This window comes from Hemitrygon akajei, chromosome 11 (genome assembly GCF_048418815.1).
Source record: "Hemitrygon akajei chromosome 11, sHemAka1.3, whole genome shotgun sequence".
In the NCBI taxonomy this organism is placed as follows: domain Eukaryota; kingdom Metazoa; phylum Chordata; class Chondrichthyes; order Myliobatiformes; family Dasyatidae; genus Hemitrygon; species Hemitrygon akajei.
The window spans coordinates 31351377-31423465 of record NC_133134.1 but is presented as its reverse complement, the minus strand read 5'-3'; positions in this window follow the sequence as shown (position 1 = coordinate 31423465).

Here is a 72089-nt window from a genome sequence, read left to right as displayed (position 1 = left end):
GGGGTTTTGGATACCTATTTTGCACATTGCCTCATTTACAATGCCTGTTTGACAGGCCCTTTGTCTTTAGAAAAACTGTGATTGCTAAATTAAAAGGGACAAGGTCAAAATCTGAAAGCTTTAAATGTAAATTGAGATTATACAAAAGGAACAGATGTGTGGAATAAATAACTAGCAGGAAATAAATCAATGCTATACTGAATAAATAATTTAAAATGCCTAAATAAATAAACACAGTTACTTGAGCATCAATGTAATAATAGAACTGAAGATATAAAGGTAAAATAGGCAAAGTTGATTGTATTTGGTGGCTGCTGAGTGTATCTTCATCACAGATCAATATGAGAACAAACACTGCAGCCCATCAGGAAGAAGATGCATCACATTCTTCTCAGGACACCGGTGATAGACAATAAATTAGCCACAGCAGTGCCTCAATCAGAGCTTATGAGTTCCTAGAGGAAAAAAAAACACACAGGCAGCACTGAGTTACTAATTGGAACTTGGTGCTGGTAACAAAGAAAATGAATTAGTTCTCAAGAATGTTTTTGTTAGAGTTATGGAGAAGTACTGCACAGAAACAGGCCCTTCAGTCAATCTAGTGCGTGCTGACACCATTTAAACTGACTACTCCCATTGACTTGCTCTGGAACCATGGCCCTCCTTATTCCTACTATCCACGTACCTATCCAAAATTCTCTTAAATGTTGACATCAAGCTCGCAGGCAACTCCACATGCCGGCAGCTCATTCCAGACTCTCACAACCCTCTGAGTGAAGAGGTTTCCCTCATGCTCCCCTTAAACGTCTCACCTGTCACCCTTAGCCTATGACATCTGGTGGTTATAGTCCCACCCAACCCAACCTCCTCCAACTTTGACTTTTCATTTTTTTTTCTCTCCATTCCTACTGAAGGGTTTCGGCCTGAAACATCGACTATACTGTTTTCCATAGATGTTGCCTGGCCTGCTGAGTTCCTCCAGCATTTTGTGTGAGTTGCTTGGATTTCCAGCATCTGCAGATTTTCTCTTCTCAGTGGAAAACATCTGCTTGCATTTACTCTATCTAAGCCTCTCATAATTTTGTATGCCTCTATCAAATATCCTCTCATTCTTCTACATTCTAAAGGATATAGACTTCAATCTTTCCCTGTAACTCAGGTCCTCCAGATCTGGCAACATCCTTGTAAATTTTCTCTGCACTCTTTCAATCTTATTGACATCTTTCCTGTAGGTAGGTGACCAAAACAGCACACAATACTCCAAATTAGGTCTCCCCGGAGTCCGGCACTGATGTCACTGTGCCACCAGCCAGTAATGTCTTATACAACTTCAACATAACATCCCATCTCCTGTACTCAATACATTGATTTATGAAGACTAATCTACCAAATGCTTTCTTTATGAGCCTCTCTACCTGTGATGCCACTTTCAGCGCATTATGTACCTGTATTCCCAGATCCCCTTGTTCTACCACACTACTCAGTGCTCTACCATTCACTGTGTAAGACCTATCCTGGTTGGTCCTACCAAAGTGCAAAACCTTGCACTTGTCTGCATTTAATTCCATCTGCCATTTTTCAGCCCATTTTTCCAGCTGATGCAGATCCCTCTGCAAGCCTTCCTCACCATCTACTACACCCCCAGTCTTGGTGTCATCTGAAAATTTGATGATCCATTTAACCACATCATCATCCAGATGATTGATATAGAAGACAAAAAAACAAAGGATTTAGCACACCACAGGGGTCATAGGCTTCCCATCAGAGAGGCAACCCTCTGTGTCCACTCTCTGACTTCTCCCACAAAGCCAATGTCCAATCCAATTTACTATCTCATCCTGAATGCCAAGCAACTGAACCATCCCATATGGCACTTTGTCAAATGCGTTACTAAAGTCCATGTAGACAACATCCACTGCCTTGCCTTTATCCACTTTCCTGGTAACTTCCTTGAAAAACTCTATAGGATTGGTTGGACGTGACCTACAATGCACGAAGTCATGCTGACTATCCCTAATCAGTCTTTCTCTATCCAAATACTCATATGTCCGGCCCCATAGAATACCTGCCAATAGCTTCCCTATGACCGATGTCTGATTCACTGGCCTTTAACTTCCTGCTTTCTATTTAGAGGTTTTTAAACAATGGAACAACATTGGCTATCCTCCAATCCTCAGGTACCTCTTCTGTCACTAAGGATGTTTTAAATATCTCTGCAAGGGCCCTGGCAATTTCTGCACGCCTCCCATAGGGTCCAAGGAAACACCTTGTTATGCCCTGGGGACTTATCCACCCTGATTCGCCTCAGGGTGGCAAACACTACCTCCTCCTCTGTAATCTGTACAGGCTTCATGAAGTTAAGCCACCTTGCCTCACTTTTATAGACTATGTACCCATCTTCTGAGCAAATACAGATGCAAAGGATGCATCTAATATCTCCCCCATCTGTTTTGGCTCCACACCTGGATTACTATTCTGGTCTTCCAGAGGACGAATTTTGTCCCTTGCAATCCTTTTGCTTTTAACACACCTGTAGGATCCCTTAGGATTCCCCTTCACCTTGACTGCTATAGAAACTTCTTGCCTTCTTTCAACCTTACTGATTTCTTTCTTAAGTTTTCTCTTGCATTTATTGTACTCCATGAACACCTCATTTGTTCCTAGTTGCCTGTATCTGCTACGTACCTCCTTTTTTCTCTTAACCAGGGCTTCAATATCTCTTGAAAATCAAGGTTCCCTACACTTGTTATCTTTACCTTTTATTCTTACAGGCACACGCAAGCTTTGTCATCTTGCATTAGCCAAAGAGACTTAATGAATATCAGCTTGGTTATGTTTAACAGATTTTACCATTGGACCATAAAACATAGGAGCAGGATGAGGCCACAGCCCAATGTGCTCCTCAAATGAGCAAACAATGGGGGGGGGGGGGTCAAAGGATTTATCAAAGAAGAAATGTTAAGGAGAGTCTTAGAAGTGAGAATTGATATTTTTAGGGAAGATATTCCAAACTGTAGGATTCTATGTAAAACACTTTGAACTGTCTTGTGCTGAGAAATTGCTATACAAATAAACTTAGCTTGCTTAGGGTTCAGATAGATGGGAACATAGCTATCAATCATCATGTGACTTAAAACTGGAGGTGCAAAAAGCTTTTGAACTAAAGCAATACAAGGAGCTCATAGGCTGTTGGACTTGGGTCATTGTTCCTAGAAGAGGGTAGCTTACGAAATAATTTAATGGATGTATGAAGGGGAAGTGCCATTGTGTTGTGGGTGGGGGGGGGAGGGTTGGTGTGGGAGCAAAGCTAGGGTATAGGTAACAAAAGAGCTGTGATTAATTAATGCAATAGCTCATTATAAGCTAGAATGCAATAACTGTAAGGACGGTGGAAGTATATTAAGTATATAGCCTCTTTCACCTCAGACGGTTGAAGAAGTTTGGTGTGGGCCCCCAAATTCTAAGAACTTTCTATAAGGGCACAATTGAGAGCATCCTGACTGGCTGCATCACTGCCTGGTACGGGAACTGTACTTCCCTCAATCGCAGGACTCTGCAGAGTGGTGCGGGCAGCCCAGCACACCTGTGGATGTGAACTTCCCACCAGGCAGGACGTTTACAAAGACAGGTGTGTAAAAAGGGCCCAAAGGCTCCTTGGGGACCCGAGTCACCCCAAACACAAACTGTTCCTGTTGCTACCATCCGGGAAACGGTACTGCAGCATAAAAGCCAGGACCAACAGGCTCCTGGACAGCTTCTTCCACCAGACCATCAGACTGCTTAATTCATGCTGACACAACTGTATTTCTATGTTATATTGACTATTCTGGTGTATGTATTATTTATTATAAATTACTATAAATTGCACATTGCACATTTAGATGGAGATGAAATGTAAAGATTTTTACTCCTCTTCTATATGAAGGATGTAGGTAATAAAGTCAATTCAATTCAATAGTAGGTTTCAAAAGGGCACTAGATAAAGTACTTGAAGGAAGAAAATAGTAGAGCCACAGATGCAAAGCAGAACAGTAGGAATAATGGGGCTTGCAGTCCTAATGCAGAGTTTTCACCCAAATCACTGATAATATTTTCCTGCCCACCCCGAACTCCCCAAAGATTTTGTTCAACCTGCTGTGTTTCTCTGGCAGACTGCTTGTTGAATAATTGGACTAGCCTTTCAGAGATCTGAAGCAACACTGTTGGGCTGGGTAGTATCCTATAGTGCTTGATTGCATGGCATTGGTGAATCAGAAATTCCAGCTAAGTTTTAGTGGTTTAGCGTCCATATCCAATATATATATTTCGATGCAAAATGCAGTTTTATTTCTGTGGCACTGGTAGATTAAGAGCTTCAGATACTGTTTGGCACACTCAGCAAAAGTACTTCACAAGGACTTCATCGAAGTTTAATTAGACAACTGAATTAATAGTACTTTACAAATGTTCCTGCACAAAGAACATCTGTGTATGTGAAAGGGGTTTTGAATTAGTTTTGATTGACATGGAGAAATTAAGCACTACTATGCAGATTTAGAAATGAGAGTTGCATAATTTCAGCACAGTGGAATGCACTTTGTCTTACATGGTACCTTAAAATGCAAGACTTCCATTTGAAAAATTTAAGGTTTAGTTTCAACTGCTGTAAAGGAATAATCTAATTAACTGCAGAGTGCATAAAGCTAAATAACAGAATTAATAGAAACTCAGTGAACTGCAGAATTGGCAGTATATTTTTGCTGAGCTATGGGATAGCCTGCTAGCTCTCACAATTTATGTTAGAGGGATATAGATTTAGATGCCATTATTTCATGCTGTTGGTGTCTGTTACTCCCAGCTGTAAAATGACTAACTGCCCTGCTTTAAAATGCAGAGTTTAATGTCTTTTTGTCACTGTACATAACATTTGTTTGATTAGTGATTTGGTTATGAGTATCAGAATTGCTAAGTTTCATTCCTTATTAATCCTTTCTTCACAGAAAGGATTAAAATTTCCTTTGCCTGGGAAATTAGGACAGCTGAATTTGGCCGTGAGAGGTAGTTATAAACAGTGATTACTTACATCCAGATGAATGTTCACCATGGTTAAATGCATGCAGGCTTATAATCCTTTAATTCAATTGTCTAACTATACGTCAATAAAATTTATAACTAGTCTTGAATGGGTTGATAATAATACTTGGGATGATAACCAAAAAGAGGGATCCTCCTAGTAAATGCAAATGAATTGCAGGATCTTGTACCTTGTGAGTTGACCATTCCAGTACTAGATTGTACATATCCTATCATTCTCTGTCTTCTCTGCAATTTAATATTGACATCAATAGATCGGGGGTTGAGAGGGTAAACAGCTTTAAGTTCCTCAGCATCCACATCACTGAGGACCTCACGTGGTCTGTACACGCCTGCTGTGTGGTGAAAAAGGCACAACAGCGCCTCTTTCACCTCAGACGGTTGAGGAAGTTTGATATGGGCCCCCAAATTCTAAGAACTTTCTACAGGGGCACAACTGAGAGCATCCTGACTGGCTGCATCACTGCCTGGTATGGGAACTGTACCTCCCTTAATCGAAGGCCACTGCAGAGAGTGGTGCAGACAGCCCAGCGGATCTGTAGTTGTGAGCTTCCCACTATTTAGGACATTTACAAAGACAGGTGTGAGAATAAGGGCCAGAAGAATCATTGAGGACCCAAGTTACTCCAACCACTATCTATTCCAGCTGCTACCATCCAGGAAATTGTACCATAGCATAAAAGCTAGGACCACTATGCTCTGGGCAGCTTCTTCCACCAGGCCATCAGACTGATTAACTCACGTTGATTTGAGAGTATTTCTATGTTACGTTGACTGTTCTATTTATTATAAATTACTATGATTGAGCATTGCACATTTAGACAGAGACATAACGTAAAGATTTTTACTCCTCGTGTATGTGAAGGATGTAAGAAACAAAGTCAATTCAATTCAACAATAATACCTAATTTTTTTCTCTCTTGTTCCCAGTTTTCACAAAGGATCTTTGAACTGAAACATAAGAATGTTTCTTTTTTTCACAGATGTTGTTAGAATTGCTGTCACTTCCAGCATCTATAGTTTTGTCTCTTTTGACTTGAATTCTCTTTCTATTACCCCAAGAATAAGGTTTGCAAAGAGTTCTTGCTGTACTTCTACAACTTCAAGGCTAGTTCATTGTCATTTTAACTCCTGACCAACAGGGCTGACCAAAACAAGGATTTACCAGTAAGAAAGAATGCTTTTACCACGTGTGAGTTGGGCCATGACTATGGTTTGGCCTAATTAGAGAAACATAAATAACATGACTAATTACTATAATCCTCGTTTTGCACATAGGTACAGGCAGTCCCTTTGTTATGACAGGTTTCCTTTCCTGAGAACTGCCTGTAACCAGAACCTGTAAGTAGTGAGAAATGAACAAAAATGGTTTGTGGGGGAGGACAACAGAAATAGCTGGGACAAGAGCGACCACTAGTTGTCTTCACTGCCTCAGTGAGTGAGTTTCTTCACCAAAACTTAGTTGGTACTTTTGGGCAATTTGTATCATTCACACGGCTACACCAGGCTCCCAAAGCACATACTCCATCCGTGATGTGATATCCCACTGACTCTTGAGAATATGGGGTCCATCTAATCCTTTTAATTTCCTAATCGAGCCGTGTCTGGCTCGAGGTGATTTTTTAAAAAATGTATGGGAGGGAGGTGGGGGTCATCCATACCTGTGATTCAAGATTCAAATTTATTTACCATGTGTACATCGAAATATACAGTGAAATGCACCATCTGCATGAACAACCAACTGCGAACTGTGAGTGTTCAGACCAGAGAAGCAAGTGCACTGTAACAAAGCAGTTCCTCATCCATGGTTACATACGTTTGCCCACCAAAGCCATCCTTACCTGCAGATCCCCACTGGCAAAATCCGACCTCAGGTTTGTGGGGTCTGTGCTGATAAGCAAGATCCAGAAAGGGACCACCCCTCCCTTAGTCACACATCAGGATTTACTGACCTTCAAGGACATTAAAGTTATCAATGTATGTTGTAAAGAATTAAAGATAAAATATCCCTCATCAATTTAAAAAAACTTTAAAAATAAATTGAAACACTCAATATTATTGATACATATTTACATGTCTCCCTTGCAGTCAGTCTTATATATATTTTTGCATTTGCACAGTTTGTCTTCTGTTGTACATTGGTTGCTTGTTAATCTTGGTGTGTAGTTTTTTTAATTGATTTTATTATTTTTTTTCGACATAGTTAACATCATTAACTATGAAGTTTGGCTATTATGAAGACTTTGTTGAAAGAGGGATTGGAATGAATGATTATTTAATATCCCAGGATTTTAATATTTTAGCGAAGATAGAGAGGGAGGTAAACGAGGTGGGGGAGTTGTACTACTAATCAGGGACAATATCACAAATGTACTGAGAGGATACAAAATGGAGGACTTGTCCAGAGTCCATCTGCATCGAAATTAAAAATAGGAAGGAAGCAATCACTCTGATGGAACTGTACTACAGACCACCGCCCCCCCCCCCCCCCAGTAGCCAGTGGGGCATTTGAAATGGATATGAAGGCAGATTAAGGAAAGGAATAAAAGCAATAGGATTGTTCTAATGGGTGACTTCAACTTCCCAAATATAAACAGGGACTGCAAGAGGGTTAAATGGGGCAGAATGTGTTAGGTGCATCCAGGAAGGTTTCTTAAATCAATATGTAGGTGGTCCAACAAGAGGAGAAGCTGTATTGGATCTGGTGTTGGGTAATGAGCCTGGCCAGGTGTCTGACTTTAAGTGGTTGAACAGTTAGGGAACAGTGACTACAACTCCTTAAGTTTTAAGATAGCTACACCTTGCAGGGGAGTATTAAACTGGAACAGGGCAAATTATGAGAGTATTAGGAAGGAAGTAGGGAGAGTTAATCAGGAACAATTATTTTCAGGCAAGTCCACAACTGTTATGTGGAGAGTGTATAAAGACCGACTGCACAGATTAGGGGACAGGTACAGTATGTTCTGGTAAGAAGGAGGGGTAAGGATGCAATTTTAGGAAACCTTGGATGTTGACAGAGGTGATGAAGTTAGTCAAGAAGAAAAAGGAAAGGTTTGTAAAGCAACACACTTTAAATGCTGGAGGAACTCAGCAGGCCAGCCATCAAAAGAGTAACGAGTATGGAAAAGAGTAAACAGATGATGTTTCGGGCTGAGACTCTTTAGCAGGACTGGAAAGAAAGAGAAGTCAGAGCAAGAAGGTGGGAGGAGGGGAGGAAGAAGTACATGGTGGTAGGTGATAGGTAAAACCAGGAAGAGGAGGGCTGAATTGAAGAGCTGGGAAGTTGATTGATGAAAGAGATAAAGGGCTGGGGAATGGGGAACCAGATAGAAGAGGACAGAAGACCATGGAAGAAAGGGAAGGGGGAGGAGCATCAGATGGAGGTGATGGACAGGTAAGGGGATAAGTAATGGGAATGGGGAATGGTGAAGGAGAATGAGGGCCAATTACTAGAAGTTCGAGAAATTGATGTTCATGCCATCAGGTTGGAGACTCCCCAGATGGAATATGAGATACTAGTCTTCCAACCTGATTGTGGCCTCTTCACAACAGTAGAGGAGGCCATGGACTGACATGTTGGAATGGGAATGGAAAGTAGAATTGAAATTGGTGGCCATCAGGAGATCCTGCTTTATCTGCTGGGCTGACTGTAGGTCCTCAGTAAAGCAGTCTCTCAATCTTCGTCGGGTCTCACCAATATACAGGAGACCACACTGGGAGAACTGGATACAATAGATGACCCCAACAGACTCACAAGTGATGACTTGCCTCATCTGGAAGGACTGTTGGGGGCCCTGAATGGTAGTGAGAGAGGAGGTGTAGGGGCAGGTGTTGCACTTGTTCCGCTTGCAAGGATAAATGCCCAGAGGGAGATCAGTGGGGAGCGATGAATGTTGAAGGGAGTTGTGTATGGGGCAATCCCTGTAGGAAGCAGACAGAGGGGCAGGGAGAAAAAGATTTGCTTCACGGTGGGATGCCATTGGAGATGGCGGAAGTTGGGTAGAATTATATGTTGGAAGTGGAGGCTAGTGTGGCGGTCGATGAGGATGGGGAACCCTGTCCCTGGTGGGATAGTGGGAGAATGGGGTGAGTTTGTAGAGCTTTAGAATCAAACAGAGCCCTTGAGGATCATAACAAGGTTAGAAAAGATCTCAAGAAGGGAATGAGGAAAGCCAGGATGGGCTATGAATAGTCCTTGGTAAGTAGGATTAAAGAGAATCCCAAGGAATTCTATACATACCTCGAGAGCAAAAGCATCAAGTAGTGGTAGGGAAGTTCCTGAAGAGAATTCTTGGGGATAGGGTTTATGAGCATTTGGAAAATGATGGCTTACTAAGGGAGAGCCAGCCTGGCTTTGTGCGGGGCAGGTCATGTCTTATTAACTTTGAGTTTTTTGACGAGGTGATGAGGGTGATTGATGAAAGTAGAGCTGTGGATGTTGTATACATGGATTTTAGCAAGGGGTTTTAAAATCTCTATCATGGGAGGCCCATCCTGAAGATTAAGATTCATTGAATCCATGGTGAATTGGGTGTTTAGATTTAGAACTTGCTTGTCCATAGAAGACTGATGGTAATGGTCAAAGGGACTTACTCTGACTGGAGGTTTGTGATTACTGGTGTTCCACGGGGATCTGTGCTGGGACATCTGCTATTTGTAATGTATAGAAATGACCTGGATAAAAATGTATATGGGAGGGTTAGTAAATTTGCAGATGATACGAAGATTGCTGATGTGGATAGCATAGAAGACTGGCAAAGAATACAATGGGATACAGATCATTTGTACATATGGGCGGAGAAATGGCAGATGGAGTTTAAATGACCAAATGTGAAGCATTGCACCTTGGTAGGTCAAACACAAAGAGACAATACACTGTTAGGGGCAATATCCTTAACAGTGTTGATGAGCAGAGGGATCCTGGGGTCCAAATTTATGGCTTTCTGAAAGTGGCTACACAGAGTGATATTGTGGTTAAGAAGGTATATAGCATGATTGCCTTTATTAGTCAAGGCATTGAGTTCAAATGTCAGCAATTTATGTTTCAGTTTAATAAAACTGTAGTTAGGCCACATCTGGAGTATTGCATACAGTTCTGGTCATCCCATTTAAAGCAAGGATGTTGAGGTTTTCGAGAAGTGCAGAAGAAGCTTACCAGGATGTTGCCTGGATTTGACAGCATGTTCTCTAACAAGAGGTTGGAATGACTTGGATTGTTTTATCTGGAGCGATGATGGCTGAGGTGAGATCTGAGAGAGGTTCATGAAATTCTGAGAGGTTTATGTAGAATAGATAGACCATATCTTTTACCCAGGGTTGAAATATCACCTTGCATTCAAGGTGAGAATTTTAAAGGAGTTGTGAGAGGTAAATTTTTTACACAGAGTGGTAGGTGCCTGGGGTGGTGCTAGAGGAAAAAAACAGTAGGGACTTCTAAGAGACATTTAGGTAGGTATATGATTGTGTGGAAAATGGAAGCTGATGGACATTGTATAGGCAGAAGAGGTTAGTTTAGTTAACTATTTGATTTACTAATTTAATTGGTTTGGCACAAAATTAGATTAGATTAGATTCAACTTCATTGTTATTGTGACGAGTACAGATGCAAAGCCAATGAAATGCAATTAGCATCTGACCAGAAATGCAAAGAATAGTGTTACTTACAAAATAACTGTGAATAAAAAGTAAGTGCTACTGCACACAAATATAAAAGTACTGAGACAGTCCAATATGGGTGCAATACTGTGATGGGAGGTTCAGCAGGGTCACAGCCTCAGGGAAGAAGCTCTTCCTGTGCCTGCTGGTGCGGGAGAGAAGGCTCCTGTAGTGCCTACCGGATGGGAGGAGAGTAAAAAGTCTATGGTTAGGGTGAGATGCATCCTTGAATATGCTTTTCGCCCTGTCCAGGCAGCGTTTATGGTAGATGTTCTCAACGGTGGGCAATTGGGTGCCAATAATCTGCTGGGCAGTTTTCGCCATATGCTGGAGTGCTTTGCGGTCCAATATGGGACAATTGCCATACCACACTGAGATGCAGTTGGTGAGTATGCTCTCAATAGTACAGCAGTAAAAGTCCATCAGTATCCTGGGACAGAGGTGAGCTTTCTTGATGCTCCGCAGGAAATAAAGGCGCTGTTGCACCTTTTTAATCAGGTTGGAGGAGTTCAGGGACCAGGTGAGATCCTCAGAAATGTGGATACCAAGGGATTTGATGCTTGATACACGCTCCACTACAGCTCCGTTGATGTAGATGGGGACATGAGTGTGGCTCCCAGCATGCCCGAAGTCCACAATGATCTCCTTGGTCTTCTGGGTGTTAAGGGCCAAGTTGTGGTCAGCCAATTGTGGGCCGAAGGGCCTATTCCTGGTCTGTACTGTTCTCGGCTCTAGGAATGCCTGCAAGAACATAAGTCTCAGGGTGACATATACATACTCTGATAATAAAATTAATTTTGAACTTTTAAGTTTTGAAATGAATGGGATTGTTGCTCCTGCACGTGGCATATCCTGGCACCGGTACAATAGACATTTTCACAGTGCTATTGCTGAGGAGGTTAGGGATCACCATTGGATCCCATGAGGAGTCAACACTGGAGCACAATAGGAAAATTCCAAGCAGTTCAGCCTACAACAGCTAGCATTTCTGTAGAGAGTTCTGGCCACAATTTTGCAAAGAAAGCTGCAATAATCATTGACAAGAAGGAAGAAATGCATGTTCTTATGGCCTTTGACACGGGCGCTTGAAGGACCTGGCTGTCTGCTGCCAGTTTAGAGGATACCAAGCTGAGCAATGATTCAAAAAGCCTTTCAAATGACTCCACAGATGTAAACCTAGAGCACTTATAGAATCATAGATAATTTACAACACTGAGAAAATCTCACAGATCATCATGTCTAAGATGGTTGAAACAGAGCCAATCCTGTTACCTAGCGGTCACTTACCGTGTAATGGGAGAGAAGGAAATTTTAAAAAAAGGCAGAATAGAGACTTTCACAATTCATTAAACTCTTTCAAAGCATCTGAAATAAGAGAATGCATACATGAAAATGTGTCCAATTTTTTCTGTGTTCTTAATGTAATGGGATGAATGTTACAAGAGGCAAATGGCAGTACTGCTGTAACACAGCTCCAGCAGTCTCAGTTCAATCCTGCCTCTGATGTTGTCTATGTGGAGTTTGCATGTTTCAGGCCATGTGTGGTTTATTTTGCCTGTATCATTTTCATTTCATAAGACAAGACTGTGCTATTTGATAGGTCAATCACCCCTGGTGTAGGTGGGTTGTAAAAAAACCAGGGTGTTGGTGATGGGCATGTGGGAAGTGACAGACTGTGTTGTTGTGAATAGCCTGAGAGCTGGCTAAGATTGAATGGGCTGAGTGGCCTCCTTTTGTTGTGAGTAATGTTCTGTGTTTATTTCGATGATTCTGTTTTGGACATTGTGAATACTCCCACCAGTCCTCCATCTCCTCTCCTCATCACCTCATTGCTTATGAACTTGATGCTTGCAATAGCTACACTGGATACTAAGGACATATTGAGTGTTTCCAATGAAGGATTATAACAACGGTAAATAAATTCCATGACATCTTTGGAATGCATCCTTCAAACACCCCAAATGGCATGCTGCAAGTTGCAGTGACCCAAGGAACCAGTTCCTGACACCATTGTCTGCACTGTGTTGAACTGCACTTTGGTAGCCTCTCCTAAAGTTTGTCCAGAGTTGTTCATCTCAGAAGGCAGCAACCATGTCCAAAAGCAAAAGAAGCACAAAGGCAGATCAAAAATAAACACTCTGTCCAGTAAATGAGAAAATACTTTGCAAAGTTTATCCCAACCTGTATCAAATTAAACTCCTGAATCCTTAGTTAACCTTAAAACCTGAATTATTCATCCAAGATTAATTGCTCTTTTAAAGCAGCATCTCCAGAAGCAAATTCCAGAAGCGATTATGTTCACCAGAGTCTTCAATTACCTGTAACTGAATTCATCCTAAAAAAAAGCCATCATTTACACTTCAAGTATTTACCTGGCAACATGCATTTTGTTTTTATGAATTCTTTTGTTTTCTTAGAAATTTCATTACATTCCTATATTTTTGTTGTATTTTTAAAATAGATATTTTAATGATTTTATTTTGCTATTCAAGTTAATTTGAAAGGATAAAATGCTAGTAACTGTAAAAAGGCTGACAATATGATGGGTTTCACTGTGAGGCATAAAAAGCTCCTAATACATTTTAGACAAAGTTCCTATTATACTACCTCTAAAAAAAATTCAACTCATCTCTTACTGCCAATTATCCTGTGATGCCTCCTTCCAAGAGCTCAACTTCTATGAGCCTTGATCATTAGAGAGCACTACAAAACAGGTACAGGGTCCTTTCAGGCCATCTAGTCTGTGCCAAACCATTATTCTCCCTAGTCCCCTCATCCTGCACTTGGAACATAGCCCTCCACTCCCCTCCCATCCATGTACCTACATATCCAGATTTCTCTTCAATGTTGAAATTGAACCCACTTCTACTGGCAGCTCTTTCCTCACTCACACCACCCTCTTATACCCTCAAGTTCCCCCTTAATATTTCACCTTTCACCCTTAACCTATGATCTCTGTTTCTAGTCTCAGTGGAAAAATCCTGCTTGCTATAACCATTATCAATTCTCCCTTTATTTTCCTATGCTCCAAGCAACAAAGTCCAAACCTATTCAGCTTTTCCTTATAACTCAATTCCTCAATTCCCGGCAATATCCTTGTAAATTTTCTCTGTACTCTTTCAATTTTATTGCCATCTTTCCTGTAGGTAGCTGACCAGTACTGCACACAATGCTCCAAATTAGACCTCACCAATGCCTTGTACAACTCCAACATAAAATCTCAACTCCTGCACTCAATATTTTGGTCTATGAAGGCCAAAGTGCCAAAAGCTCTCTTTATGAACATAGCTACCTGTGACACCATTTCCAAGGAATTATGGATCGGTATTACCAAATCCTCCTTTGGTTGGGCATTCAACTCAAACTTTAAATGATCTCATTTAACCTTTTTACACTGTAATTTTATAAATAGTTGTAAGATCTTTTGCAAGAGTAGTAGACAATTTTCAACACCTGAGATACAAATATTAGACCAGATGATCAAAGAAAGGGTTTAAGAAACCTCTAAAAAAGTAAGGTAAGGAGTTTCAAAGATTGGTGGCGAAAGTGAAGTCATAAAGGAACAGGAAATAAACAAGAAATGCGCAAGATGCCTTTTAAGAGCCTCTTAGATAGGATAAGTTCTAAGTTCTATATGCCAAAAATGGAAATTTATAGATGTCTTGGATGGTTGGAGTTCAGAATCAGGATTAGGATCAGGTTTATTATCACTGGTATATGTCATGAAATTCCTTCTTTTGCAGCAGCAATCCATAAAATATTCTATAAATTATAAGAATAAATACTGTATGTGTGTGTGTACATATGTGTGTGTGTATATATGTATATATAAATAAGTAATGCAAAAAAAAGAACAAAAATAGTGAGGTAGCGTTCATGGTTTCATTGTTCAGAAAATCTTATTACGGGAGTGAAGAATCAGTTCCTAAAATGCTGAGTGCCTTTCTTCAGGGTCCTTTACTTCTACTAGGTCTCTGAATTATAATACAACTTTCTGTAATTAAATGTTTTAATATGTTTTATACTGATTCATGTTGTCAGTCACTTTGTCCCTGAAATGCTCTTCAAACTGTGTTTTAATTTCTGTTTGCAGGAGTATTTTAAAGAATTTTAAACAATTTTAACATGCATGCTAGATTAAAGTCTCAACATTTAAAGTTTAAGTATTCTGCCTTGCAATATAAATCTTTACCTCATTGGATATATGTTGTGTTTCAATGCATTTGTAAAAATATTACAGATAATAAAAAGTTCTGATCTTGACAATAATATAGTCTGTCGTTAATGGTGAAAACTATCTTTATTAGTATCAAATCGCAGTAAGTTAGATAACTGTATAAAGTAAATGTTATCTTTCCCCTCTACGTCAATGGTAAGAACACAATATAAAATACTTTATACAATTTTGCAAACTCCTATATGGTATGAAACAATAAATAGCTTGGCTTTGCGATCATTAATTCAAAATGACAGAAACTTTCCTTCTAGTTCTGAGGGCAGAAGCTGTCGTCGTGTATCATGTGCAGCCTAAAGTTTATGAACACTTACTGATAAATTAAACAAAAATGTTCTTGGCCATGAGCACAATTTGGTTAACAGATGAAAATTTCTCCCAGATTTACAAATTAATTTCATGGAGCTGATTTTCATTATTGTATATTTATGCATATAATGAATAAAATAAAAGTAACAAAACTAGGATTTCTGGGAGCCTTGGATTAACCAGTACATTTAACTTTGTACATGCACTCCAGCTGGACACCTTTCGAATTACTACCATCCACTTCTTTCATACAGATGGTAGAGTGCGTCCACATTGAGTGTTTATAGTATAAGCAGACTATGACATCGGTTCTTATGCAAAACTAACCATCAGCCATATCACGTTAGTCTTACTTGGAAACCGAACAATTGTCAATAAGAAGAAGCCCACTTCTCCATCCTGTGCTATTTAAAAGGATCATCAATATTTAAAGCCTATCTTAAACCCAAAGTGGGCAGAAATTGCTGGCTTTGCCAAAGATGCCTGGATCTAGTGAAGGAACAAACACAATAGCAATGATATTACTTCCTTCCCTGCCCCATTTGCACACCATGAACCATCTACTAAAGGAAATAGAAGAATTAGAGGACTTCGAAAGAATCTCATATGAGAAAAGAGTAGACTGGGCCAGTTTTTTTTCCCTGTGATATCCTGTGTGGACAACTTCTGATCCTAGATCCTATTTACTTGTGAAAAATGCATCAATTGCTTCTTTACTCATTCCTTGGGTCAAAATGAACTCCAACCTGCACATTCACCGGGAAAAAAAGGACCCTTATCATTTTCAGTCTTAACTTCTGCCAGAAGTTGAGGTTAATCAGTAAACTGGCTCAGTCCAACTGGTTTCAGATAATGCTGCGTTATAATGTTTACTATTAAATTGTTCTTTAGGTGCTGGCGGCACAGTGACATCAGTGCCGGACTCCAGAACGGAGGTTCCCGAGTTCGAATCCAGTCAAGCCGTTCCCGAGTACGCTTTCCATCCGTGCCGGGTTGAGTGTTGAGCTAGCAACTCGATCTCGTAAAATAAAGGAAAATACTGCAAAATGTCTGTGTGAGGAGTGGCGCGCCACACAGTCTTTCATTCCGCACCTTGTAAGGCGTGAAAATGCCCGACGCTGGCCTCTCAGGCCTGAGTCAATGTTATCATCATGTTCTTAATAATATTACATTAGGTTTTAATGACAATATGAATTTTTGAATACTAGATAGAGACATTGGCACCCCACTGGTTAAACTTCTGGGTCTAGAAATTGCTTCATGTTACAAAGGCTGCATTAAAATGATAATGCACAATGGGCCAACACCTGTATTACATTTGGACCTCCACTGTAATAGTCCATAGCACACAAGATTCAGGGTGTTGTAAATTGTGTAGGCTTGGGTTAGGAGTAAGGAGCTAGAGGTGTTCCTGTCTGGGATGGACAAGTATTGAGAATGGACTTCATTTGGGGTGTTAAATATGGCACTATAAATAAGATCACAGAAAACAGGACCAAATGATGGGTGTGGTAGGAAATACAGAGTGTCTGAGAGGAATTAGAAATTCGGTGAAATTCAAACAAGATAGAATGCATGAGAAGGAGAATGAGGAGAAATCACTTCATGCAGGTTCTTGTGAGGCAGTGGATTTCACTTCCAAGATTAGTGGAAAAGTCAGAAAATATATCAGCATTTGATTTTAGTTTCAGCTGAAGAAAACTGGGTTGAAAAGTAAAGTCAAGTGAATGTAATTGTAGCACTTTGCTGCATGGAGGTAAAACATTAATATGGCATGGATAAGTTATGTGGCTATTTCTCTACTGTAATTTAAGTTTATAGATGAGGTATCTTGGAGTGAGGGACACACCTCATTGCAGAAGCCCAAAGCCTTCCCACAATAAACAAGGTACACTTACCACTTTTCTGGAAGATGAAGCTCAATGCCACCCAACACAAAGCAATGCCAATCAATTGGTGCCCCATCCACCAACCTAAACTGGGGTTGCAGTGTGTGACATCTACAAATGCAATGCAATCATTAGCTTAGGCTGCTTTAGCAGAACTCCCAAGTTCAGGAGTTCCATCACCAAAAAAAAAGGAGTAGAAGATGAACAGGGACACCACCGCCTACTGGTTCCCCTGGTAGTTTGCATATTGTAACATTGGTGTATCCAAATCCTGGAACACCCTAATCCAAAAAAAAACATGAGAGTACTTTCAGGAAACAATCCCAACAGCCCCTTCTCAGACATGATTATCGATGGGCTGTAAGTGTTGTTCTTGATAGTGACATGACTTGAAAATGAATTAAAAATCATGATCAAATGCAAATCTTACTGAAAGCAGATTACTTATGTGGTTAAAGACGAGTGCATGGTTGACATTCCCCATTCCAACGGCTGGATATAGGTGTCTGGCTAGAGGTTTGAAACAGTTTGTAACTGGCAACACTTTCAGGAGGTAGGGAGAGGAAACTGGGAATTAACAATCACATGGTGCTTCATTGCAACTTCTTGCTCTTACAGTAATTCACTGCATTCTTTTACTCTTCAAACAAAATAAAAATTAATAAAAATCCAAAACATAACCACACTGCAATGTACTGAAGCTTTAAAGAAGATGTGGCTATTATAGTTATTTCAGTAACTAGGTAATTATACAATGCTTGTGTAGGACTTCTCAAGGAGAATGTATTACAGTGAGTAACAGGCACATTCTCAGTGCTATTCATCAGCTGCACAGTTGCAGTTTCCTTAGGGATAACCCCCCAGAAAAGTACTTCCTGTTAGTCACACCAAGGCTGTGAAATCATCAGAGTCAGAATCAAGTTCACTATCACTGACATATGCTATGAAATTTGTTGTTTTGTGGCAGGAGTTCAGTGCAAGACGTAAAAAATACTTTTTAATTAATTCACAAAAATAAATAGAGTGCAAAAGAGGAATAGAAACGTAGTGTTCATGGGTGCATGGACAAATTAGGAATATGTTGGAGAGGGAAAGAAGCTGTTCCTAAAATGTTGAGTGTCGTTTCCCTGAGTGAATGTGTTATAACTTATACAGTATGGTGCAAAAGACTTAGTTAGGTATATTAGGTAACAGCTAGGGTGCTATTGATTATTACAGAATGTCTCTCTGATGCTTCCCATTCCCTCCCCTCTCCCTTCCCCTTTTCCCAACCATGATTCCCCTCTCCCTTCCCCTTTCCCACTCTCAGTCCACAATAGAGACTTGTATCAGAATCAGGTTTCTCATCACTCACGTATGTAATGAAATTTGTTTTTATTTTGCAGCAGTAGCCGTGCAGTGCTATATATAAAATTACCACGGTACTGTGCAAAAGTCTTAGACACCCTCGCTATGTGTAGGTGCCTAAAACTATTGCACAGTCCTGTAATCAGTCCTGACATCACCAGCACAATTGGATAATTTTGGGTGTGAATTAATAACTAATTTTTTTTGTCCCTTTATAATAGTCACCAGCAATCTGAGAATACTATTCTTATATATTTATATTGCTCACATGTCTGATATAATGTCCTTTAATATAAATAATTGACTCCTGAGATCATAAAACCACCAACATCCTTTTCATGACATCGAAAAAGCAACAAGTTCAATACCAATGTAATTCCATGTCTTACGTTGTGTCTCATTTTGTGAAATGATTATCATTTAAAAACTATAAACTGCCATATTACATTATAAGAGTATGAAATACAATTAATAACTGAACAAATATGTTTATTCAGAGTAAATAAGTTGCTGCAATTTTCTCCCCACTGTGTCTGGCGTAAGATTAGGAAAGAATTCTCCCATCTGCTCATTATGATAAATGTTCCTCTGGGCCATTCACTGTAATCAGTTAGTTCAAAGCACCTTCTAAAGATTCTTCCTCATCCAAAATAATAGTCATGGATATTAGCAAACAACAAAATCAAACCAGCCACGTTTTCATGATATATTTTGAATTCTAAATGTCTAATTTATTTTAAACTGTGAATGAAACATTTTGTTTTCTTTTTGGAATTGAATTGAATTGACTTTATTTCTTGCATCCACATACACGAGGAGTAAAAATCTTTATGGTACGTCTCTGTCTGAATGTGCCATCATAGTAATTTATATTAATTTATAATAAATAGAACAGTCAATGTAATATGGAGTACACTCAAATCAGTGTGAGTTCATCAGCCTGACGGCCTGGTGGAAGAAGTTGTCCCGGAGTCTGTTGGTCCTGGCTCTTATGCTATGGTACCGCTTCCTGGATGGGGGCAACTGGAATAGACTGTGGTTGGGGTGACTCGGGTCCCCAATGATCCTACAGGCCCTTTTTACACACCTGTCCTTGTAAATGCCCTAAGTCATGGGAAGTTCACAACTACAGATGTGCTGGGCTGCCTGCACCACTCTCTGAAGAGTCCTGCGATTAAAGGAGGTATAGTTCCCATACCAGGCTGTGATGCAGCCAGTCAGGATGCTCTCAATTGTGCCTCTGTAGAAAGGATTTGGGGGCCTATACCAAACTTCCTCAACCGTCTGAGGTGAAAGAGGCGCTGTTGTGCCTTTTTCACCACACAGCTGGTGTGTACAGACCACGTGAGGTCCTTGGTGATGGGGATGCTGAGGAACCTGAAGCTGTTTACCCTCTCAACTCCAGATCCATTGATGTCAATAGAGGTTAGCCTGTCTCCATTCCTCCAGTAATCCACAACCAGCTCCTTTGTTTTTGTGACATTGAGGGAGAAGTTGTTATCTTGACGCCACTGTGTCAGAGAGATGACTTCTTCCCTGTAGGCCACCTTGTTATTGTTTGAGATAAGGCCAATCAATGTAGTGTCATCAGCAAATTTAATTAGCAGATTGGAGCTGTGGGTGGCAATACAGTCATGGAGTAAAGGAGGGGACTCATTATGCAGACCTGAGGGGCTCCTGTGTTGAGAGTCAGAGGGTTGGAGGTGAGGGAGCCCACTCTTACAACCTGCTGGCGATCTGACGGGAAGTCCAGGATCCAGCTGCACAAGGCAGGGTCAAGGCCGAGGTCTCTGAGCTTCTTTTTGAGCCTGGATAGAACTATAGTGTTGAAAGCTTGAATGCTGAACTGTAGCCCAGGAACAGCATTCTCACATAAGCATCCTTCTTCTGCAGATGTGTAAAGAGCAGTGGCTATTGCGTCATCCGTCAATCAGTTGTGTCGGTAGGGGAATTGTAGGGGGTCCAGTTTGGGTGGTAGGAAGCTGCAGATGTAATCCTTGACCAGTCTCTCAAAGCACTTTCTTATTATTGAGGTGAGTAGAACTGGACGCACTCAACTCAAGATACTTATTCACTTGGCTATCAAGGGAACCAATGAAACTGTGTTTCATTTGTGTTAAGCAGAAGTGAATTAAGAGCCCTTCAATAATGAAGGTCCTGATGAAGGGTCTTGGCGTGAAACATCAATTGTTTACTCTTTTCCATAGATGCTGCCTGGCCTGCTGAGTTCCTCCAGGTGTGTGTGTGTGTGTGTGTGTGTGTGTGTGTGTGTGTGTGTGTGTGTGTGTGTGTGTGTGTGTGTGTGTGTGTGTGTGTGTGTGTGTGTGTGTGTGTGTGTGTGTGTGTGTGTGTGTGTGTGTGTGTTGGATTTCCAGCATCTGCAGATTTTCTCATTCTTCAGTAATTCATGCTGGTCTTTCAACTGATATCTAGGAATGAGATTTTATTTCACATTTTAAGTGCTTGTGCTTAAAACAGAATTAAACCGAAGTTCCATATAAGAACTTGAATAGAAAGCTCACAGCTGCTGCACCATTCAACAGCTCATGGCTGATTGTGTCGTCAGCTTCGCTCCTGCACTATCCCCATATCCATAGATTCCCTTAACATCAAAAAATTATCGATCCCTGTCTTGAATGTACTTAATAATCTAATGTTTACAGGCCTCTTAGGTAGAGAACTCCAAAGATTCAACAGCTTCTAGGTAAAGAAAATCCTCCTCAACCATGTTCTGAAATATTAACCCTTAATTTTGAGACTGTATCCCCTTGTTCTAAACAGTCCAGTCCAGCCCTGTCGATCCCCTGAGGATTCTGTGTTTTTTCAATGAGATACTTACTATTCAATCTTCTAACATTAGGGGAGTGTGGGACCAGGCTGCTTAATGTTTCCTTCCAGGAGATTTCCCCCAAACTAGTGAAGATCTTGGGCCCTACCACTAACCCCTATGGCACATTACTTGTCAAAGCCTCCTTACCAGAAAATAACATATTGATAATGACAAACGACTCCTCTCTCTGCTTTCTGAACCCTAAACAACAATCATCCTATCACACTTCTCCCAATCTTGTCTTCAAATTTTAATAAACCACTATTAAAGATCTTCCATATATCCAAATATTCAAAGTGAATTAATTTCTTATGTATTCTGCTAGATATAACCATAATAAATTCAAGATTTTGCTTTGATTTGCATGGCTTCCTTTACATAATCCATGGACTTTACTGCCTCTTTAATAATAGATTCTAGCACTTTTGCAATCAAAATGTACTTTAAAAATTAGCAGGGACTGGGGATCTTAATGAAAGAAATAATTTTGATGTAGGACAACAATCATGAAAGGTGCCAATTTACCTTAGTTTGATTGCCTTCATTGTGAGATAATGGCCTCAAAATGGGGAAAGCAACATAAATAGTGGTGATGCTACTTCCTCCTCTAGATGCAAATCACCGGCCTTTCAGGCAATAGGTCTTTAACTGTCTTCAGATGCAACTAGTACAGTGATAATCACTTTAGGGTTGAATTGGTTAAAGTGTTTCCATTGCAATATGCATGCTCTAATAAACACCTAGGAGGTGCCGATGAAACTAAAACCCAGTAAGAGGAGCCTGTGCATATGCAATTTCTGGACTGATATAATGATATCAATTTCAACTATCACTCAGAGCGCCTTCAGGTCCTGTGGGGTCCACTTGCCACAATAGCCTTAAATGAAAAGGCAAGCCAAGCTCCTTCTCCAGGGCACCAGAAGCATGCAGTGGATTATAGTCAGCAATACTTTTTTCCACTATTTTTCTTTCATAGTCACATTAATGCACTTTTGGCATTTTAGTGAGTCATTAAGCTGTGTTTAAAGCCATAATGGATATCATTTTGGACACAGTGTGATCACCTGCTTTTCATTTCTTACTCGAGTCAGTCTCAAATCAGTCAGTCAGAAATCACATACTGTCGTGCATTGCTAAAATAGATTCAGATTTATTTATCTGATGTACATCAGTACATACAGTGAAATGCGTTAATTTCGTTAACAGCTAATGCACCCTACAATGTGCTGGGAGCAGCCCACAGGTGTTCCATATATTCCAGCACCAATATAGCACGGCCTACCATATTGGGCAGAACACAAATGAGAAACAGGCAACAGCAAAACTGGCCCCACCCATTCACCTACCCACCCATATACAAAATCCTCTAATCCCAATATCATTGCTATGTTGGACTTCTGTGAAGGAACAGTTTTTAAAAAATTATTTCTGAAAATAAAAATGTCTAATAAACTAAGTGTCTCGTGTGGCATGTTTGTGTGCAGATTAGCACAGGTATTGCAGTCATTGAAACCGCCTATAGTGATACATTTTTTCTCTTCATTGTACAATTGACACGTTCTGAAGAACCGGCATCTCCTAAGTGTTTAAGTACTGTAATGCAGTATTCAGCAGCTCTAGGTTAGTTGCACATGAGGTGAAAGACATAAAACAATGGAGTAATTTCTGGCAGAAACCTGACAAAACATGAACAAAAATGGTGGGGCTCATTTATTACTGCATCATATAATGAAGAAAAAAACACAATGAGTTTTACATATGATTACTCGGGTTCTTGCGAACAGGCAATATACATTTATGTGAGAATCCTGTCACAAGCATGCAGTGCTGTTTTTCCAGTACTGGGTTGGATACCTATAAATAAATCCCACCTTTTTTATGTTCTGCTTTCAAACCCTGCATCACGCAGAGTGACCTTTTTACGTTGCAGACTTCCTTTGCTCCAATAAATCTCAAAGTGAGAAAGTCTTCCCACAGATCCTCATACTGTGCAAAACCATTTTTAAAAGGTTTAAAAAAAGGCAATGAAAATAATGAGGTCCACCCTGTTTTAGCAAGTGGTGCAGGGATTTAGAAAGCTAACATTCACCTCAGGAATTTCAATTCATAGTCAAGCACAGACTGAAAGCAAGCTAGCTCCTCTTGGATTGTCAAGTTTACTGCAGAGAATTAGTACAATGGAAATACTATACCAATGAGTGAGTGCAAGCTTTGGATAATATTGTTAGAAGCAGCTGTGTGATTCCTTTTTTTATCTGGACCACTGTCAACTAGACTTCATCGGATGTCTATTATAAAGTTACTAGACAGCTAAAATCAAGTGTGTTTTTGATGATTAGGTGGGCTTTTTTCTTGTTCTGTCATACATGTCACCCCCCTCTCTGCTTTCAGGTGTCGTTGGTCATAATGACACATTTCTATAAATGTTCATTAGGTTGGGACTGTATCCTCTAGATTTTAGGAGAGTGAGAGGATATCTCATTCCTCAAATTCTTACCAGGCTTGACAGTCCAATTACAAGGTGGGTATTTGCCCTTTGTGAGGAACCTGGGGCCTGCGGGCAGAGCTTTATAACGGTGCAGCTGTTACACAGGGTAACTCACTATCATTGTCTTAAGGGCAGTTGAGGAAGAGGAATAAAGATTAGCCTCACCTCTGACACCCATGTGCTGTAAGTGAATAAAAACAAATTACAGGCATTTGATTCTGTGCAATGCAACAGATTTCATGACATAACAGTGATAATAAATCGGATTCTGATTTTGATTCTTCCGCTTGATACTGAGTTAGTGGAGGAAGTACACTACTGTAGAACATGACAGTTCGTCAAATGCTGTTAACAGAGTCTTTACAGAGTGGAGCGGGAAGCTTAGCCAGAACCAGAGCGGAACAGTATTACAGTGCCAGTCACCCAAATCTGCAGCTGTAAAGAGTTTCTACGTTCTCCCTGTGACCACAGAGGATTCGTCTGAGTGCTCTTGTTTCCTCCCACATTCCAAAAGACCCACTGTATATGGGTTAGTAGGTTCATTGCTGCATGGGTGTCATTGCAAGTCAGAGACTCGTTGGGCCAGAATAGCCTATTACCACGCTATATCTCTAAATAAAAATTATTTTAAAAACTACCAGATCTAAAAAATCTCAAAGATTGGAAAGATAGTCAAAGCACAGAAAGTTAAAAGGTGAACTAATAACATATCAGAGAGAAAGGCCAGGTGGATAGAATAAATAGATGGGATTTTCCTGCATTTGTCAATCTTGTCTCCCTCTGTCTTCTGACTTTTTGCTCTTCCCATGCCTTTTGCACCTTCTTGTTCCCAGATCTTTCCCAGCTACTCTCCCCCATGCCTCCCTCACTCTCCCCCTGCCCTTGAACTTCTCCCACGCGGTGAAAGAAAGCACAGTGGGAGAAATTCATAGTCCGCTTAATGTAGTCATGGAAGTTTTCAGTTAACCCCTGCTTGAGTTGGTTGATTTCAAACCCAGCATAACTGTGATCACTGAACTCCTATACACTTCGGAGAGACAAACTCCCTGCAGGAGGCATTTCAAAGTACTGGAGAGTTACCAGAGGAAAGTGAGAGTGAAGGCTGCCTATAGCAGGGGAATTTTTATTTAGTATTCTATCCAGCCTTCCTTTCTTTATGAATATTATGAATTCACCTTTTAACATTCCCTGCTCTGAACACCTTCCAAATCTCTACAAATGACTGGGATTCCTTATCTCTGCTATTGTTCGGCACAGCTTTACTCCACACTTTTTGTTTCTGCAACCTCCTCCAACACTACTAGCAGGATAAGTGAACACACGGCAGTATCCTCTTCCAGATCAACATAGCATTGAGGTTCTACTTAAAGTCAACCACTTCTGCTCGTGAATTACACCCTTCACATAGCCCATACTAATCTACTAAAGCAGTCATCTTGCCAAGCGTCCTGTCACAGGAAAGGAGTAAAAGATAGACAGAGGAAATGATACAAGGACTTTCTTAAAGCGTCCTAGAAAAATATATAGCATCCTATGCTCTCTTGGGAACTCCTATCCTGTATCTGTTTAAAATAGAGAAAGACCATCTGGAAAGTGTCTGAGCACCTCATATCTCTTTGTCGCATGCAAGCACAGCAAAAACAGCAGAAGCAACATACAGGCTACCCATGTGCCTGTTCCAGTTCTTACAGAGTGTGTCAATCCCACCAATGTCCCATCAGTCACCCCAGGATGAACACACTGTTCGTGTAGAAGCCATCCATCCTAGATCATGGGATTGTGTAGGAAAAAAAGAGAATCTGCTTGTACCAGCAGGACGATCACATTTAAGTTTATTGGTAATCAGTGTTTTGATCACTATTTTTGTGCAGTAATTTGTCAATTTGTCACAATCTAGATGGCATAATCTCTTTGATGGTAAAAGTAGCTTCAATAGCAATTTTCAAAAGTGAAATGTACTTATACTTGAATAGGATAAAAATAGCATGAAGGCTTCGAGAAAAACTAGGGAGAGTGGATCTAATTGAAAATCACTTCCAAAGAGTTAGTATAAGCACAATGGGCCAAATGATTTTCTTCTGCACTACAAGATTCTTTAAAATAAGAGGAGGGAGATTTAAAAGGGGTCTGAGAGGCAAGTTTTTGCTTTGCCCAGAGTGCAGTAGGTATCTGACCTTCGTTCTGTATGCAATAAGTAGGGTTTCCCAGTGGCCAATTCTTCTAACTCCAATCCTCATTTCCGTTCTGACATGTCGGTCCATGGCCCCTTCTATTGCCAAGATCAGGCCACTCTCAGGTTGGAGGACCAACATCTCATACTGTCTGGGTAGCCTCCAACCTGATGGCATGAACATCAATTTCTTGAACTTCTGGTAATTCCACTTCTCTCCCCTCTTCATTCCCTATTCTGGCTCCCCTCTTACTCCTTCTCTTCTCCTCACCTCACCTGCCGATCTCCTCCCTCTGGTGCCCCTCATCCCTCCCTTTCTTCCAAAGTCCACCCTCCTCATTTAGCCTTTGGCCTTGTCCATCTATCACCACCCATCTTCCCATCTTCAATCCCCCCTCCCCCATCCACCTATGTTCCACCCCTCAGCTGACTTCACCAATTACTCCTTTTCCTCCCACACTTCTTACGCTGGCTTCTTCTGCCTTCGTTTTTCAGTCCTGAAAGAATCTCGGCCCAAAAACGTAGACTATTTATTCTTTTCCATAGATGCTGCCTGATCTGTTGAGGCCCTCCAGCATTTTATGTGCGTTACTCTATATTCCTACATCTACAGAATCTCTTGTGTTCTTGATATCTGGAATGTACTGCCTGAAGAGGTGGTAGAACCAAACACAAGGGGTATTGACATGGGACCTTAAAAAGACAAGGCATAGAAAGGTACATCCTAATTTGACAAATAGGATTAGTGTAGATGGGCAAAAAAATTATAGCGGACCAAAGTTGCTGTACAATTTTATGACTCTTACATGTCTATGCTCTTAGGGTATTACTATAAAGGACAACTTGTTTGAACATAAAGCAAATCCAAGATTTAGTTTGTACCTTTGAAGTCAATCTAAGATGCTATATCCTTGCAGTAATCAGTTGCAAAATGGCAAATCAAAGGACACGATATGCTTTATAGTCAGCTGTGATTGTACTGGCTGCATTAATCTTGGCTCATTCCTAACACTCTTGGCACTGAGTCAGAAGTCTGTAGGTTTGAGTCTTGCTCCAGAGACTCTAGCACATAAGACAGGCTGATAAATCAGTGCAATACGGAGCTCGTGGTTGGACGCAAAGCAGCCAGTAATGAATTGGCTGCCTGTTGTACAATCTGCTCAGTCTGATCTTAACAGAATGGAAATGGGATCAGAAAGTTTGAGGACTGGGGACAAATAAAGGGTGGGTGGATTATGAGGTTTCATACATTTTTTTCTGACAGAGGTTTGTGGATTCAAGCACTATTCTAGGAACTGAGCACAAAAAGTTGAGGGTGACAGGTCAGTGTGGTAGTGAAGACAGTGCTGTAATATCAGAAATAATAGCTTTTGACTATCTTCAACTAAGGCACTCTCTTCTCAGATATGGAGTGTTATTTCAAGTTATCCCTGGTGAAATGACTCATAGTAATCCCTCACTCAACATCACTTTAAAATTTCTACTTCACTGGAGCTTTGCTAGTGCAAATTGGCTGAGTATTCAACTTCAAGAACAGCAATGTCAACTTTAAAACTTTGGTTTTATTGTTCGGTTTCATCTCCTTTAAGCTAGGCACCATTTTTAGATGGGTGTTTATGTTACTTAGCAGTCCACAACTTTGATGATTAGGAGCAATGATCGACATTCTGCTTTTGGGAAGCCTGACAACACACCTGATTTACTGGTTACCATTGCGCCCTGTAAAGGGTGGCCTGCTTATGAGACAATTCACTTCAAAGGGCATCCAATTCAATCTGGAAGCCAAGACGGTCCAAAGAAAATTGGTTCTCTTCCTGTACTACCAGATTTATGATTGCTTTATAATTAGCATTAATTGAGTAGCTCATTAATGTTTGAAAATTGCGAAGCTGAGTCTTGGCACATGTGGCTTGCCAGCTTTATGCAAGAGAGATTAATGACTTGGTGGGACACAAAGCTGCCAGGTCGAAACCCAGGATTATCAGGAAGATTGACTGATGGACATAAATATAAATTAAAAATTATTTTCCATATTTTCCTGGAATCATAAAATTCACCTCAATGCTCTGACAAATCTTTATGCTGTGTCTAGTCAAACCTGAGAATGATTGATGCTTAAAATAATTGCCTGAAAATGGAATGTGTCCCATTTCTTAGCTTCAATTTCTTAATTGACAGAAACTTATTAAATGCTTCCATAACTTGCAGCCTTGGAAACAGTACTCAACATTCGTTAGCAATTTCCTTCAATAAATGGTCAAGATTTTTATTGTGTTCTCAACTTTTATCATTTGATAGCTTACCTCTAGAAATTGTGATTTCTGGTTTTTATTTATAAAATTCGGTACATTTCCTTCTGTGGCAGAGTAGCTCAATGTAGACTGAAAATTACACTCACCTCTTGTTTTAACATCTTCAACTTCAGTATCATAAGATCATAAAACCATGAGATATAGGAGCAGAATTAGGCCATTTGGCCCATCGAGTCTGTTCCACCATTTCATCATGGCTGATCCATTTTTCCTGTCAGTTCCAATCTTCTGCCTTCCCCCACCCCCCCAATATCAGCTCCAATTTATTTTCATAAAGTGAAAATCATTTTGTGCACAAAACAAAGCAGAAACTGCTGGAAATACAAAACAGGTCAAGCAGTATCAGTGGATCAGTGGAGAGTATCAGAACTGATTAAAGGTTACCAGTATGAAATGTTAGCTCCATTTCTCTCTCCTCAGACCCTGGCTGATTTGCTAATGGATTTCCAATATTTGTAGTATTTTTCTTTTTGAATCATTTTATACTGTCATATGTTGACCACATTTAAAAATAATAAGAAACAAATCAAACTGAAAACAAGAGTCTGGTGATCAACGTGACCACACATTATAAACCACAAGCTGAGAAGACATAGGGGCAGAATGAAGCCATTTGGTCCATCGAGCTGACTCCGTGATTTGATCCAGGCTGCTTTTTAAAGATTTTTTATCTCATTTTCCTGCCTTCTCCCCGTAACCTTTGACACCATTACTAGAACATAGAACATAGAATAGTTCAGCACATTACAGGCCCTTCGGCCTACAATGTTGTGCCGTCCCTCAAACCCTTCCTCCCATATAACCCCCCACCTTAAATTCCTCCATATACCTGTCTAGTAGTCTCTTAAACTTCACTAGTGTATCTGCCTCCACCACTGACTCAGGCAGTGCATTCCATGCACCAACCACTCTCTGAGTAAAAAACCTTCCTCTAATATCCCCCTTGAACTTCCCTCCCCTTACCTTAAAGCCATGTCCTCTTGTACTGAGCAGTGTTGCCCTGGGGAAGAGGCGCTGGCTATCCACTCTATCTATTCCTCTTAATATGTTGTACACCTCTATCATGTCCCCTCTTATCCTCCTTCTTCCAAAGAGTAAAACCCTAGCTCCCTTAATCTCTGATCATAATCCATACTCTTTAAACCAGGCAGCATCCTGGGAAATCTCCACTGTATCCTTTCCAATGCTTCCACATCCTTCCTATAGTGATGTGATCAGAACTGGACACAGTACTCCAAGTGTGGCCTAACCAGAGTTTTATAGAGCTGCATCATTACACCGCGACTCTTAAACTCTATCCCTCGACTTATGGAAGCTAACACCCCATAAGCTTTCTTAAATACCCTATCTACCTGTGAGGCAACTTTCAGGGATCTGTGGACATGTACCCCCAGATCCCTCTGCTCCTCCACACTCCCAAGTATCCTGCCATTTACTTTGTACTCTGCCTTGGAGTTTGTCCTTCCAAAGTGTACCACCTCACACTTCTCCAGGTTGAACTCCATCTGCCACTTCTCAGCCCACTTCTGCATCCTATCAATGTCTCTCTGCAATCTCCGACAATCCCCTACACTATCCACAACACCACCGACCTTTGTGTCGTCTGCAAACTACTGATCAAGAACCTATCAGCCTCCATGTTAATAAATGGGCCTTCATGGTCACCTTTGGCCAGATTCACCACCTTTTGGCTAAAGAAATTCCTCATCATCTCTGTGCTAAAGAGACACCTTTGTATTCTGAGGATGAGCCCTTTATTCCTAGGTTGTCCCACTATTGGAAGCATCCTCTTTGTCTCCATGCTATCTAGGCCATTCAATATTTGGTAGGCTTCAATGAGATCTCACTCATTCTTCTAAACTCCTGTGAGTAAGGACCCAGAGTCATCAAATGTTCCTCATTCGTTAACCTTTTCATTCCTAGGATCACTCTCGTATGTGGTTCTGCTACATGTTGAAGGCAAGTTAAAAGACCTTCACTAAATGTCAACCTTTCACTCTGCTGCCTTTGACTAGCATAATGAGTAAAGGAGTGTAAAGATCATACACTGAGAATACCACCACTCATTGTGTAATCTTTTGTCAACATAGAGCCCAAAGAAAATGTTGTTTTTTTAAGAGCAAACACGAGGAAATCTGCAGATGCTGGAAATTCAAGCTGTGTTCCTCCAGCATTTTGTGTGTGTTGGTTTTTTAAAACAAGCTTACCTTCCACACTGCAGGCAAGTTTACTGACTCTATCAGAAGTTATTCTGCACCATTTTGAGACGGTTTCCAATTTGAATATTAATGACTGTTTAGATTAATTTGAATTACTTCAGAACAAAGTCAGACTTTAGCTGGTTCAAAACACGAACTGCTGAAGGAACTCAGTGAGTCGAGCAGCACTGGCGGAGGCAAAGGGATGGTGAATGTTTTGTTTCAGAGGTCTGAATCCCGATGCAGAGTTTTGACCTGAATTGTAATCATCTCTTTGTAGTGGAGGCAGGTGTTATTGTGATCTTAAAGGGGAAAATGAGATAATTGTCTGGTAGATAAAGTTTTTCAGGCTACTGAGAAAGTGCCTGCAGAGGAACTAAGGAGTTGCTGTGGTAGAGAGCCAGCGTGAGCCAATGATGATACCTGATTGTGCTCTGAGAAGATGCACCAACCAGCTGAGTGTTCAAGGACATTTTCAATCTTTCACTGCTACAGCTGGAAATTCTCACCTGCTCCAGAAGGGCAACAATCATACCGGTGCCTAAGAAGACCAAGCTGAGTTGCCATAGTGACTACCGTTCAGAAGCACTCACATCTACGATGATGAAATGCTTTGAGAGATTGGTTAAGGCTAGTATTAACTCCTGCCTCAGCAAGGAGCTGGACACACTGCAATTTGCCTATTGCCACAATAGGTCTACCGTGGATGTAATTTTATTGGCTCTTCATGTGACCTTGGATCACCTGGACAGCACTAATCCTTACATCAGGCTGCTGTTTATTCACTACATCTCAGCGTTTAATGCATTTGTTCCGACAGTTCAGATCAAAAAGCTCCAAAACCTGAGTCTCTGTACTTCCCTCTGCAACTGGATCCTCGACTTCCTCACCAAACGATCACAATTTGTACGAATCAGAAATAACATCTCCACCCTTCTGGTAATCAACACTGGCACATCTCAAGGATGTGTACTTAGCCCATTGCTTTACTCTCTACACCCATGACAGTGTGGCCAGGCATAGCTCAAGCACCAACTATAAATTTTCTGATGACATAACTGTTATTGGCAGGATTTCAGCTGGTGACGAGAAGGCTTACAGGAACAAGACGGATCAAATCGTTGAGTGTTGTCACAGCAACAACCTTGTACTGTACATCAGTAAGACCAAAGAATTGATTGTGGGCTTCAGAAAGGGTAAAACAAGGGAACACACACACGAGGGATCATAAGTGGAAAGGGTGAAAATTTCAAGTTCCTGAATGTGAACATCTCTGAAGATCTATCCTGGGCCCAACATATCAATGCAGTTACAAAGAAAGCATGAAGCCAGCTATATTTCATAAGGAGTTTGAGGAGATTTGGTACGTCACCAAAGACACTCGCAAATTTCTACAGATGTATCATGGAGAGCATTTTAACTGGCTGCATCATCATCATCTGCTCTGGGGGGAGGCACTGCACAGGATCAAAATAAGCTGCAGAAAGTTGTGAACTCTGTCAGCTCCATCATGGGCTCTTGCCTTCCCAACAACCAGGACATTTTTAAGGAGAGATGCCTCAAAAAGGCAGCATCCATCTTTAAGGACCCCCATCACCTAGGACATGCTCTCTTCTCATTGTTGCCATCAAGGAGGAGATACAGAAGCCTGAAGGCACACGCTCAACGATTGAGGAATAGTTTCTTCCTCATTGCCATCAGATTTCTGAATGGACATTGAACCCATGAACACTACCTCACTACATTTTTTTCTCTTTATTCACTACTTATATAATTTAATTTTTAGGATGTATGTATACCTTCTTACTGTAATTTATAGTTATTATTATTATTATGTATTGCATTGTACTGCTGCCGTATAACAACAAATTTCACGGTATATGCCAATGGTATTAAACCTGATTCTGATTCTGTATATGGTAAGCCAAATGGCTTCCATCCTGCATGTTTATGGTGCACTCACAAAGGCGGCATGCCAGTAGCTAAACTTCATTAGGACCTTGAAGAGATGTGTACTGTCACCAAAGACATTCTCCAGATTTACTATGGAGAGCATCCCGTCCAGTTGTATCATCACCTGGTATGGAGGCTCCAATGCACTGGATCAAAAGAGGTTGAAGAGGGCTGTATACTCCACCATCTTCATCATGGTTACAAGCCTTTCCGCCATTGAGGACGTCTTCAAAAGGCAGTGCCTTAATAAGGTGGCATCCATCATTAAAGTCCCTCGCCACCCAGGACACGTCCTCTCTTCCGATTACTACATCAGGGAGAAGGTACAAATCCTGAAGACACACTCTAAACATTTTAGGAACAGCTTCTTCCCTTCTGCCATCAGATTTCTGAACTGTCCATGAACCCATGAACACTACCTCACTATTCCTCTTTTGCACTATTTTGTTTCTTTTATTACTAGTTATAGTCTTTTTTAGATCATGCACTGTACTCCTACCACGACCATAAATTTCACAACATATGTCAGTACAATAATAATAAAGTTGATTCTGATTCAGAGCTATAATGAGCTATTAGAGAATCAATACCAGTAATATATATATATATATATATATATATATATATATATATATCCAAATTCCCTGTGTAGTTCATAGTTAAGTTGTTTTAATTGGAATTCTGTAAAGTGAAACTCATTAAAGAGTTAACACCTATAGTTTAAGAATTTTGAAATGTGTTTACAACGGATCTTTGTAGATAGAAATAGTCCATTGTGATGGGTTCTTTGAAAATAAGTAAAAACCAGCAGGTACAAGCATAAACCTATTAATATGATCAATTCTTTTGAGTTCTCAGTATGTACAAAACAGATAGTTGCTGGAGAGCATTGACTAATTGAACCAGAAAGTCTGTTTCCCTGCTGTTGAATTTATGTCATTTTCCTGCAGTTTTACAGAATCTTTGTGATATCTGATGAGACGCTTAGCCCACCATGTCTGTGCCAAACATGACACCAAATTAAACAAAATCTCTTCCATCTGCACATGGTCCTTATTCCTCCAGAATGCATGTTCATGTGTCAAATTAAAAGCCTTGTAAACATCACCATTTTATCTGCTTCTACCACTGCTCCAGGCACCTCCCATTCTATGTGAAAAAAACTTCCCCCTTCTCCATAGATGCATGTCCTCTAGTTCTTAACATTTCTACCCTGAGAAAAAGCATCTCACTGTTTGCCTTATCTATGCCTCTCCTAATCCTATAAACTTTTATCAGGCTTCTCTTCGGCCTCCAGTGCTCCACAAAGAACAACCCAAGTTTGTCTAACTTCTCCTTATACCTCATACCCTCTAATTCAGGCAACATCCTGGTAAACTACATATGTACCTTTTCCATTCTTTCTGTAATGGAGACCAGAACTGCACACAATACTGTAAGTGTGGCCTAACCAAAATTTATAGAGCTACAACATAGTCTTCTTCCTCTGATATCTAAAGCACTGAACATAAATGCAACCATACTGTATGCCTTCTTTACCACCCTATCCACTTGCATAGCCATCTGCAAGGAGCAATGTACTTGGGTCCCATGATCCTTCTGTACATCAGTGCTATTAAGGCTTCTGCAATTAACTGTATGCTTGCATTTTTACCTCCCAAAGTGTGACACCTTGCACTTGTCTGGATTAAACCATCTGCCATTTCTCCACCCATATCTGTAACTGTTCTATATTTTACTACAATATTTGACAACTTTTTCACTTTTCACAACCCCATCAATCTTGGTGTCATCTGCGTACTTAGTAACCCACTCATCTACATGTTCATCCAAGTCATTTACATGCATCACAGAGAAAGAAAGTTGTTTGATGCAAAAAATGACTGGTCATGTGTCCTGAGCCACATAACACCCTTCCACCACTGTGCCCATTATCTGTGTCTATGGGCAAGCCAAACTAGGAAGTCGCTATCAATCCCAAGCATGAGGGACTTTGTCAAATTTTCCCATGCACTTAGATATTCTCAGTTTTGCTGCATGCGTTTCCTTGAGAATTATGGACAGACAAAGGTTAAATTTAATTGTGCATTCAAACCACAATACTTCCTTTCATTCAGAAATCAAAATGTAACTGAGATGGAATATTATCTGAAGCTCTTTGAACAATGCTCAACCAACGTAATTCATTTGCTGAAAATGTGTACAGTATTCATTTTGATCTATTTGTTGGATATTATTGTTCACAGTATTCATGGTCATCTGCATGAATATTGTATGCTCATGATAATATTGATAACAAAAATACAGGATTATTACTTTGTTATCTAACTGTTATAATATGACTATCAATTGCAGAGCAGAATCTAGTCTGCACCAAGGCAGGTAGACTATTGTGTACTTATCCAGTCATACTACAGGAAGGATGCGATAACATAAGAGACAGCGAAGCAGAAATTTATAAGAATATTAACAGGAGAGTTTTGACCATAAGGAGAAATGTATTGTTTCACTTGCAAGAAGGAAGACTCAGAGGAGCTATAGTTAAGGTGTATAAATTATTTGAGGCCTACATAGGGTGAAGAAAGACCAGGCTCCTTAGCAGAGAAGCCAACCTGAGGAAGCATATTTAATGAACTTGGTAGAAGGACGAGAAGAAATCAGTAGCTGGATTTTGGTGAGAACTGCATCTGGAATTTTGTGTGAAGGTTTGGTCTCTTTATCGGAGGATGGATGTTCTTATTATGGAGTAAGTGCAACAAACGTTTACCTGACTGGTCTCTGGGATGACAGAGTTGACATGAGGAGGGATTGATTCGATTAGGCCTATATTCACTGGGTTAAGGGAAAGAGAGCAAATATTGCAAGTAGAAACCTATACATTTCAAACAGGGTTCAACAGACTAAATAGAGAGAAGATGTTGTTGGTGGCTGGGAGTTAAATACCATAGGGTCACGGACTTGGCATATGGAGTTTGCCATTTAGATCAGCACAAATTTCTTCACCAGAGGCTGGTGAACCTATGAAGTTAGATATGCGATATGCAGAGTGATGTAATTGATTTAGAGTCTAAGGTCTTGAATCCAAACTAAAGAAGCTATGAACTATGGTGGTGTAAGTTAAGGTATGGCTCAGATGGATTGGGAATATATCCGCCATGACTAATATTGAAGAGGCACGTGAATGATCGACAACAATTGTCCACTCCTGTCTGATACAAAATTAAAACTGGAAGGTTGGCTCCAACTTGGGTAACAAGACAGTACTAGCGTCATGAGTGTCATGAGTTGCAGAACTCTGCAATTTGCTGTACAGCATTGTGCTTCTAGTCTTCTCAAGCACCTGTATTTATTCATTGTTGTGTTAACATGAGTTGTTAAGCCCTTGTGCTTTTTGTTTAACCTTGTCAAGTTAATAGGGACTGGCATGGCTTTTCCACATTCTATAATTACTTGAAGGGGACTCTCATTTAGTGCTGTAGTGGAGTCCTTGTGTTTCTGGAGAATGATTTGTCCTGTGGTGTCACTTGGTCACGCCTCCGAAGCTCCTTTGGTATTCCTATGTCTAACTTCTTGTTTCATCTCCACATGGTGTCTGCTGTTCCTCCACACCTGGGTTCAGTCCTCCCAGTGCCCACCATGACAACTAGATCCAAGATGTGTAAATTACACACCCACCCAAAGGGAACATACAAACTGGCTATTAAAACTTCTATAGATATATGAAAAGAAAATAATTACTGAAGACAAATAATAGTCAGAAAGGAAGGATTTTATAATGGAGAACAAATAAAAGGCTGATCAATTAAACAAATTCTGTCTTCACAAATAACCTTACTGAAATATAAGGAAACCAGGAGTTTTACAGAACGTGAGGAACCAAAGGAAATCAGTGCCAACAGGGAAATGCTATTTAGGAAATTAAAGGCCAATTAATCCTCAGAGCTAGAGTACACAAGGAAGTAGGTGCATTGGTAGTCATTTTCCAACAATCTTCGGACTCTAGACCGGTACTACAGATTGGAGGCTATTTGCTATAACACTAAGATGGAAAAGAGAAAACAGAGAATTATGTACAGAATATCCTGGTATTAGTAGTGTGGAGATATTACAGTCCATCATTAGAAATACACAAGCAAAATATTTGGAATATTGTGACAATATTGGTCAAAGTCAGCATGAGTGATTGAAAGGGAACTTGGGATAAATTTACAGGATTTATGAGGAGGCATCAGGTCCATGTGGATGTGGTTTATTTAGACTTTCAGAAAACTTTAAACAAGGTCCCATGCAAGAGATTAGAGATCAACCTGAGATTCCTAAGAATTCCTAATTTTCCTTTTCCAAATAGCAGATGGTGGCTGGTGGGACAATTCTTGAAATGGTCACCATTGACGATTGGTTCTAACTGTTGCTTGCATATGATTGCATGAAAACAAAAGGATGGGCCAGCTAATATTGTATTTTTTTAGGGAAGTTTAATCATTTTTCTGTTATGAAGTTCAGATGTATTTGTTAATGGAGACCATGCCATACAATACATTTATCATTCTCCTGGGTGAATTCACATTCATTATAGGAGTTAGAAAAGAAATTTTGCTGTAAGTTATTTATCAAGTAGTATCAATGAAATGGCATGATTATGAAAGTAAATCTCTTCTGTAAGTCCCATGCAAGGCACACACACACACATGCACCATCTTTAGCATTGAGACAAAATGTCTTTCAACAGGCGAGTACCTGAATTGTCAAGGTGTAGAATGGACCTACTGATGGTAAAAGGAACTGGAATGGACATAAGTCATCCCTGGGAAACAAGTTCAGCCCTGAGAGTTGTGCAAGGCTGTGAGGGTAGCCTTTTGCACCTGTAATGACCTGAGTTCATTTGGAAGGTCATGTAGCCTAAGTAACTTTTATAAATTAGTCATCAAACGCAGATCAAATCCATAGAGTTCAGAATGTGGTGTCCAGTAGAGCCTAGTGGAAGGAAACCAATTGTGGCAGCGTGTTAGGTTATTCAGACTCTTTTTCTCTGATATTTGGAGGACTGTTGTAGTTTCTATTACCAGTACAAATTTTAAAACTTTGTTTTGCCTCTTGTTGGATTGGAATCACTACTTATTTCCATGCTCCTGATACACCCCGCTAACAGGATATCCACTTCCCCCCAATGAATATCCCTTTCTGGACCTGCACATTTACTGAGTAAGATGAAGGAATTCCATCTGTCTTCTACTTTTAGCCTGGAGACCCACTGATAGATATCTAAATCTTCCACTAGATTAATTGTTTTCCCATTTGAAATCTGCCATCACTGATTAACTAGACTCTGATAACTTCCACTCGTTCCTCAATGACATTTTGTTAGTTTGTGCACCAAGAGAACAGCATTGCCCCTATAACCAAGCTGTCCTGAAGCTTGAACAAAGAAATGTCATTTTTCTACAGAAATTAACCAGTTGTATATGAATATTGATCCAATAAAAACTTTGTGTGCTTCTGAATCCCATCATTTGCATGTTTAAGTACCAATCATAAAACATTTTTCAGGTGCTAATAATCAATTAAATCTATAGATTAAAGGCCAATAATACTTGAGAATTAGTAAAACTGTCCAATAGTTTAAAGTTCAAAATTCAAGGAAGTTTTATTATCAAAGAACATATAGTTACTTCCACTGTCTTTTACCCATTTCTGTCACTTGGAAACCAACCCTCATTTCCTTATATCCAGATCTGCCCACAAGTACTCAGTTCCACCACCTGACTCCCACTCTAGCAGATGGACACCCACTGTGAGTTAGCTGGAACCTTTAAAGATTTATTCAGGGAAGGTTTATACTTAAAATTTGCAGGATTGCCATGCTGGGCTTGCTGAACATCTTATTGAGTTCTCTGGTCAGTAACTCACTGGCCTGAAACCAACTAATATCACAGGAGAAGTTGGTCTATATCAGTATGACAGAATTACAACTTGAACTCTACCCAAAATAAAGAAAAATTAAGCATCTGTTTTAGCACTTATATCTCAAAACTCTAAAAAGAGATAAAATATGTACTTACCTAATCCTGCTTATCTCATTCAACACACACAAAATGCTGGAGGAACTCAGCAGGCCAGGCAGCCTCTATGGAGAAGAGTAAACAGTTGACAGCTTATTCTTCTCCATAGATGCTGCCTGGCCTGCTGAGTTCCTCCAGCATTTTGTGTGTGTTGCTCGGATGTCCAGAATTTGCAGATCCTCTCATGCTCATTTTATTGTCAGCTTCTTCTGGATGAGAAGATGTAGAAACCCATAGATTGAGGGAAAAACTCTGGCCAGGGTATACAGATGATGCCCCTGCCATTTGTCAAAATAATTGCATGGTATCTTGCACAATCACTGAAGAAACCGGGCAGGATTTTCATTTAACATTGCATTCCAAAGGTGTGTCTCTAATAATAAACCCTCACTTTGCAGTATCAGCCTTTAAGGGTTCAAGTTTTTAGAGTAGAATATAAACACAAGGAGTTCTGCAGATGCTGAAAATCCAGAGCAGCACACACAAAATGGTGGAGGAAGTCAGCAGGTCAGCCAACTTCTATGGAAATGAGAAAACAGTCAGTCGAGATCTGAGAGTAGATGGTGCAAAGGTTCAAACATTCACTTATTATCAAAGTATACAACTCTGAAATTCTTCTTCCTCAGGTAGCTATTAAACCAAGAAATGAAAGACAACATGATCATCAACCCCCAAATCCTCTTTCCCCGCACAAAAAAATGAACAAAACTTGAAGAGGCACTTCAATCCCCAAATCCCCCCTCCGTACACAAAAAGTGAACAAAAAAAGAACAGGCACATCAATCCCCCAATCCCTCCCTACTCAAAAAAACAAACAAAATGGAACAGGCAAATCCTCCTCCCCTCCACAGAAAAAATAAACGAGAACTTTCGGGCGAAAAACACAGAATATGAAAAAACCATAAGATAGATAAAAGTCTATAGTCCAAGTCCATATCCAGCATGCAGGCCAACGTTCTCTGGACACAGCGGCAGGCTTGCTGGTAGCAGCGTAATCGTCAGCAATCACAAGGTAGGCAGCATGGCACTCAGATTCCACATTTGCCTCAATGCTTCAATCTCCCTCGTTACTTTAATTGGCAAACAATGGAAGCTTTAATCGGTGAAATGGAGCTGATCATCAACTTGCACCCTGTCCTGCAGTCTTCTCGCCACGAGGTTCCCACATGCTAACTCTGCCTCCCGGGATCCTGTTGGAGACTGCAGAGCGCTGGAACACACAAACGATCTCTAAATAGAAAAATAGAAAACCTACAGCACAATACAGGCCCTTCGGCCCACAATACTGTGCCGAACATGTACTTACTTCAGAAATTACCCAGGATTACCCATAGTCCTCTAGTTTTCTAAGCTCCATGTACCTATCCAGGAGTCTCTTAAAAGACTCTATCATATCCACCACCACCACCGTCACTGGCAGCCCATTCCACGCACTCACCACTCTCTGTGTAAAAAACCTACATTGCATGGTATCTTGCACAATCACTGAAGAAACTGGGCAGGATTTCCAGCTCTGTACCTACTTCCAAGCACCTTAAAACTGTGCCCTCTTGTGTTAGCCTTTTGAGCCCTGGGAAAAAGCCCCTAACTATCCACACGATAAATGCCTCCAAATGGACTCCAACAGTTCCAGAATCACATCCAATATGAAAAAAAACGTAAAAGACATAGAAGAAGTGAAATATATGGTTTCATGATCTATCCAGATGTCAACCGAAGAAACATGGTACGAAGAAACATGGCTGGAAGGAGTATACCCAGATTTGAAATAACTACCAGCTGAACCACAGTTGATACAGGATGTAATAGAGTTTAAATTTATGTAAAAATTTGATGCCAGCTGGTGAAAGAACAACACAGGGCTACACAGGCTAAAACACCAAAAACAGGATAGGTGGGGCTAAGTAACCACATAACCATCAATTAATTCATGAAGGAGTTTCCACCAAAAGATCCCTTCCTTAATTATAGCAGACGCTAATGTGTAAGTCTGAAGACAAGGCTGAAGCCTTTATAATCACATATATAAACACAAAAGATTCTGCAGATGCTGGAAATTCAGAGCAACAAACGCAAAATGTTGGAGGAGCTTGGCAGTCAAGCAGCATTGATGGAAATGAGTATATAAATAGTTAATGTTTCGGGCTGAGAGCCTTCTCCTGCACTTTACCTTTCTCACCCACCTGGCTTCACCTATCACCTTCTAGCTACCCTCCTTCCCTATACGCCACCTTTTTATTCTGGTGTCATCCCCCTTCCATTCCAGTCCCGAAGAAGGGTCTTAGCCTGAAACAATCGACTATTTACTCATTTCCATAAATGTTGCCTGACCTACAGAGTTCCACCAGTATTTTGTGTGTGTTGCTCTACATTAACATACAGCCAAAACTGCTGAGAGAATTATCCACCTCAGTTTCCCCCGGACTCTCTATTCAGCTGCCTTGATTCATTTATGATGGCATGAAATGATTATGAATTGTGGTGCCAGGAACAGCTTGGGGACTTGGAAAGATCCTGGCTCTGATACTGAAGATTTGAGCACAAAATGAGCTGTCTTCTAGCTAGGCTATTCAAGTACAATTACAATGTCAGCATTGACCTGATAAACTGACTAGGTGTGTCCTGCTTCTAAGAAAAAGAGCAAATATAATCCAGCTAATCAATTAGCAGCAAAGTGGTGAAATGAGTGATTGATACTGCTGTCAAACAGCACTTACTCACTGATGTTGCAATTGGATTTTGCCAAGACTACTTAGTTTCAGGCCTTTTCTTGGCCTTGATCTAAACATGATCCAAGGAGCTGAATTCCAGAGGTGAGGAGAGGTGAGGTGAGGAAGATGTAACCGTCCTTGATAAGAATGCAATACTTGATCAAATGTAGTATCAAATAGCCCTGGTAAAAATATAGTTGATGGACTTCAAGGAGAAAGCACTCAGGGGTCATATCATGCACAAAGTTCTGTTATTTCAGTCCCAAGTCATCCACACGCGAGTTCCTCAGAGCAGCATCCGAGACACAAAATATTTTAGCTGCTTCAAGAATCTTCCTTCCTTCACAAGGTCAGAAGTGCAGGTGTTGGGTTATGATTGCTGAATGTTGAATTCATTTTGCGGTATTTTGGAAAATGAGGCATTGTCAAGGCGTGGTCTGAAAGGAGGTTCCCTTCTATATCACACACCATCTTGACTTGGAAATTATCACCGCTCCTTCATTGTTTAGGTCCCAAAACCCCATACTCAAATGCACTATGAGAGTACCTTCAGAGCATAAGAACATAAGAAATAGGAGCAGGAGCAGCCATCCAACCCGTTGAGCCTGCTCTGACATTCAATGAGATCATGGCTGATCTGGCTGTGGACTCATCTCCACCTACCTGCCTTTTCCCCATACCCCTTACTTCCCCTACCATGCAAAAATCTATCCAACCTTGTCTTAAATATACTTACTGAGGTAGCCTCCACTGCTTCATTGGCGGGTAGAGAATTCCATCTGTCCTAAATCTACTCCCTCGAATCTTGAGCAGTACATAAAAATTCAAGGCAGTAGTTCACTATTACTTTTCCAAGGGCAGTTAGGGACAAGCAAAAGTGTGTGTGTGTGTGTGAGTGAGTGAGTGAGTGAGTGAGAGAGAGAATGAGTGACTGTGGATCCACGTGCCAGTTCCATTTTGCCCACTTTTTTGTCCGGGGAGGGATCATTTTGGGGTGGATGTGCTTATTCAGTTTTGTTTGTTATTTTTTGTGCGGGCATTGGTGGGATGATCGTGCTGCCTTCTTTTCTTTCATGGTTTCATGGCTACCTGGAGAAGAAGAATTACAGAATTATATACTTTGACAATAAATGAACCTTTGAAACATTGAACCTTTGAACATCCTGAGAAATGGGTAAAAATATTGGGAAAGCCAGCCTATGAAATATTAAACTTGGACTTCTTATGTCTACCAAAATATCATTTAGAACAACCTAATAACTCATTTCCATACTTTTGATTCAATGCACAGTTTATTTCTGTGAACCGTGCTTTACCATTGAAAAATATCTCTTAATTTCATCTTCACTTTTTAACCCAATAATCAGACTTGATTCATTCAAATGTACCTAAATGCTTGCCTAAATAAAGAAACTACAAATAGAGTTGTTCTGGCAACTGTATCCTGGAGAAATTATGATATATCATCCCATAGTCAACAGTTTTACAAATTAGTCTGGTACTGTGAAGCATTCTTTATCCTCGTGCTTTTGTATGCAAGTCACTAAGCAGTCTCTATTGATCGAGTGCAACCTAGAGTAAGATAAATTTATAATCAATCCCTTAGGGGTAATTCTTTTCTTATGCAAATAGGGGTATCACACACCCCTTTGGTTTTACATCAATAAAGAATCTCGGAGATGCTGAAGACAAGAGTTCAAAGCACCAACCATAACCTCTGTCACATTTGAAATGAATAAATGCTGGGAGTCTAAAGAAGGTCAACATCCTTACAAATGATCAATAAAATAACACCTGGGAATCCTAACCATGGGCTTTGTGAACAGACATGCATTACTGATTTTTATTGGGGTTGAATCCATAATGTACTAAAGACATGAGAAGAAAGAGCTGTGGTCATCTTTATTGAATGAACAAAAAACCCTAGGTACACACAATAAATCTGAAAAATTATTTGTGCAGCTCTGCGAGTGTCAGTTTGTGGAATTTAAGTCCACAATAATAACATTTGCTTGGCCAAAATAGGGTAATATTCTCTCTGTTGTCACATTGATAATATGCTCTTCTCTCAGCTATCATGAGCTGACAAACAGAAACATTAGAAACAGAGGACAAGTTATTTATTTCAACAAGAAAGAATAATTGAAAATGAATTTTGGAATCATTGGTCTGACTGAAATCTGAATCCCCTTTATCTGAAAGCATGTGAGGGGGGGGGGGGGGACAGTTAAAATACAGCTGGCAAGTGACTCTCTCTAATCCAGCTGATTTCCTGCTGCATCCTACCAATAAATTGGTATTTTGGCAGCACCAGTATTAGCTTTTCTTTCAGGACGTGCTTATTGGGTGAAGTCTTGTTGGTAATATGGATAATTTTCTTAATTTTTTTTTGTGTTAAATTAGGGTTATTATGGGGTGGGAGTTCACCAAAGTTCAAAGTTCAAACTAAAATTTCAACTTCAGTGCAAGTTAGGTGATATGATTCATATTGCTTCATAGAGAGCAAAATCATAGCTAATTTACAGTGTTGCTGAAATTATTTAAGGATAAAGAAAATATGCTGTCAGGTATTGGAAATCAAACCACCTTTGTCTTGACCAAATTTATTGTAGAGGTCCAGCTATTCTACTGTTTTTGCAAAATCATCTTGTCGAGATATTACTGCTGTTGTTAGACATGGTAGAAAGCAACTTAACAAAATGACAGGCTTCACTGCATTATTGAACCACAGTGCAAGTGCACGGTGAAATGATAAACATTATTTTCAACCCAATAATACAAAATCAGAGCAGCACTCACTTTGTCTTCTGATATTATACAAGAAAAATATATTACTTTAATAATCTCTGGCCGTCATAAGCCTCTAGAAAAATTTGATATTCAGCAGATTATGTTAAAAGTTCTGAATTCTAGGAGCCTGTAATAAACTAACTCCACTCTACTAGGCTACAAGAGGAGGTGGATATTTTCTCCAAATAGTACAAGTATTAGACCAGATTTTATTGCTGTGATATTAATCAACGAAAGTCCCACAATTTGACATAATAGCTCTGTGTCTCTCATTTTAATTTTGAATTTAGCCAATATATTTTAAGCATGTTAACATCATGGGTAAAAAAAAAATCAAACCTATTGAAAATGATATTAAAGACAAATAGCAATTTCTAGGCTTTACACTTCAGTTACTGAAAGGTAAACCCTTCACACTAGTTCAGTGCACCTCCAGTGAAGGTGACAAGATTATAGAAGTCACCAGCAAACTGTGCAGCAGAGATTATTGTCTAAAACTGCTCTAACAAGAATAAGCACCAGCCAGTCAAATCACATGGGTCCTGTCCAGTCAGATTAGATAATGAACAAAGAGTTTTCCTATGTGCAGATCAAAATAGCTTCAACTTGTAGGAAGATATTGATTCGGCCAGATCTTGTTGCAGCAGGGTTTCTAACACAGTTTAAAATTACTACCACACTCATTGCCTCAAAACATTCATAACCCATTAAATTGGCAGAAGTGTCATCTGATATTATTGCAAAGGGAAACTGGACATTGAAACATTGAGTGTGTATGTCAAGCACAGGGCATCCTGCGCTTAGTAAATTGAGTGGAGGATAAAACAGGAAGGTAAAATACAGTGGGTGACTTTAATTAATTACAGAAAGAGACCTAGTGAAAAGAATGGTTGAATGTAGAGAATGATAAGAGATAAAGACAAAAAGTAGAACTTAACTTTATAATAACTTAAAACAGCTACTCAGCTGGGGCTGATTAGTAGGTTACTTGCACTTAACCATATGTATCCCTCACCCGAACATGCTGTGCCATCTACCCTGTGGTAAGTAGCTCACTTCTCAGAGCCTTAAATCCTGTTCACACGAGGAATGTGAGGAAACTCTCATCATTCGGAATGAGAGCAGCTCCACCAAATTGAGAACCATGTAGCCTGTTGGTCATAATTAATAATGAGAAAAAAAGACAAAGTTCAGGTTTGCTGAAAATACAAGTTAAATGAGAAAGGAAACCATGAGCAGGATGTACAGAATCTGCAAAGGAATATAAATAGCTTAAGCAAGTGGGTAATAGCTAGCAGATAAATGGTGATGCAGGAAAATGAGGCTGTGCACATCAGAAGAGAGAACTGAATAATAATACTTAATTAATGATTACAAATTCATCTTAGTTGTGGTGCTTCAGACATTGCCAAAAGTAAATGTGCAAGTATAGCAAGCAATAAAGAAGGCAAACTCCATCTTGCCACCAATCACACTTTTCCTCAACTCCAGCTTCTGATTCCTAAAGCACTGCCCAGAAATCCAAGTGACATTGGGGGATGAGCAGACTGCATGTACATGGCTCATTAGTAGTGTTATTTATTTTAGAATGAGGACCATGGTGATATAGCTGAGATTCCAGTAATCACGTGTAATGACCACATTTCAAGAATTCTTTCCCACTCTGCAGAATATCTCACCCTGTGCAAGCAATTATACTTACAGGTTCTGCACGCTACATGAGGCTCATACAAATGGTAGTGGATTATCACACACTTTCAACCAACGGATTGCCAGTAATTCTTAAAAAGAATTTCTGCAGGCTCTCCAACGAAGTTTAAAGATTGCCTCTGTAAATGATCTTTATGAAGGTCAAGAGGAACATTATTACTCCTAGTCTCAAGCAAATTGATGCCTGTGATAGGATCAGTGGTAGGCCATTTACCCCTCAAGCCTGTTTCATCATTAAATGAGATCATGACTGATACATGATCAAATCCATAATCCTGCCCTTGTCTCATATTGCTTGAAGAAAATCCATTAAACTAAAATCCATCAATTTTAGATTTAACATTAAAGATTTGATTTTTTTTCCATAAGCTCTTTAGTGTTGTTGTTCACTAAGGCAATAACAAGGATAGAACTTTACCTCAAAGTTTAAAGTAAAATTTATCACCAGAGTACGAACATGTCACCACATACAACCCTGAGATTTTTTTCTTGCAGGCGTACATAGCCAATCTATTGAACTGTAACTGTAAGCAGGATCGGTAAACTGTAAGCATAAGGAACTGTAAACTCCAAACGAGCTGTGCAAATTCAGGTAATAACTAAATATCAATAAATAATGAGCATGTAATAACAAGATAAAAGAGTCCTTAAATGAGTGTAGTTATCCCCTTTTATTCAAGAGCCTGATGGTTGAGGGGTAGTAACTGTTCCTGGACCTGGTGGTGTAAGGCCTGAGGCTTCTGTACCCTCTACCGATGGCAACAGTGACAAAAGAGCATGCCCTGGGTGGTGAGGATCTTTGATGAGGGATGCTGCTTTTCTACGGCAACGTAGAGGCCAAAGGTAGTGGCTAGTTATATTATGTATCATATTGTACACAGAGTGCTTAAAGGTTACATTCTATTTTAATTCCCTATAGAGATAAAAGGAAGAAATACATGCAAACCACCAACTATATGAACATAGTGATTGGGAAGCTTTTAAAATCCAACAAAAGGCAGCTAAAAAAGCTATAAAAAGGGAAAAGATGAAATATGAGGGCAAACTAGCCAATAATATAAAGCAGGATTCTAAAAGATTTTTCACTTATCTAAAGTGTAAAGGGAGATGAAAGTTGATGTTGGACCACTGGAAAATGATACTGCTAAGGTAGTAATGGGGGACAAAGAAATCGCAGATGAACCTAATGAGTATTTTGCATCTGTCTTCACTGTGGAAGACACTAGCAGTGTTCCAGAGATCCGTGAGTGTCAGGGAGCAGGAGTAAATGCCATTGCCATTACAAAGGAAAAAGTGCTACACAAACTTATAGGTCTTAAGGTGGATGTCACCTGGACCAGATAGACTATATCCCAGAGTTCTGAAAGAGGTGGCATTTGGAATACAGTACTGGGAAATGTATGATAATGCATTTTGGTAAAGGAGCAATAGTGCGGACTATTATCTAAATGGGGAGAAGGTTCAAACATTAGAGGTGCAGACGGATCTTAGAGGTCCTCGTGCAAGACTCCCAGAAGGTTAATTTACAAGTTGAGTCTGTGGTAAAGGAGGAAAACACAATGTTGGCATTTATTTCAAGTGGAATAGACCACATAAAAGCAAAGAGATAATGCTGAGCCTTTATAAGACACCAGTCAGGCCACACTTGGAGTATTGTCAACAGTTTTGGGCCCCATATCTCAGAAAGGATATGTTGTCATTGGAGAGAATCCAGAGGAGGTTCACAAGGATAATTCCAGGAATTAAGGTGTTAACCTATGAGGAGCATTTGACTGCTTTGCTCCTGTACTCACTGGAATTTAGAAGAATGCGTGGAGATCTCATTGAAACCTACCAAGTGCTGAAATGACTAGATAGGGTGGATGTGGAGAGGATGTTTCCTTCAGTGGGGGTATGCACAGCCTCAAAATTGAGGGGCAACCTTTTATAACAGAGGTAAGGAGGATTTTTTTTTTTAGCCATAGAGTAGTAAATCTGTAGAATGCTCTGCCACAGACTGTGGTGGAGGCCAAGTCTGTGGGTATATTTAAGGTGGAAGTTGATTGTTTCCTGATCGGGCAGGGCTTCAAAGGATATGGTGAGAAGGCGGGTGTATGGGGTTGAGTGAGGTCCAGTTTTGGCCATGATGGAATAGTGAACCAGACTCAATGGTCTGAATGGCCTACTGCTGCTCCTATGACTTATATTAAATTTATCAGGACTTATCTATCTATATCTTTAAAATTGGAGAATGAACTTTCTCTCAGATTTCCTAGGTTTAAGCAAATGTAGGTTTTTTGGCTAACCTACAAACACCTGCTAATAAATTAAAGTTGGCACTTCTACACTCCATTTCCAAGTACTGAAAATAATCAAAAATCCATAAATTACATACCTAATAACCTTATACATAATCAAATATCTCACATGAGCAGGGGCGAGGAAAGATGACGCCAGCGGATTCTGCAGACCCAGGCGACTCCTTCCAGTTCATCCACAAAACAGCTTATTTCTTTTCTCTTATGACTTTCCTTTCTTTTTAAGATGGTTGTGGTTCTGCCAGAGTCTGTGATCTACAGTTCAACCTATGGTTCTTTGCAAGTGGTGGGTTCTCAGAGCAAATGTGTGGCCTAACACTTTGCTATCTCCGGAAATGGCCTGGAAGATGTGTGTCCTCGGGTCTGGGATGCCAAAAATTGGGGAACAGGCCTGTGGATGACCTGGTTCTCCATTAATTTCACCAACTGAAGCTTCGTGGGAGACGGAAACATTAAGAGTGGAAAACCAAGACAGCAGATGGTGTGTTTGCATCTGCCATAGCATCTGTCATCCTGCTGGCACAGACACACCTAGAAAACAAGGACATATTTGTCAGGATGCTGTTTCTGGATTCCAGTTCAGCTTTTAACACTATTGTCCCACAGACTTTGGTGAATAAACTCCTACTCCTCGGTCTAAATACATCACTGTGCATCTGGCTGTTGGACTTCCTAACAAAATGACCTCAGACAGTCTGGATGCACAAACGCTCCTCCTTGCCCATCATCATCAAAAAGAGTGCCCCCCCCCCCCCAGGGCCAGGGGCTGAGCCCCTTGCTGCACACTCTGCTCATACAAGACTGCACGGCCAAACACATTGTTAAGTTCGCTGATGACATGACAGTGGTGGGGCTCATCACCAGCAACAATGAGACAACCTACAGAGAAGAGGGGAAGATCTTGAGGCCTGGTGCCAGGCAAATTATCTCTTCCTCAAAGCCAGCAAGACAAATGAGATGGTTATTGACTTCAGAGAACTCACACCACTCACATCCCTCTTTTCATCAGCGGCACAGCAGTGGAAACCGTGCGCAGTTTCAAACTCCTAAGAGTTTACGTCTTACACAAGCTCAGAACGCATCCTACACAATCAAGAAAGATTGCCAATGCCTGTAATTACTGAGGAAACTGAAGAGAATTGGACTATGTACATCAATGCTCACAACCTTCTGCAGACATGCAGTGGAGAGCATCTGAACATGCTGCATCACTGCAGGGTAAGAAAACAGCACTACGGTAGACAGGAAGACTCTACAATAGTTAGTCAAAACTGCCTGGTGCATCACCAACACCAGCCTACCCACCATCAAGGACATATATACAGAAAGGTGCTGAAAAAGGCCAGCAGTATCATAAAGGTTCCCACCCACGCTGCTCATTGATTGTCGTCCCAGTCCCTTGAGGGAGGAGGCTACATAGAATCCACATCAGGACCACCAGAATCAAAAACAGGTTACTTTCCCCAGGCAGTAAGGCTGATCAATACCTCCACCCACTAACCCACCCACCACCACTATTTTATGACTTCCTGTCAGAATCACCTTACGTACAGACACTTCTGCACCTAGAATCACTTTATGCACATTTAATCTCTCAATGTATTTAAGCTATCTTATGTATTTATATTGATTATGGTTTGTATTATGGTGATCTTTATCTTTACTGTGTTTTCTTGTGCTGCTTAGGAACTGGAGTAACAATTATTTCATTCTCCTCTATGCCTGTGTACTGGAAATGACATTAAACAGTCTTCAGAACGCTTGCATCTCCTCTAAATCTTAATACAACTCTCCTTCAGGACATGATTTCTGTTTGTTTCAGCCCAGTTAGTAACTCTGTGAATAACCATACCCTTCTTTTCTCAGTCTCCTCTACCATAACAGCTATGTCCGACTTATTTAAAATGGACTCATTCTAACACTCACTCTCAGTCTTTGTCTCCGCCTTATTGCGGATTTTTGCAATAGTATGGCTATCAGCCCAACCTGGTGAACCAACTACCTTCATCACCTAACACAAATCAGAGAGTCCTCTTTCAAACTGCTTGCTCCTGAGAGTAAACATTTCCTTTACTCAGAAAATGCCGAGCCATGGTCGAAATGATGCTCTGAACTTGGGCTGCTCAAGATTGATAGTCCTTCACTTTAGGAAAACTTACCTTGATCAGAATGTCTGGTTTGACTAAAGCTGTGTTCTGTAAGCTCTGCCTTATCGCCTCATGCAGCCCTCTGCAGATGCTTTCACAATAGTTGCTTGCCAACCAAATATCTCACTTTTATTTTACTTACTTGTTCCTTGTCTGCAAAGCAAACATGTGCAGGTTCTGCTGACAGAGAATTCACCGTTCAACATAACAAGCCTCTGGGTATTGACAACTGCTCTCAATATTTGGAAAGATGGGGATATTAAGAACTCACTCTGAAAAGCCTCATCTAGGAATGCCAGTGTCATGAGATTTCACCATAGCCTTTGGCTCTATATCTTTCAATCTTTGTTGTTTAACCTGGATTTCATATTCCTGCTATCATTGGACTCACTAGATGTGTTTCAATCACTGAACTTAATTCTGTGGAGGGAACTCCCTAACTTCTCTTATCTTAAATTGTGTCATCTCTTAGCTTCCCAGGGAGTGCAATAAAAGTCGAAAATTCCTGCCTTTCCTTTCTTCGACTGCCAGAAGTCTGGCAATGTCTGTGCTCTGGCTTTCCTGGTATCTCTCATTCCACCCGATCTGTGGTCTGTTTGAGCCCACAGCTTTGGTAGCCTCGGTGTGGAAGGTATAATGGCCTCCTCTCAGAAAATAGAACTGGGGGCTGCATAGTGACACAGGGGACTGCAGATGCTGCAGTCTGTAAAAAAATAGATGCTTGAGAAACTCAAGCAGCAAGTGTGGAGGGAAATAGTCAGTTTGCAGTTCAGACCGTTGATCTGGATTGAAAGATAGCAGTATAAACAAAGTAAGGGAAGTGTGTGTGTAGGGGTGTGGGTAGAGCAAGAGCTAACAAGTGATAAAACCCAAGTTAGGAGGGGCGACAGAAGGATGGAGAAAGGGAGAGTGGAAATGGTGATGGAAGCTGGAAGGTGATATGTTAAGGTGACAAAGGGCTGAAGATGATTATATCTGATAGGAGAGGAAGGTGGTGAATAGTACCTCCAGTATCTAGTTTTCACTAAATAAAGTTCACTGATGTCACCAGATTGAGGTTATACTTTTAGTCAGTCTTTCTTCTCTTATTTACTGCCCATAATGCCTCTAGCATTTAGGGCAGTAATGAAGGTCACACCACCTTCCGAATGTTGCTTGCAATCCATCTTGAATAAACGGGTCTCCCACCAGATCGTATGCTATGATCGGTTCTCCCCAACCTCTTCTCTCTTCATCTCTTCTTGAACAAAAGCCCAAGACCAACCTTATTGTCCCTCACCAAGAAAACCCTCCTGCTAATTGGATGACACACATTCCACATCATCCCTTATCTTCAGCATAACCCAAACAGACTGAAAGCAGAACAGACAGCTCTTACAGAGCTGCTAACACAAATACCTACAGCCTAACAGTAAAGATGTGAACCAGGGCATTGCAGAATTTTGTTTTACTAGTCCCATATCTGGAGGTCCAGTGGATCACTCTCAGTCTGGCATCTACCCTTTGACTAGTTTGGCAATGGTTACCCTACCAGGAGCCAACGCACAAGGACTTAACTCCAGCCAGAATAGCTCTCAGGGTCCTTGAGGCACACAAGCCTCCAAATCACAACAAAGCTGTGGTCCTCTTGGAGGTTCTTCTCTACTATGCCCCATAGTATTTCCTAGCACTCTTCACTATCTACAGGCAACATAAGTCCAACCAACACTTCAGATCTTCTGATCTGGTAAGTTTGGTGTCGGGAAGTATTTGTAGTCAGCCCTTTCATACTTGAGTTCGTTGCAAGGTTGCAATTGTGAGTTGTCTTCCCCGGGTGGATGCGATTCAACGAAGCTTCCCTGTGATTTCACATGAGATGGGATGCCAACAGGCAAGTGTGGAGAGGGAGAACGAAGCTGCTGCTCAGTCTGAGATTGGACATATTTGCTGATGCGTTCCAATTTGGCCCTTTCTGATGTAGATTTTACTGCTTCATCTACGTGCATTTCTTCAGCGTTTTCCAACACTTCTGCTTCCACCACGGCCGCATCAGCTTCTCGTCGCAGCGTCAGCACTTCTTACTCTACATCTATCCTTGCCTCTTCCAACCGGTTTTCCGCTTCTCCAGCGGCCTTTTCCCTCTGGTTTTCGGCTTCTTTGGTAGCCCTTTCCATTTTCAGATTTGCTTCTTGGTTAGCGTATGATGCTCGCTCCTTGACAGCTTCTACTTTAGCTCTAGCGAGGGCAGCCACACTTCCCGACGTCCTACTGCTCTTGGCGCTGGATGCCAATGACTTGATGCTTGATCACGAAGACATCGTACCACTGGTCGAAACACCTAATGATGTTGCCTTTCCAAGTCCTGGCTTGGAAAGTTTCACCACTACAACCCCTTAATGATTACTAAAACTCCTTCCTCATATTTAATAACCTGACTACCAAAACCCTTTACCTCAATTCTTTTTACTCTACAAGACACATTTCACAAAGAACTAGTTTTCTTTTCATTTACTCACCAAATGCAGGAGGAGTGCCTGTAACCAGTAACCAGCTAGATATCCTCTAGCAGTATGATTTTATGAGCTCCTCACTGTCACTTGGATAACTCTACAGTGTTTCAGAATTATTCTTCTTTCACACATTATTTTCAGTTCTCGTCCTGAAGAAAAGCAAGGTACAGAATTTGGGGTGCTGTGGGTGAAGTGCAGAAAATAATGAGAACATGAGAATAAAGAGAAAGAATTGAGACAACATTTCTTCATGAAGAATTATGATGGGATAATGTCAAAGGAGATTCTGATGAAAAGCCAGATGAAGCTCCTGCATCCCCGAACTAGGCAACTAATCAAATGAATTTTACACTCTTTCTATGCTTTCCATACTGTGACTGGGAGAGGGACCTGGGATTGTGAAATGGAACTTGGAGAAGCAGATGGTTAAAACTCCCCTTCAAAATGATAAATTAATTGACAGAGAAATATTAATACAAATTATCTCATGGAACATATTCCTTATAATCAAATTGTCCTAAAAATAGTCAAACTTCAAGTCCCTGCAATTTTTTAGAGTTAAGTTATCTTCTGTGAACTCCTTAACACCAGATAGGAAGTAATAGAAAATGAGGGAATATTTGTCTCCAAGGCCTAGTTTTTCTTCACTGCAACCAGCTATATTTCTCTCTTCCAACCTCAGCAACTCCTCCTACACATGCTGAATTGAGTGTTAGAATCTGGCCTATGGCCCCAAGTGAATTTATTCCACGCCTAACCCAGTTGCTAATGTTTCCTGCAACAGCCACCTGGTAGAATGTTATGCAAAAGCCTTAACACTCTAAACATTGAGGGAGCAAATTTGCAGTGGCCTCATCTCATTTTATTGTACCTCACTAGACTCCTAATTCTGGGTAGTATCAAGGCAGCAAGAGCTTTGCTACTGTTCACCAAGATTTTGCTGCAAGGCCCTGCAAACTTTATTGCAACAGTGATTCTACTGGGATTAGTTCTGAAAGGGCTGTGGGATATTCCCTGCCAAATCTCTCTCTGTACGTTACCCCGAAGACACTACAATGACAATTTCTTACTCATATTTTTCAACAAAGAAGACACGTCGCAAATAAATAACCTTAGAAAATGCTGCTTAAGAGTCTTTGGTTGCATTAAATTGTGGAATTAAAGCAGTTCTGTGCACCTCTCCCATTTTACACTTGTGGATTATTCCAATCAATAGGACATGCTTTTCCATATGAATTTCAGTGGCCTTTTCAGAGTTATCTACCACTGCTTAGATTAAAATACAATATAAGAATTATAAATACTGGGTGATTAAAATGAACTTGTCATTTTATTTGTGGAAAGAACTGCATTCTCAGACTGATAAGGTTTTAGCATAGGTTGTGACATTATTGATTTACCATAGCTGGTTCTTCACATTCATGCAGAATTCCATCACCCTTTATTGCTTTTTCTTCCAGTGTTCTGCAAAAATGTAAGTGTATTAACTCTTAGTCATCAATAAGCTTGGAAGCTTAAATGAGCTCAGAAATCAAATATAGGCTGTGTGCTTCTCTGCAAATACCGTGCATGGAAGCTTCTGAAGCAGATTTTCCAAATCTAAAGAGAAAAGAGTAACTGAAGGTCGAAGTTTGAAAAATCACTCTGCAAAGAAGGCAACATTGTGGGTTCTTGCAGGTTGAAAAGTCACTGCATAGGATTTTATTCCAAAGTTTACTATGCCTGAAGCACTATATGTCGCAGAACTGGCAAATCCTGGATTGATGAGCACTTGGGTGCTAGGTTTTCCTGCATTAACATTCCCAGTTAGTGAAGGGAGAAGGAAAAGGAATTGAAATTGGTAGGGAAAGGATTATGAAGAGCTAAGGAAATATCAGATTGAGCCAAGGAAAATATTGTGGTGGCATAAGATCAAACTGAGTTGTGAAGATTAATATAGCTCTCAGTTATAGATTAGTGGGAAGTTGGATACAGAATGATACTAATCATAAGTGCCAGTCTACAATTTTCAGATTCAATGTCATTATGAACGTTTAGGATAATTTGAGTTTACAATCACTTATTGTATGTAAGCCTATTAATTATATAAGCTTCAGTTTAAAAGTAAATTGTATACTGTTAAGGCACAATTAACGTATTATAAAGTTTGCTAGGATGATTGACTAAATTAAAAGTTTCAGAAGATGAGAACACAGGAATTAGTAGTTCAATGCCGGCTGGTCAAGCCATACCAGACAACATTTGGATATGAACGCATGGCATAGGAATGTAAATTGCTTTATTACTTGAGGATGTTTCCTATAGTGGGGGAGTCTATGACTAAAGGGATAAAAGGACACCCCTTTAGAATAGACATGAGGAGGAATTTCTTTAGACAGAGTAGTGAATCTGTGGGATTCATTGCCACAGATAGCTGTGGAGGCCAATTTAATTTGGAGGTTGATAGCTTCATGATTAGTAGAGGTGTCAAAGTTATGAGGAGAAGGCAGGAAGATGGGATTGAGAGGGATAATAAATCAATCATGATGGAATGGTGGAGCAGTCATTATGGGCTAAATGGTCTAATTCTGCTCCTTTGTCTTATTGTCTTATTACTTTGAGAGTTGAGAGAGAGGGGTAAGGTTAGATGGATGGAAAATGAATGCAAGTGTGAGTGGTGACGCCAAGCAGAACAAAACCTCCTGGTCTTGTTTGTGTAGGTTATAGGGAACATCTTGAATAGCAAGTGGTCACTTGTTTGTTATCAGTATTAATGAATTGTCACATCACCTGTCCACTGTTGCCTTTATCTCAGTTGTGTACAAAAACAAGAGTATTCTTACAATCTGAGGGAGTCTCATGCTTTTTATTTTCCTTTGTGTGCTCAGTGATTGAATAAAAATGTTACATCTGTACTGCTGAAGGTTTGTCTGAAGAAAATTTGGTTGTGGAGAAGATGATAAAGGGGAGTGTCCAGTGCTGCTGGACAGCCTCATCTTTCTGTTTCTTCTCTCTCATTCAAGGATGAAAGGTACAAGAGCAGTTCTGACTGGAAAGCTCAAGAATTTCATCCCCGGTCAGATGTGCTAACATACATGGTCATACTTGCAACTTGGTTCCACTGCAGCTAATTTCAGAAGCATGTTTCAAAGCACCCACTATCATGGTGTGCACTAACAGACAACTAAACCCAGGTGTGGAGGAATGACAAACCCCCATGTAAAGACAGAAACAATAGTTTATTCAGAGGAACGTCAGTGGCTTGACTGAGTGACACCGTGAGACGAATCATTCTCAAAACAAGGACCCCATGATCAGTGCTAATTGGGAGTCCACTTTAAATAATCACAGTAGGCTGAAAACCCATGCCAGTCAAAATAAACTTGACAAGGTTAAACAGAAAGCCCACGTGCTTAACAATTCTAGATAAGACAACAGTTAACAAATACAGGTTAACAAATCCCCCAGGGCTCATGACAGCCACACATTTAATGTAGACAGCTGAGGAAATATTTCTAAATCTTGAGAGTGAAATGGAAATATTCTGGTAGTGGAAGACACAGAATAGCAATCAGCAAGCAAAAGCAAAACTGACTGAGATCAAAGTTTTTGGTGGATCATGTTAAATATTTACTGGATTTCTTATACTGTATTCACATTTCATTTCCCTGTTCTGATTCACTGAGCAAAGTGAGCAGATGTGAGTGGTGCCAAGAGTAACTGAGGCAATAATGATATGGACTGGGACACATGCTATCTACACACCATTGTACCTCACTTAAGCATATTAGTTATATTAGGTAGTCACATTTAGTTTGAAATGAGTGACAATTTAGATGGGTACTAAATGTAGTAAATTTGGTGTGATGATTGTTTCTTCCACTTTCTGCTTCTGCCGCAAAAAATAAATAAAGAGAAGCTGGAAGAACTCAGCAGTTCAAGCAGCATCTGTGGAGGTTTAAGTCAACATTTTTGAGTTGAATCTCTGCACTAAAGAAGAAGTATGTTGAAAGTATAAACATGAGAACCCTGCAGATGCTGGAAATCCAAAGCAATACACACAAAATGCCAGAGGAATTCAGCAGATCAGGGGGCATCTATGAAAATGAATAGATGGTCAACGTTTCAGGCTGAGACCCTTCTTCAGGACTGGATGGAAGTATAGGAGGATGAGCTGTGATAGAGACTGGAAGGTGATAGGTCATACTAGATGCAGATGGAATGATAGCCAGATAAAGCCAGGCAGGAAGAAGGGATGGGAGAGATAAGTCAAGGGAAAAGATTGATTAATTCCTGGGATGGCAGGACTTTCATATGAAGAAAGCCTGGATCAACTAGGCTTGTACTCACTGGAATTTAGAAGATTGAGGGGGGATCTTATCGAAACGTTTAAAATTCTAAAGGGATTTGACAGGCTAGTTGCAGGAAGATTGTTTCCGATGTTGGGGAAGTCCAGTACGAGGGGTCACAGTTTAAGGATAAAGGGGAAGCCTTTTAGGACTGAGATGAGGAAAAACTTCTTCACACAGAGAGTGGTGAATCTGTGGAATTCTCTGCCACAGGAAACAGTTGAGGCCTGTTCATTGGCTATATTTAAGAGGAAGTTAGATGTGGCCCTTGTGGCTAAAGGGATCAGGGGTATGGAGAGAAAGCAGATACAATGTTCTGAGTTGGATGATCAGCCATGATCATACTGAATGGCGGTGCAGGCTCAAAGGGCTGAATGGCCTACTGCACCTATTTTCTATGTTTCTATGTTTCTAAAACTAGGTGGACAGGTGTGGGAGGAGAACATCGGCCTCATTGGAAAGCCTGTTTAAGTCACTGGGTGGTGGTAAAGGAGGAGTTGAAAGGATAGGTGTTGTACCTGAGATTTTATAAGTAAAGGTGCCAGGGGATGGAGATGGATGAGCATGGAGGCTCGAACAGACCAGGGAGTTACAAAGGATGCAATCTCAGCAGAAAACTCCTCATGCAGGACTCCCTAAAGGTTAACTTGCAGGTTGGGTCATTGGTACAAAAGGCAAATGTGATGTTAGCATTCATTTTGAGAGGATTAGAATATAAAAGTAGGGATGTAATGTTGAGATTTTATAGATCACCAGTGAGGCCTCACTTGGAGTATTGTGAGTAGGTTCGGGCCCCTTAAGTAAGAAAGGATGCGCTGACGTTGGAGAGGGTTCAAAGGAGGTTCATGAAAATGGTTCTGTGATTGAAAGGCTTGTCAAGTGAGGAGCGTTTGATGGCTCTGGGACTCTACTCACTGGAATTCAGAAGAATGAGGAGTGACCTCATTGAAAACTATCAAATGTTGAAAGGTGGTAGTGTGGAAGGAGGTAAGCTGTGTACTTTTTTTTACATGTAGTTCTTGCTACTTAAGGGAGATCTGGAACAAATGCACTAAAGGTAGAATGACCTGTCTTATGACATCTCTGACTGTCTCTACAAATGTCATTTGCAGTCAATAATTAGTTTTACATTAACTGATTTACAAGAGGTAAATCGAAGTACTAAAGCAAAATTCTAAAGTTGTTAGAATTTTGATGAATAACAAAATGCTGCCAAGGATCAACAGGGCAGAGAAGCATCTGTGAAGGAAGCAATACAGTTAATAAATCTGATCAATGATCTTCCACCAGGATTAAACTAAATCAGGAATATTGCACCTGCAGAGCAAAAGGAATTGCACATCTAAAAGCAATGTTATTGCTGATATAAATGGTACAAATTTTGAACATTTTTCTCATCATTTGGTGTACCAATTAATTTTTGGAATGGCATTTGTTATTGTCTAAGACATGCTCTCTTCCAAAATGATTCAATGTCCATCTCTTTTATGCCATTTTTCCCTCTGTTCCCATGTTTAGTTTCCTATAAATCTCAAGATTCACGTACTATTGTCAAAAATTGTATAAATTGAACAAATTTGAGATTTGCCTGCTCACAGGTAACCACAAAGCAAGAAACCCGAAAGAACCCAATAAAGGGGGGAAAAAAATTGAAAACTTTGCAGTGTGCTGTAGAGAGCTTTTATTTCGCTAACTTCTGTGAGCCCACCAAACCATACCCTATGGAAATGGTCTTAGCAGTGGAATCTTTGCCTTAAGATCTGTATGCTCTTTGAAGCTGTCATATGACTTGTATCCTTGCTGTTGCTTTTGTAGGCTTTCTAATTGGGGTCATCTGCTAAAATGACAGAACTGAACTGTGTCCAACAATGTAAGTGGAGTCAAACTGAATTTGTTTTCTATGTGGTGGGGCCACTTTTAGATAGTGTAAGAACTATGCAAGCACCTATTCCTTCTCTAGTTGTTAGACCTGTTTACCCGAAAATTATATGAAAGTTGTAGAGGTTGGTGCAATCAATTTATTCCTTTTGTGATCACCAAATTTAGATCTTTAATTGGTGTTGAGTGTATGATACTGAGTGAATGACTTAATTTTCTAATGGCTAGGTTATTTTGTTGTACTATGCTTTCATTATTTCAGAACTTCACCAGACATGGAGGAAGTACACATTATTGTGGAAGCAAAATTAGATATATGGACTACTCAAAAAATTACCAATTTGATTTGCAGATTCTATACTATTCCATCACTGATTTATACTGTACATCTCTGTGTTTTAAGGGCATGCACTCACAACACACATGGTCAATTATGGTATTCTCAATGGAAACATGAAACAGAGCAGCCTAAGTTCTACACCTGGCCATACGCCTTCTCCTTTACCTCCGTTCAGGGCCCCGGGCAGTCCTACCAGGTAAGACAACTCCTCACCTATGAACCTGCTGGGATTGTGTCTGGTGCTCCCGATGTGGCCTCCTTGACATTGGTGAGCCCTATCGTAAACTGGGAGACCGCTTCGTCGAGCACCTTCACACCATATGCCACAAGTGTGACTACCAGATGGCCAAACATTTTAATTCTCATTCCCATTCCCACTTTGGCATGTCAGTCCATGGCTTCTTCTTGTGCCAGGATGAGATCACCTCAGAGTGGAGGAGCAACACCTTATATTCCATCTGAATGGCCTCCAAACTGATAGGCATGAATATCGATCTCTCTTTCTGGTAAACAAATTTCACCCCCTCCTACCACCGCCACCATTCGTCACTCTGACCTTGTACCTCTTCTCACCTGCCTATTAATTCTGTTGGGTCTCTTCCTCCTTCACTTTCTCCTATGGTCCACTCTCCTCTCCTATCAGGTTCCTTCTTCTCCAGCCCTTGACCCTTCCTACCCAACTGGCTTCATCTATCACCTTCCAGCTAGCTTTCTTCCCTTCCCACAGCCTTTTTATATTGGCTTCTTACCCCTTCCTTCTCAGTCCTGAAGAAGGGCCTCAGCCTAAAATGTCAAATATCTATTACCCTCCATAGATGCTGCCTAACCTTCTGAGCTCCCCCAACATATTGCATGTGTTGCTTTGGATTTCCAGCATCTGCAGACTTGTTTATGGAACAGAGTACATTTTCCATCTATAATGCACAACTATGTATTACACTGCAGCATGATCTAATCATACAAATTACTTGGAAATACATAATGTGAAGTTTTTAGAGGCTTGAGGAATCAAAAGGAACAGTGTGAAAGGCAGCCAATACACTGAAGAAAGACCTGCCAATTTATTTATGGCCCTCATTTAAAATCTAATAGCGTATAACCTTATCAGGCTTCATAATCAATGCATAACACTAGACTGAAAAATTTCACTATCTGCTCCTGTCTCAAACAAATTAACTCATCAGATGCAAAGCCAGCTACTAGATCAATCAAATTACACAGCTTCACTGGCACATATACCAGGCTGCACGAGAGCATGGAAGGTAAATGCTGGATCAAGTAATGGTGACTATTGAGGTACTTGTCTATTTAAAGACTTATTTAATCACACTTTATTACCTTTTTAGAAGATCAATTAATTCTAAATTGTGCAAAACTACACAAATCAGAATTAGTTATACTGTATATTGATTCTAATTTTGCATCCTGTTGATTCTAATTTCACCATTGGGGTTGGTTCAGTTCACCAAATGGTTTAAAAGCAGGAATTGATTATTATGATTATGAACATTTCATTTTTGAAATGTTAACTTTTATTTAAGTATTTTGGGAGTGAGTTTGTACATAACATTTTCTATATGACCCTAGGGAGCGTTGCTGACCTTTTAAAATAATAGCTTAGAAATGACATTTAGAGTTTATGATAATTATAGAATTTACAATTAAATGCTAGTATCTGGGTTTCTAATAACACTCATGATTGGTTTAAAAAAACATTAAAAGGAAATAAATTAGTAATAATTTCTATTTATATTAGAATCTTGCATACAGAAAAACATACAGAGTTGCTTTAGAGGTACACTCAAGCAAATAACGTGTGGCTGTGGAAAAGGACCATAGTCTTCTCCTGAAGTGGATGTTAGAGGAAGGTACCAGGCAACTGGAAAGTTTTGAAGGAACTTCAGATGTTAGGGTTCCAAAGCCCGATGAAAAGATACAGCAGCCAGGGGTAAAACAAAGTCAAAGCACATTTTGCAAGAAGCATAAGGGATCATGGGATTCATGTACAGAACCGAGGACAAAAAGAAGTAAGTTATAGTGAAACAAGTGCAAGGTTCTATAGAGAGTGCAGAAAAGGTTTAGGAGAAAAGTTGCAGTAATGAGTATTTCAACTCCACATTTTGATTGGAGAAGCTTGTGTTGTTCTCCTTGGAGCAAAAGGAAGGAAAAATTAGACAAATCTTCATGATCATAACTGGTTTAGACAGAGTAAGGAGATAGATAGATAGATAGATAGATAGATAGATACTTTATTCATCCCCATGGGGAAATTCAACATTTTTTCCAATGTCCCATACACTTATTGTAGCAAAACTAATTACATACAATACTTAACTCAGTAAAAATATGATATGCATCTAAAAAACACCCTCTCAAAAAGCATTAATAATAGCTTTTAAAAAGTTCTTAAGTAGTTTACTTAAATACATTGAGTCCTAACCCCGGCACTTTAACATATCTTACTCCCGGCGGTTGAATTGTAAAGCCGAATGGCATTGGGGAGTATTGATCTCTTCATCCTGTCTGAGAAGCATTGCATCGATAGTAACCTGTCGCTGAAACTGCTTCTCTGTCTCTGGATGGTGCTATGTAGAGGATGTTCAGGGTTTTCCATAATTGACCGTAGCCTACTCAGCGCCCTTCGCTCTGCTACCGATGTTATACTCTCCAGTACTTTGCCCACGACAGAGCTCGCCTTCCTTACCAGCTTATTAAGATGTGAGGCGTCCCTCTTCTTAATGCTGCCTCCCCAACACGCCACCACAAAGAAGAGGGCGCTCTCCACAACTGACCTATAGAACATCTTCAGCATCTCACTACAGACATTGAATGTTCCCTTTAGCAGATGATTCAGGGTCTGGAGAACATAGGTTTTAAATACTGACTGAAAGATTGGAAGGTGAATGTGAAAAACAGGATTTCTGTATTAAGAAAGTAGTTCTCTTCATGAATTCATCATATGTAGAGGTAGTAGAACTAATGTCAATCAATGCCTTGAGATGGGATAACCTGCAAGACTGTGGGGAAAACACAGGCAACTATGATTAATGGGAATACAATTGCACCATGGGTAGGCTGCGTGGCCTTGAGTATATAATAATTCTAGCATTCTATGACTTCAGGAAATATACAGTTCAAAGAGATTGTAAAGATGGAGAAAGTTCAGTGAAAATTGTCTTCTTGAAAAGAGTTAAGGATGATCATTAAAGGCACTAAAATAACAGGCAAACACGAGGAAGTCTGCAGATGCTGGAAATTCAAGCAACACGCACAAAATTCTGGTGGGAAACAGCAGGCCTTCTTCTATAGATGCTGCCTGGCCTGCTGCGTTCCACCAGCATTTTGTGTGTGTTTACTGAAATAACAGGAATGGCTACAGATATGCAACTAGCGGAATGAGACTTAGTGTAGGATCAGATTTGCAACAGTTTCTGACAAACCATGGATGAAAGCTTCAAAGGGTGCTGAAGCAGGGTATAGAAGTAGATGATATTAGAGGTTCTGGTGAGAGCCTTGGGTGATTCTTTTTTGTTTTGTTTAGCCTTATTAAACTGGAGGCTCATTCAAAGCCAGATATCAGGCAAACCTGATGAATTCACTATTCTGATCAGCTAGAAACCTGACCATAGTCATTCAGGCATGGAGATGCAGAAAGATTGGTTGTATTAAGAGGCAACATCACATTCAAGGCCTTTGAAGCAGAAAGTGAGTCTGGAATAGAAGCCATTCTCATGGTGGTTAACTATTTGTGGCAACTGGTTTTCTTGTTCTTGCTCCAAATCCACCACTATTACGTGTCGTGGTCCCAATTGTTTATTTCTTATCTTGCTCCTAATTTCCATTGATTGTGCTACAGTTCCGACAGTTTATTTCCCAATTACTTCCAATTCACTTTGATGACAGCACACCTGGCTTCCATCTAGAACTACAGTATAAGAACCCGGCATCACAACCACGAGTCACCAGTTTGTTGGTCTTTTTTCCTGTGAGTAATCTATGTTTCCCGACCGCTTAGAACCATTTGTTCTAAATTTAATGAATGAGAAGGAAAAAGTGGAGGGACCTGGCTGAGGTGCCCTAATACTCTCAAACATTCACCAAAAGCTAAACATAACAAACAGAATCTCATAGCATGTAGTTAAGTCAAGTCACTTTTTAGTGTCATTTTGACTATAACTGCTGGTACAGTATGCAGTAAAAACGAGACAATGTTTTTCAGGACCATGGTGCTATATGAAACAGTACAAAAACTACACTGAACTACGTACAAAGAACACAGGAAAAAAACTACACTAGACTACAGACCTACCCAGGACTGTATAAAGTGCACAAAACAGTGCAGGCATTACAATAAGTAATAAACAAGATAATAGGCACAGTAGAGGGCAGTAGATTGATGTCAGTCCAGGCTCTGGGTATTGAGGAGTCTGATGGCTTAGGGGAAGAAACAATTACGTAGTCTGGTTGTGACAGCCTGAATGCTTCGGTGCTTTTTCCCAGATGGCAGGAGGGAGAAGAGTTTGTATGAGGGGTACGTGGGGTCCTTCATAATGCTGTTTGCTTTGCAGATGCAGTGTGTAGTGTAAATGTCTGTAATGGCGGGAAGAAAGACCCTGATGATCTTCTCAGTTGACCTCACTATCTGCTGCAGGGTCTTGCGATCTGAGATGGTGCAATTTCCGAATCAGGCAGTGATGAAGCTGCTCAGGATGCTCTCAATACAACCCCTGTAGAATGTCATGAGAATGGAGGGTGGGAGATGGATTTTCCTCAGCCTTTGCAAAAAGTAGAGACGCTGCTGGGCTTTCTTTGCTATGGAGCTGGTGTTGAGGGACCAGATGAGATTCTCCGCCAGGTGAACACCAAGAAATTTGGTAACAATCCAAACAAGCATTGAAATTATTATGACTTCATAAAGTAATGGGAATATAACATATTATCAAGCACCAGGTATATACCCCAAGTAAAGAACATTTTGTTTGGCCTATGCTTCTACCATTCCTGTGTAATGCACCCTTAGTCACTGAAGCTATTGGAACAAAATGGTGTTCTGAGCTTTATTTCTGGGAGCTAAGGAGAAGGAGGGATATTGATAGGGTTAATGCAAGCAGGCTTTTTTGCACTGAGACTGGGCGAGACTAGAACTAGAGGCTGAAAGGGGAACATGAGGGGGAGTTTCTTCACTCAGAGGGTGGTTAAAGCGTGGAACGAGCTGCCAATGGAAGTAGTGGATATGAGTTGGATTTCAAAATTTCAGAGAAGGTGGGTAAGTACGTGGATGAGAGGGATGTGGATGGCTATGGTCCAGGTGCAGGTTGATCAGACAGGCAGAATAATAGCTCAGCACAGACTTGTTGGACCAAAGGTCCTGTTTCTGTGCTGTAGTGCTCTATGACTCTATGAGCTAACTAATTAATTATACTCTGCTACATTTTAAGGGCTGCCAGAAAGGCAGTTGGGAGTGTATGACAGATTCCAAATGCTACAGCATAAAATGAGGACTGGGAAATAGTGCAGCCTTTAGCAGCTGCCACAGCACTGTGTAAAGTCTATTCTTTTCACCAAAACACCCTTAAAGGTTGCTTCAAATAAGCAATGTTATGACACGATATTTTTTGAATCATGCTATTAATGAAATGAATGCAGGATAAATCCTGAAGTCCTATACATTTAGCTGCCAGATGGCAATATCTTGCATATTGATGAATTGATATTAAGATTCAAGATTCAAGATTGCTTAATGTCAATTCCTGTACACAAGTGTAAATGAAGTGATTATTACTCTGAATCTAATGCAGCCCAAAAGAAGATAAAGAAACACAATAATAAAAAGACACAATTAAATATAAATAGACAAGCTAGATTCATTGTATGTCCATAAGGTGATGCTAGACACAGGAGTGTTTGTACATAAAGTGACTGACAGAAAATGATAAGGTAGTGGTAGTTGGACATGTGGAAGGTGGATTAGTGGGTGGAGCTGTTGATCAGCTGATGCTGTTGTTAATTTTCACATCTTAGCCACTAGCAAAGCAAATTTAGTTCAACAGTAATTTTCTGAAGTAAACTGAACTTCAGTCTGTAAAGCACAGCAGTTTCTCTAAGTTTGAATGATAAACAGGGCTGTGAAGTACAATAGCATGCCACATTAGTGCCTTCATCAGCAAAGAACAATAACTGTACAAGTATTTCAGGCTGCCTCTATAAAAATTAATGCTGTTATGAGTTGCCATTTTGAGGGAAAGGTAGGAGGGCAGAGCAAAGTCAAGATGGCGCTAAACGGCGACTCCTTTGCTTGCAGCTTCGGAAACAGCTCTATTTCTATCTTTGATATCTCTTTTTTACTTTTCAATGTTCTTTTGAAGACCCTGACCTGGAGTTACACACTGACTTTGGTTCTTTGCAGGAATGGGACCCGCTGTCAGGGCCTCACAACCGACTGCTTTTTGATATCCCGAGGAGATGGCCTGGAAGACTAGCACGCCTTAGGGTGCCAGATTATCATGGCTCTGGAGATGGGCTGATTCAAGACTGATGCCCTGACTGAGGCGTCGCGGGAGAACACAAAACATCAGGAGTAGTGGGTTAGCTGCTGTGGGCTGTGTGTCCAGAGACCTGAGCCTGGGGCCGACTCTCCGGGCAGAGAACTCGGAAAAAGCGACGCAACAGACTTTTAACATCGTAAATCAGTGAGTTATTTGTTACGTCTCGCCTCTCACTGTGAAACGGGGACACCTCTTTTTCCCTTATTAGGGAGAGAGAGAGAGCCTGTGGTATGTTGAATTACCGAGTGAATGAGTAGTCTTTGGGGTACTGTGAATTTATATTTTTATTGATGCTTTGCTGCACGCTTGAGTGCTCAGTGGAGGGCACCAATGCTTTTTTGCTGGTCAGGGGGTGGGTGGTAACATTGACTTGCTGCTGCTTGTGCGTGGGGGGAGGCAGGAAGTAGCTTTGGGGTTCCAACGTTTAACTGTCATTCATTCTTTAGGGTACTCCTCTGTTTTCGTGGATGTTTGTGAAGAAAAAGAATTTCAGGATGTATATTGTATACATTTCTCTGACATTAAATCTACCTTTGAAACCTATTGAGAAAGAAGGAAATGCTGAAGGATTCCCTCTTTCCAGTAGGCCAAGAGAATTATCACTTAGATATTTTCCACTTCACTGGTTATTTTGAATACTTGTAATTTATTGGCTTTATGATCATTAGTAAGCTTTATTTTCATTAAGTGTAGATTCACCTGCAATCTTCAAGCTTTATAATCACAAATTATCATTCTGCAATAACCGATAATGTTGCTGGGAGCATTTATCCAGTTACAGTTTTCAAATTTTCTTCTAATTCCCAATCTAACTATTAAGCAACAAAAGCAAAATGTGTTAATTTCAGAAATCTTGCAGTGTTATTTATTCTAACCAGTAAGTATTGAGGGTTGTAAGTAAAAGCTCCTGATATGGATGCAAAGTTATAGATGTAGAGTGTGATTTAAACATGTTTAAAAGAATGACTTTGCTTTATGTAGGACCTTTCATAACATCCTTAGGTGCTTTAAATTGTTTGAATATGTTAGGAGAGTCATTATGTAGGAACCATGGAAGCCAATTAGCACACAGTAAGCTCTCATAGTCAGCAATATGATCATCTAATTTTGAAGAGTTGAGTGAGTAAGAAAAATATTGCCCTGTGTGATAGATTTGTTCCTTCCATCTAAGGAAACCAACAGAAATAATGTCTCATGTCTCACATGATGTACAGTACTCTCTGTTAGAACAACACCTAGATCTTTTGTTTACAATCTCAGCAACAGGAAGTGAACACAGAACATTCTGACTCAAATGCAATAATATTATTGGCTGAGCCATCACTGACACATTGTGGGATTAATTTTGTGACCAATGGCTAGATTGTAAGACAAGATCTCTTTACCTCAATGGATTTTGGTGAAATCAGTGAAAAAGAAATGTCTACAGGGGAACTAGATAAAAGAAACCAGTTGCAATTTCATTGTGACAAAGAAATTTGGAATATCAGATTAAATTATGTAAAGTTCAAAGTACTAAATATTTCACTATTCCCCCCTTAGGAACAAAGGAATATAGATGAAAGTTAAAAGGAAAGCTTTACTGTCGCTGACTGACTCCCAGAATTAGATTTAATAAAATCATTTCTTAAGGTTGGGATTTGATGAGGAAGTTATGCATGGTTGACAATTTTTCTTGAATAATCCCTTCATAGATTTCATTAAACTGTCATGCAACAACAATAGATTAATGCAAATCTCAGTTGAGGTTCCTAATTATAGATAAACTTGGTTTGGAAAGTACCTAGTTTAATTACAATGAACACTGGCAATAACCATATGTTAATAATCAAACTGAATCAAATTCAGTTTGGGGGTTCTCACGATATTGGAGTAGGAAATAAATTTAAATTCAAACAAAATGGGAGTTAAGTTAGAATGAGGCTGTCGGCGTGTTATATATTTTATAGGTCAAAACAATAAATTCCAGAAATAACTGATCACAGAGATAAATTGCCTCTTGGTCCAACCAGTATAGCAACATGTTTGGTTTAGATTCCACCTGTTATAGTCAGAGACATAGAACACTATAAAAGTGAAACAGGTCATTCAGCCCATCTATTCCATGCTGACCTATTTATCTGCCTAGTCCCATTGACCCACAACCAGACCATAGCCCTCAATACCCTCCTATCCATGTACCTATCTAAATTTCTCTTAAATGTTCAAATCAAACCTGCATGCACCAATTCCACTGGCAACTCATTCCACACTCTCACCACCCTCTGAATGAAGAAGTAGCTTTATGTTCCCCTTAAACGTTATGTTCCCCTTTCACCCTTAATGTAGCTGTTCTAATCTCACCCAACCTCAGTGGAAAAAGCCTGTTTGCATTTACCCCTCATAATTTTATATACCTCTAACCAAACTTCCCCTCATTCTTCTAGGCTTTAGGGAATGAAGTGCTAACCTATTCCACCTTTCCTTATAACACAGGTGCTCAACACCTGGCAACATCCTTGTAAATGTTCTCTGTACTCTTTCAATCTTTCTTAAATCTTTCTTGTAGGTAGGTGATCAAAACTACACAAATCTCTAAATTAGGCCTCACCAATGTCATAAACAACTGCACAACATCCCAACTCCTGTACTCAATACTTTGATTTATGAAGGCCAACTTGCCAAAAGCTCTCTTTATCACTGTATCTACCTGGGATGCTACTTTCACAGAATTATGGATCTGTATTCCTAGATCCCTCTGTTCTACTGCACTCCTCAGTGCCCTATCACTCACCATGTAAGTCCACCCTGGTTTATCCTCCCAAAATGCAACATATCACACTTGGCTGCATTAAATTTCATCTGCCATTTTTTAGCCGATTTTTCCAGCTGGTCCAGATTCTGCTGCAGGCATTGATAGTCCTCTTTGCTGTCCATTACACCCTCCAGTCTTGGTGTCATCCACAAATTTTCTGTTTCAATTCACCATATTATCTTCTAGATCATTGATATATAGTAGATGACAAACAACAATAGACCGAGGACCAACCCCTGGAGCACACCACTAGTCACAGGCCTCCAGTAAGAGAGACACCCATCTACTACCACTCTCTAGCTGCTCCCATGAAGCCAATGTCTAAACCAAATTACATGGCATCTTGAATGCCAAGTGACTGAACTTTCTTGACCAACCTCCCATGCGGGACCTTGTCAAATACCTTACTGAAGTCCATGTAGACAGCATTCACTGCCTTGCCTTCATCAACTTTCCCAGTAACTTTCTCAAAAAACTCTACTAGATTGGTTAGATATGACCTACTATGCATAAAGCCATGTTGATATGTTAACAACTCCCTGTCTATCCAAATACTCATATGTCTGAATCCTTACAATACCTTCTAATAGCTTACCCACTATTGATGTCAGGCTTCCCAGTCTATAACTTCCTGGCTTATTCTTTGAGCCTTTCTTTTCCCTGACTAGTAATGCTACCCCTCCTAATTTAATCCTTTCCACTCTATCACATCTAAAACAGCAAAATCCATCTTCATTGAGCTGCCAGTCTTGCCCTTCCTGCAATTAAGTCTCACTAATGGCTACAATGTCATAATTCCATGTGCTGATCCATGCCTTAAACTTATCCGCCTTTCATACAATACTCCTTGCATTGAAAAATACGCAATTCAGAACATTAGTCCCACCATGCTCAGACTTCTGATTCCTGACTTTGTATGTACAGTGCCGATAAAAAGTATTCACACCACTTGGAAATGTTCTTGTTTTATTGCCTTACAACATTGAATCACAGTGGATTTAATTTGGCTTTTTTGACACTGGTCAACGGAAAAGTCTCTTTCATGTCAAAGTGAAAATAGATCTCTACAAAATGATATAAGTTAATTACAAATATAAACCAGAAAATAAGTCCATTGTCTACATGGACATGTCTACATCCATGCTGTCTACATGGACTCATTGCATTAGTATTCACCGCCTTTAATATGACACACCAAATCCAAAGCGGTATGCCTGTTATTGACGCAAATGGCTACAGGGGTACTGTGATTTAGCTGCCTATCCCCTTTCCCCCTCTTAATGGTACCCAGTTACCAGTGTCCTGTACCTTAGGTGTAACTATCTCTCTGTCCCGACGATCAGCTCTTCAGCCTCCGAAGTGATCCAGAGTACATACAAATTCAGCTCATTTCCTTAGTATGGTCTGAAAAGAGTTGCAGCTAGATGCATTTCTTGCAGGTATAGTCTTCAGGGTCATTAGCGGCTTCGCTCTCTTCCTGTATCCCTCAAGAGGAGCTTTCCACTATCCTGCCTGGCGTCCCCACTGCTCTGACTGTGCAATGAGAGAGAATGAAAGGAAGAAAGAAAGAAAGAAAATTAAATGAAAAGATCTACCTAAACCTCTACCTCTCCTTGCCGAATCCTCTATACTTTACTTTTATTGTCACCAAACAATTGATACTAGAGCATACAATCATCACAGCGATATTTGATTCTGCGCTGCGCTCTCCCTGAAGTACAAATCAAAGTAACTATAATAAAAATTTAAATTATAAATCATAATTAGAAAATAGAAAACAGAAAGTAAGGTAGTGCAAGTCAGGTCCAGATATTTGGAAGGTATGGCCCAGATCCGGGTCAGGATCCGTTCAGCAGTCTTATCACAGTTGGAAAGAAGCTGTTCCCAAATCTGGCCGTATGAATCTTCAAGCTCCTGAACCTTCTCCTGGAGGGAAGAGGGACAAAAAGTGTGTTGGCTGGGTGGGACGTGTCCTTGATTATCCTGGCAGCACTGCTCCGACAGCGTGCGGTGTAAAGTGAGTCCAAGGATGGAAGATTGGTTTGTGTGATGTGCTGGGCTATGTTCACGATCTTCTGCAGCTTCTTCCGGTCTTAGACAGGACAACTTCCATACCAGGTTGTGTTGCACCCTAGAAGAATGCTTTCTACGGTGCACCTATAAAAATTAGTGAGGATTTTAGCGGACAGGCCAAATTTCTTCAGCTTTCTTAGGAAGTAAAGGCGCTGGTGGGCCTTCTTGGCAGTGGACTCTGCTTGGTTAGACCAAGTCAACTCATTTGTGATATTCACCCCAAGGAACTTAAAGCTTTTGACCTGTTCCACCTGCGCACCACCGATGTAGATGGGGTCGTGCGGTCCGCTACTCCTTCTGAAGTCAAAAACCAATTCCTTCGTCTTGCTGACGTTATTGTCTTCGCACTATGCCACCAGGTTCTTAATTTCCTCTCTGTACTCAGACTCATCATTACCCAAGATACGGACTATAATTGTGGTGTCATCAGCAAACTTATATATTGAGTTCGATGGAAACTTGGCTACACAATCATGGGTGTACAGTGAGTACAGCAGGGGGCTGAGTACACAGCCTTTTGGGGCACCGGTGCTCAGAGTGATTGTAGAGGAGAGCTTGTCCCCTATCTTTACAGCCTGGGTCCTATCTGTGAGGAAGGTAAAGATTCAGCTGCAGATCTGAGTGCTAAGGCCCAGGTTCTGAATTGTGTATAAGCCAAAGTCTGATTTCTCACTCTAATACTGGCCAGCAATTACCACTCCCACAATGGCAGCTTCTCTTTAACTAATTTCTTTTTATTGGCCTTGCCAAGTGCATAAGTACGCACACTCCAGCATCTCCTTGAGGTTGTGGCACATAGGATGCCCTGTCTGCTATGCTCACTTCTTTGACATCTCTCTCTCTCTCTCTCTCTCCCCCTCTCTCCCCCACTATGTACTCCGAAATCTCCTCAGAACTGTGGCTTGCTAATTGGCTGAATTAAATTGCAATCAGATCTCAGAATTGTCATTTTTAACTTTATGAAGTTCACAAAATGATTTTCATCCAAATCATTATAATGATTATAATGAGCAGTTATTATTCAGACACATTGATGGTAAAGAGTGATGGACCCCAGGGATCAGTTATGACATTGCCTTATTTTGATATAATTGCCATGGAAATGGACGTGTACGGTTTGTTGTTGAGGCCTCCATTAGTCAGGGTTGACCATGGATGTTACTTCCTAGATGTCTAGATATGTAAGCCAGGGCAGTACAATATGGCGACCAAGCTGTTGCTTATGTAGCAAACTCCCCCTCTCCAGGCATCTGATAAGCTCAAAGGAATAGCAGAAATTGATATGGTTTGGCACCACCAGCACTGCAGAAGTTGCCAGTCAGCGTTGAACTCAATGTAGGACTGCCTTTGGGATGTCAGCTCCAGGTTTTCCCTCAGGATTTACTCCCAAAACCTTCCCCATGAGTGGGTATAGCCGCAAGGCAGCAGAAGTTTGAAATCAGAATTGTCCTTTTTCCAGATGAGCTGCAA